Here is a 61,162-nt window from a genome sequence, read left to right as displayed (position 1 = left end):
CGCCCTAACCCACGACCAAGACCAAGACCAAGGCATTACACGAAGGGAAAGTATTTTATTTGCTTTGAACATTTTGAGACCCATGGTGTAGTTCACACATTTGACTGAATACTTTTTTCAAATCATATAAGAGCAAGTAGAAATTATACCTTTTCAGGACGCTTAACATTCTCCAGAAAATCATATATTTGGCAACTTACCCTATTTGATACGGCATTGAATCGCAAGTGACAAGTCCGGCACACAGATTGGAAGAGAGTGGACCAGCGGACGGCAATATTCCTTCAAAGGACTAGCTATTCCACAGATGAGATTATCCATATTTTATGCCCGTTGGTGAATAAAACTAGAAGCAATCTGTAATAGTTCCGACACAATATAGGCACCCATGTCCTCCACGTGGCACGACCGTTTAGACTAGACTTGCCAACACACGTTTGCAGCGTTTGCGGCAACCGCGGGTACTTAATAGGCTGGTAGTTGGTACCTAATAGATAAATAATATGTTGGTAAAAAAAACGTTTGGTAAGGTTCAAAAGATCACATACGCCCAGACACCACGGCACTGGCTGATGACCATACAGTTTATTAGCAGCTTTTTGTACAAGTGCGGCGCTTACAGCCTTAGCATGGTATACATCGAACTCAAAGTACACGCCGCGCCTGTGGGCAGACGCTCGACCTCATTGTTCTTTCCTCCCGGTGACCTACTTCGCGACCAGTCTGGCGGGGACAGCCGGATACATCATACACAGCTGGTTTATTGTCACGAATTCCATGGTAGGCAATTCACCAACCACGCATTCCCTTCGAGATAGCCCAGGCGCCCTGAACACCTTACTTCCATACAAGCGAAAGACCACACACATAGTTCAGCGAACTGACTTGCTTAGCTTCGATTACATTTTCGCACGATTTCATTGGCATGTGTCTCTGCCCACGATCGCGAACCGCTCACCCAAATACGCAACCCCCGGTACGCCAGCGCGGGGTACGTCGAATTCCTTCCGAATGTATGCACCCAAAGAAGCACAACGAAGAAAGTTCATGATACTTTTGCGTGACCATGACACGCACAGTTCAAAAATGCGAGCGACAGCAACAAACAATCCGGTTTGATGAAGAGCCCTCACACAACCACTATGCGCACAATACAATCATCAAAAATAGCTCACGATTACTGATATACAAGGCTCACACTCCACTGGGTTCCTCCGCGCACACACAGCACGACGCAGAGCGGAGGGAGGCCACCGAGCCACCGGGAGCCATCACAACGCCACTAAGCAGGCTGCCGGCCCGACTCGGCATTAGTGTTCGTCTGGGTATCGGGAGCGGCGGAGGCTGGGGCGGGCGCGGGCACGGGGGCGGCGTCCGCGGGAATCGCGGGGCTCGTGGCCGCGGCAGCGGCGGCCGGCGCCGGGGAGCCGCGGAAGAAGCCCTCGGCGGTTGGACACTCGCGGATGGTGACCGTGCCGGAGTCGACGGTGACATCCGTGATGACGATGTGGTCCATGAGCGGGTTGACGCGCCGCCAGAACTCGGACGGCGGCAGCACCAGCTGGTCGTCGGCCGGCTCGGCGCGCCGCCGGCTCCGCTCGGCCGGCTCCGGCGGACGCGGCGGGATGATCTTGATCTTGGGCGACTTGGGCGGCGCGTCGCCCGCCTCGGTGGAGGCCCGGCGCGGCGACAGCTTGGCCAGCTTGGCCGGCGGCGAGCGCGCACCGGTGGTCGAGATGGTGACGCCGATTTTGCCAGCATCGTTGAGCAGCTCGGCGCGTCGTTTACCGGGCCGCTCGGGCTCCGGCTTCTCCTCGGGCTCGTCCTCCGGCTCCGGCTCGGCCGGCTCCTCGGCGTCGGCGCGCTCCGAAGCCGAGGCGCGGTCCTCGGAGTCGCGCAGCCGGCGCGGCCGCGGTCCCCGCCGGCTCGGCGTGGCGCCGTCGCGCTCCTTCTCCTTGCTCTGAAAGGCGTCGATCAGCCGCTTGTCGAGGATGTTCTCCTCCGGCTCCCAGGTGTTGTACTTGGGACTCCAGCCCCTCCACTTTACCAGGAACTCCACACGGCCCTTGCGGTAGCGGCGCTTCTGGATGCCCTCGGCAGCGTAAACGCCGCTCGGCAGACCTCCCATTTTGTCAGACATGATCTGGTTATTGTTATGGGTTACTCGCAGCTGTAACAAACAGCAGAGAAAAGGTTACAATTAGTGACCAACCATAGACCTTCTCTGCAGTGCTTTCCGCGATAACTAATTTTCGGAACTGCGATAAGCGATATCGATAAACGATAAAAAAAAAAATTAACAGCGATAGCGATAAAACGATAACGATAATTGTTTTTAACTGCGATAACGAGACGATAAACGATAAAACAATACCGATAATTGTTTTTTAACAGCGATAACGAAACGAGTAACGATAAAATGATAACGATAATTGTTTTTTAACAGCGATAACAAAAGCGATAAGAAATACAGCTAAAATAAGTGTACTTAAAGTTTATTTGCAGTATATACTCAATACTGGATCATACAAGTAAAGAAAAAGGACAAAAACACATTTTAGTCAATCTCAGCATCTGTCTCATGCTCTGTGTCAGTTTTGGCCTCCTTCTCCTCCCTCTTCAAGATAGCCTCCAGGAGGGCCATGTTGCCCTTGGTGAAGACCAAGAGCAGTAATTTGTTTAATGTAGTTTGAAATCTCCATAATTTAAATATTTTATGATAATTAGATCAGTGACGCAACGAGCATGTTCTTATTTCGAAAGTAGCCAAAGACGGAAACCTGAGCCAAGTTGGCGTAGTTTTTTATGCTGAGTTTGACTTTCTGGAGCAAGTTCATTTATATACTTGTTCACTCCCCCAGATATGCGGGAGTGGACCCCGCTGTGACTGACCTCTGCCCGGTCCGCCGCGCAAATTTATAACACCCGTCGACCGTCTGACAGATCTGTAGGTACTTGACAGATGGCAACAGGTTGCACACACATACTGTCGCGCAGCATACACTGTCGATCGTCTTCCATTTTCCATCATCCCGTTTTACATTTTATCGTTTATCGTTCATAATTTTTGTAACTTGCGATAAGTGGATGAGCGATAATTTTGAAAATTTAGCGATAAACGATAACGATAACCGATTTACTTAACAGCGATAATTATCGTTTATCGTTTATCGCTCATCCTATCGCATGCGGAAACCACTGCTTCTCTGCACACCTTGCGTACATACAGGCATGCCTAATGCCTATGGACCAATAAATAGTTGCAGGCCTAAATGGTCCGGCCGGATTTAAGAATAATCTGAGATACCTAGACATTGTCATGGAATTGCAATTTGCAGTCAGTGTGTACACTGTACATTGACCGTCGTACGTAGTGTGTGTGTGTGTGGGGGGGGGGGGGTTCGAACGGACCCCCTCTTCCCGGTTTTCGTGAATAACTCGCGCAAAAAGCGGCATATCGCCGCGAAATCTTCAGTACCTTCTAGTTCATCAATGTTATGAAATTTACGCCTACTCTGTAAATTTTATTACCCTGTCCTATATAACCTTTGACCTGTGACCTGTTCCTCGAGACCATGTCATGCGTGGTCCTCCGGTTCGAATTTAAGACCGAAAAAGGCTGAGAAGCCAGATTGCAAAGGATGGTAATCATGACAAGATCTCATTGGCATCGCGGGCACTCTGCCGGTACGCGGTCCAATGCGGATTTACCATGGTGAGGAATTCGCATGGTGCCAACTGCCATGCTGGCCCTTGTGGTAAGTAGTATCGTGCTGAACCGCTGTACTGGCGTATTATTGAAGTGACTGAAGAAAATGATGCACGGGAGATACAGGTCCGTCTATGCAGGTCCTGCCCTGCTCAGCTGATGCTAACAGTCAATGAATGGAGATCATGATCGAGATTCGAGAGCAACCAGCCTGTTGACGTCATATACCTAAACGGCTAAACGTGGTCAAGGCGTTCAACACGGTCCGTCCCACCCACCTAGACGGCTACTGAGAAAAGTAGAGGCTTACAACATCAGAGGCAAAATCTTCAGATAGATCGGTGCATACCTACTACCTAGAAGGGCGGAAGCAGCGAGTTACTGATGGAAGTAGGAAGTCAGGCTGGGTTTCTGTACTAAGCAGTGTTCCCCAGGGTTCAGTCCTTGCTCCATTAGGTCCACCACACCGTATGTGAATTACTCGCTGGGGCCACTGGTTACATGTGGGATAAAGATATTTGTAGATGACGGCAAACTCTACTGACCTATATGTTCATTGTTCTGTCTGACTCGGCAGTCGGCACCTCTACAGAAGGACCATAACATGACACTTCACGAGTTGACAAACAGGTTGCAGGTTGTTAACTCTTGGAAGGAGCAAGGTGCTCCACATCAGCCAGACTGGAAAACATCCGTACACTATGCCAGACGCCCGTGAGACCCTCATGCGCTGAAATTCGGCGCAAGCGACTCTGCGCTAATATTTCTGCATGATTTGCGCCGGAAGCTGGGTGACTATTTGCGCCAAAATTAACACTTATATAAAGCACTTGCGCACATATACCGACATTACCGACCGAGGCTATATCAACCAGACAGAGCGTTCCGGGGCCTTGGACGCTGTCCCATGTTTGAGCGTCCGAAATAGTTGATCTAATACCACAATACGCGTAGCGCACTGTATTGTTGTGCTGAGAAACAATGCGCGGGCTGAAAGTTCCGGAGCCACAAAAATCGGCGGAGCGGTGGGTTCGAGGCTGGCGAGCGGCAGCGAAGGCCGGGCAGCGGAACAGCACGTGCTCCAGGATATCAGCCTCTTCTCAGCACACGGCGCAGAGCGCCGCGGGGCACCGTTTGTCCGGGCACCGCTGGCACGCCGCGGAGGGAAGACGGCCGATTCAGTGCACGTACTGAAGCGAGCGGCCCCAGTCGCCAGCCCTCATCTGGTGCACCGAAACGACGGCCTCCCGGTCCTCTCCGGGGATGGGGAGCGGCAGCGTGCTCCCAAAGAGTGGCTTGAATAGTGACTCGGGCCAGTTGTCGCGCTATTGACGCGAGGCCGCACATTGAACCGCTCGGGTCAGCGAGCGGGCGTCCAAGGGCAGGGCGGCCGCTTATTTCGCCAGGTCGTCCGCGCGCTCATTCCCCTCGATCCCGCGGTGGGCAGGAACCCACTGCAGGATTAGGTACTGCACGACGCTTGGTGATATTCAACAAGGTCTTCCATACCTTTCTTCGCACTGAGGCTGGAGGCCTCACCTGGGCGGCCGCTCCTCCGCTGAGTAGACTCAGGGCGGCTCGCGAGTCGGAGCACGCGACGACCGCGGCGGGGCCGTCTCATCCGGAACCGTCTCCAGAGCGAGCGAATCTGCTGCTCAATTGACCAGCGTGCCGCAAAAAAAAAATGACCGCCATTCGCCGAAAAATTCAGCGGCCGCCATGCGCTGAATTCGGCGCATAGGTACAAAGTTACGCTGGACGTGCACTGAAATTTTTGGCACAATTTGGCCACTACGCCAGACATATTTGACATAGCATGTATTCTCCAGTCTGGCACATCAGCAGGGGCAACCAGCACCACATATAGCGGATGGCTGATACAACTGTCACAGAGTCAGAAGTTGAAAGAGACCTTGGCGCCCCCACAGACGTTCAGATCAACTGGCTGAAGCGGGCTGCTTTGGCTATAAGGAAGGGATCTTATGTGATGGTAGTGATGTGTCGGTCCTTCCACTTGCTTGACAGATCAGCTCTAAATTTGCTCAAGGCCCAGCTGGTCCAACCTAAGTTTGAGATCAGGAACATAGTCTAGGGTCCCTTCAACAGGGTGGAACTGGACTAGCAACTGGTTGATTGGGTGCGGAGCCATGCAACCAAGCTGGTTATGGATCTGTGCCACGTCCAGTACTGAGAATTTAACCCGCGAACCGACGGGGGGGGGACATCCGCCCCCCCCCCCTGAGGTTTTTCGAGATAGCGGGAAAACCGCGGAGCGTAGCGCCGTACGGCGTACGCACCGCGAAATTTGTTACGACTATTCTCTCATCAATTTTACACATGGCGTGCAAGTTCGAACCTCCTAACTTTTAAGGTCAGGTACCAGGTCACTTTGAATGACCCAACCTCAAATCACTTTTTTGCAACTTTGTCACCGTGCCAGAGCTACAGTAGATGTCGGAGGCCTTTGAAAGTCGCAGGACGTTATAAAGGTCATTAGTAGCTACAATTTGTATAGCTCGCAATTTTGATATCGATGACCTAAGGTCAGGTCAATTTCTCGACCTCCCATTAGGTATAAGTCAATGGAGGAAAATCAACTCCTTGTTTTTACCACTAAAACGGGTCGGAATGGCCCCATAAACCATACATGACTTCATATACGATCAACCTTCACTGCCTTGAGGTCTGTTTTGCTGTTGGGCAGCTGTAAGGTCATGTGACGTCATCAAAGGTCACCAAAGGTTTTTTGCCAATAACTCCGTACAGGAACAAGATACAGTCGCGCGGATGGTCTCATTGTGTTCAGCTCGTCAAGGCGCATCGAATGATATACATGATGACCTCGGCCCGTTTCATCGGTGATAGCAGCACGCTATCACACGTGTCAAATTGGGTTTCCATGGAAACATCTACAAACCATGGCGTCGTCAAACTGTGTGATGTCATCAAATATTGCTGCTAACATCTTCACGGCCGTGCGAATGTATCAAACGCATTCAACGAGACGGCAACTCTGTTCCAAACGTAGCTATGAAAAAGCTCACGAATTACACGAAACATCATGAGTGTGAGGTCATCACATTACGTCAGCTCGCGCAATTTGATAGTAGCGTGCTGCTATCACCGGTGAAACAGGGCCCTGGAGTTCATGTGACCTGAGGTCAACATTTGACCTTGACCTTTTGAGGTCAACATATATATCATTCAATGCGGATTGACGAGAGGATCACGATGATGCCCTTTGTTTTTTCCTTAGCTGCTCAGTAGAGGTCAGGTACTCCATCATCTGGTCACGGATCAATGATTCAAGAACTTTGCAAGGAACAGCAGTCAGTGTTACGGGTCTGTAGTTGGCCGGGTAGTGATTAGGACCCTTCTTCAAGATGGGGACTATGTCGTCCTTGCACCAGTCGGTGGATAGGGTGGCACTGGCCAGGGAGTGGCGGAAGAGCTGTGCCCAGTGTTCAGCCATAATGGTCGCCGTCTCACTCAGTATCCTTGGGTGCAATCCATCCGGTCCTGGAGAGCTGTCAGATTTAAGCTTCAGCAGCTTGTCTCTGACCACCCTTGGGCTAACGTCTATGGTGTCTAGCAAGGGACCCGTGAAGGCAGAAGGTGGTGTTGGCAGGGCCGGGTCTTCGGATGTGAAGATGCTGTGGAAATAGTGGTTCAGTAGGTTGGCCTTGTCATGACTCTCGCGATCCATGGATCCATCCTCTGCTTGCAGGTCCTCCACTCGCATTTTTTTAAAAGAAATTTTGACTGAATGGATGAATGGGTGTGCTATGGGCCCGGGTGCCTTGCTAAGCAGAGCTTGTTGCGAATGACACTTATCTTCTTACTTATCTTGATTTTGTGTATTCTTTTGTTTCTTAATAAACGTGATGATGATGATGATGATGACACCACAGACCCACCACCCCACCCCGCCTTGCCTGCGCCCGGCGATAATTTGGATCGAAAGTTTAACGTGCCGCGGATAGATGGCGACACGGTCCTCCCGGGTCTAGTGTGGCCCTGTCTCACCAGGACACCAGTTGCCAGCTGGCTTAATATAGGAACGCGGTTCAAACGGCGTGGAGCTTCTCGGCCGCGAACTCACTGCCGAGTTAGGAGACGGACGCCTTATCCACTGGGCCACGGGGAGGAGTGTGAAGTCGAGATCCCGTGTAGCGCCAGAAGCCCTTCACGTTTGTCCTCATGTCTGCCACCACGCCTCTCAAAGGTCGCCCGTAGGTTCCTGGTTAGACACAATGAAGTTTTACAACAAAAAAGGTAGAAGAATGACGAGTTGCGCAGACAAAAATGTGTCAGGTTAAGGTAGCGAAAATCAGCATTTAATTGATGGGACATTACTGAGAATTAACATGCAAGACACCACAAAGTCTATAGGATGTTGAGGTTACAACAAAAAATAAGCTAAATTTACCTTACCCCGAGTATTCACACAAAATTCCTTTATGTGCATCAATCACTGCACTCTACCACCAAGGCATGCGAGCGCGCGAGTGCACGATCTTTGGCGGCGTTTTACGGTTTAGTTTTGTCGACAATTTTGTAGATTGTAAATCGATCTTCCATATATTATGACGCCATAGAACTCATTAAAAAATGTATGTTCCATGCATTTTTTTGAATTTATGCATTAAAAATATGAAATACATCAAAAACTATGTATGAAGTTTAAACACATTTGAAATGCGGTATATTTCAAAAAGAATTCATCTTGACATTGACATAAAATTGAAAGTATTCTAGCGAGTTTTGGAACTATTCGATTCAAACTTTTGGTTGGTTCCAGGTGGTACGTCATTGGACCGCTGATAAGGCATAAGCGCTGTATGATAAGATAAACTCACTGAACTCTATAATGGATCAACTAAAACTCTTCTCTTTTTTTTAGTGGCGCCTACAACCTACAAACCTACAACCTTACCTAACTAACCTACAAACCTACCAACCTAAAACCTAAAACCTACAAACCTACAACCTACTAACCTAAAACCTAATTTTTTTTTGGGCTCTCTCTATCGTCTGGATAAAAATAGGCCCCGCCCATCACAATCAGCTGCTGCATGACGAGTTGATGACGACAACCACTTACTTACCAGCAACCGATCTAGGGATAGCGTACGTGACAGTAATGGTGCAGCGGTTGCAAAATATTACATTGTTATTCAAACGGGCCTTGTTGTTAAACCCCTGGTTAAACCCAGCTGTGTTTGATTGTATTGAGATGTGATTAGATGAGGGGTGTTGATAAAGGCAGGTATTTTTTTAAATATTTTTTTGACATATTTTTGCCCTTTTTCTACTTAATAGCTGAACCCGGGACCACCTGAAGTCTAAACCTTATTTTAGATAACATGTCAATGCTGGTGCTGTCTTGAAATGTGAAATTTAGACAATGGTAATAGGAATAATGAATAGCAATTTCACAAACAACTTGTTAACTCTAGGAAGCGCAATTAAAATTAAAATCACTGTCTGCCACACTGCTCCGATCCAAGCCATGCAACCAATACCTATTCATGGGTGGTGTTTCACGGCAGAGCACTGCAGTGCGCTGTGTGTGTCGGAGCATTGGGTTTCCATGGCAGTGTCAACAAACTTCACTCTGACGCTAAGCTATGACAGCATCCCAGAACGCTAGCACGCTGTGGCGCCAGCGCCAGCAGCATGCTAGCAGTATTTGAACTCAAACCTCTGTTCTTGGTACTTGGTTTTTCAGGACCTCTCACTCTGTTCCAAACGCGATTCATCATAAACTTAGATATCACATGCAACGTCATTTGAGTGACGCTATGGTATGCCGTAGCTACCAGTGCACACAGTGTCTGGGTGGTGAAACAGGGCCATTATTAATCACATTTGCTTTGCTTTGTTTCAGCGGAAACCTGTCTGCACATGGGAGGAGTGCAACAAAAGCCCATCAAGTTCATGCATGGCAGTGGATCTCAACAGGAGAAAACCAGAAAGAACATAGATGCTTAAAGATTGCAGTTGTACGCTGCTGTTATCACCTGATGTGAGTGGCTGGCATTGCTCCTGGCAAGAACCACCTGCAAGTGATGAGATGGCGCCTCCGTCGTTGAGTGTGCTGCAGTGTGAGAGGCGCCCTGATCTCCACTTTGTGATGGGTTTCCATTGGAGGTTCAACTGAGAAGTGAGAACTGACTGTGACCGACTATCTTGCAAAGGAGGCTGGCATCCTCTCCCATAATGACACACCAATTGGCAATCATCGCTGCGATGATCACGAGGGTGTCCGCTTATCTGCCATGGTGAGGTGGAGAGCCAGCTGGCCTGAGGGATGGTTTTACTTCATCTGAGGCCCCCTTTCCCTGCCTGCCAGGCCCGGTCAAACGACCGCTTCACAGTGAACGACTTGCAGTGGATGCCGTCCCACAGCGCAACGAGCGCGCCGACCAGAGGCGGCGGCCAAGAGGCGGCCGCGCTCCCCCAGTCGACGGTCCCGGTGGACGTCGGCAACGCCTACCGCGCGACCATCAGATCGGCTCGCGACCGCGCCGTCGCCGACTGACCGCATGACTGGTATCTGTTCTTCATGAGGGACCGACTGCCACCGCCGGTCGCGGAAGGGCATCGCTCATCGGCCATTGACGTCCACCAGCTTCGCGTGGGTCACTGTTCGGGCTGCCACCAATGCACCGAATCGGATGGAACCCTGTCGGCGAATGCCAGCGGTGCCCCGACATCGACTGCGCGGCGGCCAGACGCCAGTGCATCGCGTGCCGGGAGGATGCTGGCACCCCCGATCGGTCATCGGTCACAAACCGTGTCCCAGCTCATGACTGCATCCAGCGAAGCTCTTTGAGATGTTCTGCTGCAGTCTGCCGCGTGTGTTGAAAGAAGAATGAACATGAGAAAACCTCAAAACTTTATGCCCTATTAGTATTTGACCAGTATTGGAATAAGTTTGGATTTTGAGAATTTGTGTCCCTGTGCTTGTGCCTGTGTGGAAAGGCATGCTTTACGGTGTACCATCTCAATTTGTGCGGCTGCTGACAAGCCACATGGGTGCCAACGTATGTGCGAATCCGTGAATACGTTGTATTTCGTCAGTCGGTATCGTTCTGAAAATATTGACTGCAATAGGTTATATAGCGTATGACGGTTCAGCCCAGCAGTAATAACTGACCATTGATTGGGCGAATTTTGTGTGGTGGTTCGCATAATACATAACCTGAAGAGTGTTTTGCCGGAATCGTTTAGTAGCAGAACTGACCGGAATATAAGTAGAATGCAACGGTTTGAATCGTGAATTTGTTGAAATGATTGTTCTCTGAGACCACTGTGTAACTTTTGACCTGAGAACCACCAATTATAACGACAATGGTGGAAGCATTAGGCACTATAGGCACTGTAGGCAGCACTACATAGTTGGCACACTTACGCAAGCACACGACTTACGCAGTGGACATCTGGATCATGCATGTTAAGGTTTACTGGGAAGAGTGAGAAATTAGTCAGAATATAACTGACTAAGGAAAATAGGTTATATTTCCAATTGAGCTGGGGTGGGGAGGGGAGGGGACTATGGTCAGCTATGCCAATAATTCATTCTCGTTATGCAGCTGTGTAAAAGGGCGTCCGTTTTTTTTTTTTTTTGGCGAGACATTCGCCATTGGCCATTTCCAAGCTAAATCGTGGTGGAGATTCTGGAGACCTCAGCCTCGCTACCCTGCGCGCTGCGCCACCTTGCGAAACATAAAACAGCAGTCCTGACATCTACAGGGCTTACTTTTCATTAAAGCGTGGATGTGTTCGCGCTTATGCGAAGGAAATTCTTCCGAGTATGGTTGATAATGAGATTAATTGTTGTCATTAATTTGTTAATTCATTGGCAAAAGTACCCTTATAAATCGGTAAAGTAGCTTAAGCTGTATCGTATTTCCTTGGGAAAAAATGACGAACTCATCCTAAGACATCCAGATTATTGGATGCGTTCGTCAGTTGTAAGTAGTTCAAGTTTTTGGAAAAGTTTGCTTGTGGAAAATCATAATATTTCAAAGATATGCCTATTTTCGAATAATTTATGCATTTGTTAGCATTGAAAAATGATTGTAAAGCAAAAGCGCAAAAGATTATTGTCAATTTATTTTCTCAAATCACGATTTACGAACGCACAAAACTCCAGCTTTTAATTTAGTGCGTGTGCGAATTGCGGTCAAGAAAAAAGATTTAAACTGTCTATATTCCTCTTAAAACAATGAAGGATGAATGAAGAAAACGCTGTTTTGAACAATTGTATATTTATTTTTTCTCAATTAAGCAAAAGTACAAAATTTTCAGCTATTATTACATTTGATCTCACAAAACCCATCACTTTTAAGCATGACGTCATATCAGCCAAACTTACTAGCGCCATCTCTGGAGAGCATCTTTCGAAACCTCCAGACGATAGAGAGAGCCTTTTTTTGCTGTTACATATTTGTATCAACAGCGTCACAATTGTCCACTCGGACCTAATATATACTCATACCAAAATTTTTGCCAAGCGGGTTTGATTAGTTTGGTTGCAAAGTACTTTCATTAACCCCGCATTCGATGTCTCTCGGACGGCAAAGATTCTACGCCGTCCCGCCAATCACGTTCCAGAACTGCAGCCGAGCCCCCGCTGACCTTTGACGGGATTGGCCGGACGGCGTAGAATCTTCGTCGTCCGAGAGACATCGAACGCGGGGTAAAATTGACTGTCATGAGCTCCACAGTAGATATGAAAAGTGATTTGAATGTAACTTGGCACAGCCAATTAAACACAGCATTAATTTGCTTTTGTCAGTCAAAATAAAAAAGGCTATTCTTGCTATCCTTAAAAAGCTGCCATCTGGACTCTGTGTGTCGTGTAACTGGTCACAGCTTGAAGCTACCCGACTGGTGGTATCAGTACATCAAAATGTGTAGATCAAGATTATAAGATGAAGAACGGTGAAGATAAAAAACATAATCTAACCTGACCTAACCTACTTATTGACCTACAACATTGAACCTACCAACCTACCAACCTACCAACCAGCAAGGTCTAGAGATAATCCCAAGCTGCTACACTCTTACATTAGACACAAGAAGCAGCTTCGCTCTTCAGTTGGTCCTCTTCGTCTCGACCCTGATACCATATCTGACGACCCCAAGGAGATGGCTGACTGCTTTTTGCATGTGTTTACTGGCATACACGCTACGACGATTCCAGATAAACCAGCTGCTCACCAGCGAAGTGATACTGTCATGGCTGACATTGACATTAGCCTAATTGACGTACATTCTACGCTCAGTAGCCTTGATCCGAACTCAGCAATGGGTCAGGACGGCTTGCACCCAGCCCTGCTTAAGGCATGTGCTGCAACTTTATGCACACCACTTCTCATGATTTACAGGCAGTCTCTTCTGGAGGGAGCGCTGCCCTCGGCGTGGAAATCCTCGCTCGTCGTACCGATACTTAAGAAGGGTTCTCGTAACGACCCAATGAACTACAGACCAGTATCGCTCACGTCTGTATCTTGCAAAAGTCTTGAAAGGATAATTTCCAAAGAGCTCTACGCATTCTTCATTGCAAATCAGATCCTCAGTGACGAACAGTTCGGCTTTCGTCCAGGACGATCCACGGAAGACCAGCTACTCCTGACCTACGATGAGGTAACTGTAGCCTTAGATCTGGGCCATCCCGTTGATCTAGTTCTGTTCGACTTTTCAAAGGCTTTTGATGTGGTGCGCCATACCATTCTTCTAGAAAAACTCAGGTTAGTCGGTGTCCAAGGGCGACTTATCACATGGCTGACAGATTTCTTGGTGGGGCGTACGATGCAGGTTCTTGTTAAGGGCACCACGAGTTCAGCTGCGGAGGTTCGGAGTGGCGTTCCTCAGGGATCGGTTTTAGGACCCATTCTTTTTCTGGTTTACATCAACCACGTTGCGTCCAGTTTGTCGTGCAGTTATAAGATCTTTGCTGACGATCTTAAAGTATTTATCAAACTAGACAACGATAAACACAACACCAGTGAAGAGGCGCTACAAAAGGATATAGACTTGCTCCACTCTACGGCAGAGTCTTGGGGTCTCAGCATGAACCTCAGGAAGTGCGCCGTCATACGATTTAGGCGACGATTCCATGACTTCGAGCCCCGTGCATACACACTGGCTGGTGACACAATTCCCTGCGTTACGTCATGTAGTGACCTGGGTGTTATCATCGACAACGAGATGAAATTCCATGAACACTGTGCCAGCATAGCAGCGAAGGCTGGAGGAGTTGCTCACAATTTCTTGAAATCGACCAGGTGTCGCTCGCCTGACTTTATGACTCATATACTGAAATCTCACATTCGCCCCATTCTCGAGTACGCGTCACCGATCTGGAACAGTGGCTATGTACAGGATCTCAAAAGATTAGAGTCTGTTCAAAGGCTCTGGACTCGCAATGTGATTGGGCTCCGCAATATGGAATATGGTGATCGCCTAAAGGAACTTGACCTATTCTCTGTGAAGGGACGCCTCCTTCGAGCCGATATTATCAAATGCTGGAAGATTTTTCACGGCCACAGTAAGATATCCCCGGAGATCCTCTGGGATCTGGAGGCCGACAACAGAACGCGCGGGCATAGTAGAAAGATAAAAACGTGTCGGAGTCTTATAGATGCAAGGTCACGGTTTTTCACCCACAGAGTCGTGCGCGATTGGAATGCCCTCCCAGATTGGCTGGTGAACGAGGAGTCCCTGGTGCAGTTTAAAAAGGGACTGAAAGCCGCACTGGGCAGTAGATTGTACGAACACACAGGATAAGAGAAGGCAAACGATCCACATCTCATCCTTCATCCCCCCCCCCCCAGGTAAGCGCCCCACCCTTCCCAAGTTGGGGCGGGGTTATACGCGCCTGGGCTACCTATCATATTCCGCCCTTACCCCCTAGGTAGCTGCTGCCCGCCCTTCTCGAGCTGGACCGGGTGGACTAACCTAGGTTACCTATCCTGACCTTTCCTTCCGAGAACGTATCACATTTCGGTACCCTCTTTTCTCATTTACATAATTGATCATCTTGTCTAGGATTCTGGCACTTAAAACACGCACCAGTTTTCTTTTTTCAGTGTTATACCAAATGCAGACGCACCATTCCAATTCCTTGCCTGAGGTCCAGCCATCTGCCCACCCAAGGAATTGGCGCGTCTCTGCACGCAATAGGTTTCCACTCCTTCCTTTACGAGCCAAGGTTGTGGAAACCTAACAGGTGAGTTTAACCTACAACCTACAAACCTACAGCCTACCAATCTAAAACCTACAACCTACAACCTACCAACTTACCAACTGTACTTCATCTACACATATACTGTGGTACCAAGGTATTGGGTTTCTGTGATAACATTAACAAGCTCTGACTCTTTTACATGGGAGAGCATCCGAGTTTGCTGATGTCGATGTGTCCATGGATACCCAATACCACAATATATGTGGTGCCAGGCCAGCAGCCATGTAGCATCAAGGCATGAAACAAGGCCCTGATCCCTTCCATGAAAGAATGACAGCAGAATCTCTGAAATTATAAACTTCTTTTGTATCTTGATCTGTACAGATCAACAATATTTTTTTTTTTTAGTACAACATTGTACTTGTACCAAAGGTACCTAGTTGAAGTTGGGACACAGCAATTCCATGGCTGAACATCTGGAAAATTATCAACCAGTTTTCCCTGCTACTGCACTAGTAAGTGGTAGGTGTAAGAGGTGGTCCCCAGTCCCACAAGCTAAAATGAAGGCATTTGCCATTTTATTTCAGAAGTGCTTAAGTCACTTGGTGTAGGGATTTTATGGCTGATATCACATGTAAACCACACCTTTGAGCTTGTTCACCCTCTTCTAATTGTACCTGCTGAAGAGTCTCCAGACTGTTTCTTGATATCAGTAAGAAGTAGTGGTTGCCCCAGCTCTGACAAGTGACTACAGCAATTGTTTTGGCTATTTTTGCTGTAAGTGACAACTGACAGAAGCTTTGTTCCATGCTGATAGCTGATTGCCAGATCCAGTTAGCAAAAGATCAGTGAATCAGCTGCCCTGCCCCTCTGTCTGATTGGATGAGATCATAGATAGATCTGTTAAGCTTTTACTGCAGCTAGAATCCTGTTATTCCTATTTCTGATAAGAAAATATTAAGGAAGTCTAAGAAATGATGAGAAGAATATTATGAAAAACACTCAATTTTCCAGGGATTATTTTTTATCTGATAGTAGGCTGTCCAGTTGTGTGTGTAACAGCACAGCAACATAGAATAGCTTATTGCATTATAAAATAGTACACACTGTGTGTTATTTTATATAGCTGTAATGTTGGAATCAATGATCTATTGCACCCAGTTGCTTCTTTGCTGCCCTGAATAGCTGCCTAAATTGTGTCATTTTGCTTGACAAAACATTTTGTTTTAGACATAACACTATAAAAATGGAAAGAAACAAACATGGAGGAGGTCCACCCAAAAGGGGTGGAAAAGTGAAATCAATGGCACCTTTGCATGGTGATTTGATTGCTCTGGGTGCCAAAGGCAGTTCAAGAATGGATATGGATTCAAAGCACCAGCCACCAGCCCAGATGAAGCCAACCACCATGCTGCTGTGTAAGTCGTATTTCCTATTTAAGCTTGTTCCTATCATACAATTTTCATTATCAACCAATCAGTTTCAAGTGCAAAATGTTAATAGTGTTGTATTTGCTCATAAAGTAATAGCAGTCACATATTATTTTTTGGAGATGACTAAGTTTTGTACTAAAAACAATTTTCTGTAATTGTTCAACAAGTAAAAAATATTTGTTACCTTTTGTGTATGTCCCTCTGTCTTTGATGTCTGTTTATGAATGAACAGGCTGATATATGCAACCACTCTACAGACATGATGATTTTGCAGCTAAACCGGAGAAGAAGATGGAGGCAGGAGGATCTGGGATGTTGAAAAAGCCAAAGTCTCAGCTGGGCATGCCTTCAAGTGTAAGACCAGTAGACAGACAGGTATGCCTGCAGGTGGTTTTTGAGCTGCATACCATCTCAGTGTTCATGTAAGGCTCTGTCCTTATCTATGCATTTAAAGTCAGCATAGCAAAGAGTTGTTAATGTATGCAAACGTATCTGTCTGTAGGCACCATGTGCAGCCTTTTTACATTGTTCCTGCGATACCTCTGTGTTGCCCTGTGAGAAGTCTGTCACTGCTCTGTCGGTGGTCAGCGAGGTACTCTGTCCTGTCGGCCGTCCGGCGGTCCGCCCGCCGGTCACCCGCCCCCTCTCTCGGCAGGCGTCCCGGCCGGAGACGGAGGCGTGGCTGGCGGCGGCCGTCGAGCTGCCGCCCTCGGCCGACCTGGTGGCCGCCGTGGCCGAGGCCGACTTTCTGCGCGCCGAGGGCCTGCTGTGCGGCGCCGTGCGCCAGCTGCACGCGCAGCGCGCCAAGCCGGACCCGGCGCTGACGCTCAGCCTGCTGCTGGTGGCCAAGACGCAGCCGGCCGCCTTCTGCACGGAGACGGCGCTGGCGGCCGTCTGTTCGCTGCTCCGGCGAGACGCCGCCGCCAGCTTCAAGTCCAAGGGCAACCCGCAGGTGCAGGTGCTGGCCGCCAACCTGCTCTACTGGGTCTTCAGGGACGAGCCGCACTGGAAGGAGATGTTCGTCAGGGTAAGTGCGCCGGGCGCCGGGCGGGGACCGCGCTACAACGGCTCCTGGCTTGCCGTTATTAAATTCGAAGTTAACGCAAAGAGATGGACGGGTTCGGGCTTGATTTTCGTGTTTCCCTTGTTATAAGGGCGTCACCGACGAGATAAGTGTGAACATAATAAGCATACATCCCCGTTTAGTTCTGTCACGACCTGACCGGCTGGCTCGCCGTCTCAGGTTTACCTGGATGATGCGGCCGGCGACCGTCTGTGGGTGGACAGCGAGGAGTGCCGGCCGTTCGTCGAGAACGTGCTGACTGCGTTCGGCACGCGGCTGGCGCCCAAGTCGATGCTGCAGCCGGATGTGACGCTGGCCGGCCGGCCCGACTGCCCGTCACCGCCCGGCGCCGCCTGTGAGTCGCTCGGACCGGTGGAGATGGCGGTCTCACGCTACTGGTGTGTGGACGTGGGGCTGAGGTGGTCTGGCGGTACCGTGTGCAAGCTTACTGGCTTTTTGCATGCTTAGAGTAGGTGTAGTCATAGGAACTGTTGCGCCGGACGGCCGGACGCTGAAGACCCCTAACGGCTGATGGACGCCACAACATATTCATCGTTTGCTAGCAATTCGTCAGTTAATCATTTTGATGTCCACCCCGATCCAGACAAGCGCGGGAAAGCGCAATTTTTAATGCAACTCAGTGTGACGTAAAGTTGAATCGATCCAACAAGCTGAGTTTCACGCTATCTTTTATTGTAGATGCGTAGCAACCAAGTGTTATAGGGTGGCTACCTACCCGTGCAGGTCGAGCCACCACATAACGCATTTTCTTTTTCTCGCAGCTTCCTCCAGTTCGATGCAGGGCAATGACGACGACGACAGTCTGGGGATCAGCATCGTTCTCGACGACAAATCGGGACACACCGTGAAGCCGAGGTGAGTGTCAGGCATGACCTTATGTTAGTTAAGTAGTCTCGTGAGCAGGGAATTTTCATTACTGCTCCTTGTTTACTGATTATCACCAGGATGTTGTTGGTTGAAAGTGCTGAAGACAGGAGTGAATACGAGTGCCTGACGTGACCCAAGTAACTTTGTTCACTTGTGTGTTAAATACGGACCTCGGCCGGGAGCGGGTGCTGACTATGTGTCATTGGTGACATACATGCTGCGTCTCTGCCAGGTACGAGACCCAGGGGGAGCGGGTGCGCGCGCTGGTGCTGGACGCCGTCAAAGAGTACATCGGGCCGCGGAAGCAGCCGATTGAGACTGTGACCAGGAACATCCTGCGGCTGCTGGCCTCCGTCTGCGGCATCCCTGAGGTGGGTGGCCCGGCGCGGCGGCGGCGTTTGTTGGTGTGAGCGCGCTCTGTCTGTGCACGTGGTTGTGACTGTACGTGTGTCCCATGTGGTGGGCCGGTGCGGCAGACAGGGCGTCTCGGCTGGAGGTGTGGCCATGAGCGTCTGTGTATGGCTGTTTGTTCTGGCCCTCAGGTGCGGCAGCGGGTGGTCTCCCGTCTCGATGTGTGGCTGTTTGTGTGTGGTTTTTACGTGTTTGTTCTCACCTTCAGGTGCGGCAGCGGGTGGTCTCCCGACTCGAGGTGTGGCTGCAGAACCCCAAGTGGTCGCGGCCCGCCCAGGAGCTGCTCGTCTCGCTCTGCTCCAACCTGACGGCACACACCCAGTTCGATGTGGACGTCATCTCGCAGCTGGTCAAGTTCCGCATCAAGGCCAAGCCCATCGTCAACCTCTACCTCAGCTGCATGAGGTGGGTGAATAAGGTGGGAGCTGCTGTCACCGGTGCACTATTGGTGACCTAGTGTGGCGGGCTGTGTAGAAGAAAAAGACGATCTCGGTCGTGAAGCAGCTATGCTCTGCCTATGCTCATCAATATTGTTGCCCAGATTACGACTGTGTGGTGGCAGTCGGCTGTGACCATACGGGCGACCGACTGATAGTGATGACCATCCGGCGATCGTGCGGATTCTGTCGGGGTTGGCAGTGTGGTAACTGTTCACTGGCGTTGAGGTGACTCATGGTGGGTGTCTGCTGCAGTGTGCAGACTGACTGTCCGCTGGCAGTACGGTGACTGTCCAGTAACCGCCCGATGACCTATTTCTGTCGCAGGGAGCTGCTGGCCGCTCACCCGGACAACATGGCCACGCTGCTGAAGCACACCATCTACAACGAGCTGTCGCAGACGCGGAACCCGCACAACATGGCCGTGCTGTCGGCCGTGTTCCAGCACTCGGGCCACCAGGCGGCTGGCGTGCTCGCAGACGTGTTCCTGGTGAGTGGACAGGGCCGCGGCGCGTACCCGGTGTCGGTCGGCGGCTTGGGAAGCGGCCGCAGTCACCCGTGCCCCGCCAGCGTGCTAAGTGTGGGTCTTTAGAGAGTGGTCACACCAGTCTCCCGTACCTGCCTCGGGCGAATGCTAGGACGGGGTGGGGAAGACTGACAGTCCAAAGTCATTTTAAGGCATGGGCCATAAAAGCACACAAGCTGGTGGACGGTGATGCAGTCAAATGTTGGTTCGCTGGCAGGGCTGTTTTAACCAGTGATTGGGGCAGGATGCTCCTGACTGCCCTGGCAATTGCGCCGTTTTGATGGATGTATTAGCTGTATTTGCTGGTTGCAGTGGAAATGTGACCAATTCGGGTGTTTCGATTGCAGGAGCTGCTGATGAACAAGGAGGATTACTATCTGCGCGTGCTGCGGCCGCTGTGGCGCGAGATTTGCCGCTCGCTCCGATACGAGGTCGACTTCCTCAAGTTCTGCTCGGGACTCTTCCAGGAGAGAAAGGTAGACTTATCGATGCGTATGACGGATGTTCATGTGGAAGAGCTACTTGACTTTGGAAGCTTGTTAACCTGAGGCTCTTATTGGTCAGTAATTAAGCTAATTTTACTTCTTATAGACAATCCCCAACAAAATCAGTTCTGTTAGGCAGTCCCTTCGGGAACTTTATTTATTGTATAGCAAACTCACCCAGGACCGAGATGCATGATTTAGAACGGACGTAGGCTCATACCAATGTGCTCTGCGGTTAAACCGTCAGTGTATTTATCTACGCGTGATCATCAGCTTACAGCTCGTGTTAAGCAGCTGACGTGGTTCGTCCCTCCGGCAGGACGCGGCGTTCCGCGAGTTCGAGTTCCGTGAGCGGTACGTGAACTCTGTGTGCGACCTCGTCTCGCTGAGTATCCTGCTGGCCATCACCGGTCCGGTGAAGGAGGCGGCCACCACCCGGCCGGGCGAGAGCCGCAACACGGCGCCGCTCACGGTACGGTACTGGCGCCGCTCACGGTACGGTACTGACGCCGCTCACGGTACGGTACTGACGCCGCTCACGGTACGGTGCTGACGCCGCTCACGGTACGGTACTGGCGCCGGTCACGGGTGCGGAACTGGCGCGTATCATCTGCTGCTGACGGGTCTCTAACCGAGACTGACTCTGTTTACGATTCGTGCGTGACATTCTCGTGCATATGGAGCGAAATGTTCTTGGTTCTCCTGTTAAATCTAAAAGATGGCCTATGTAAACTGTCTAGCATTGTGTGAAGAGACTGTTACAGTGGCGTAGCCAGGGGGCACAGGGGGCACGTCCCCCCCCCCATCGGGTCCCGAGGGGCCCCGCGGCGCCTCTGAGGGACCCTTGGCGGCTTCTGAGGGCCCTTACCGGCCTATGAGGACCCCTTACCGGCCTGAGGGCCCCTTGCTGGCCTCTGGGAGTCCTTACTGTTAGATCAGATTATCAGTTACAACTGTCGTCCGCGGTTTACAAGTATATACTATTATTCCAATTAATGTACAACTCACCGCTGGGTTATGCAGTCTGTAATAGAGTGAGACGCTGTTACTGCAGCGGTGTGCTGTAATGTTTCTTTGCTCGGCTCGACAGGCGTACCAGAAGATGGTGTCCCTGATCCAGCGGGAGGCGGCGCAGTGGCTGCACACGGCTGTGCCCGACATGGTCGTCAAAAACTGGCCCGAGTTTCCACACTGCGTGTACAAGGTAACGGCGATGATTGAGTCGACAAAAGAGGGGGGGGGGCAGCTGTGGGCACAGACGAGAGCAGGAAGAGGAGGGATCATGAGCGGGCTATTGCTTATGCTGATGTTATAATGTTATCGCTGGTGCTTGCGTTACTGTTGTTTTTAGTTCCTGTAACTGTGAGTGTTTGCGAGTGCGACTGACTGGCCGTTTACGTATGGCCCGATATTCGGCGGTAACGGCTGTTTAGTGACAATAACGCTGACATTAGAACGATAAGTTGTAATTATGACGGATTGTGACAGTGAGTAGTGACTGTGACTGACTGTTGATGTGTGCCCCGCCGACTGCGTCAGGTGCTGTTCATGGAGCCGGCAGAGGCCTACCACAAACACGACAACTGGCCGCCAGAGGTGGAACGCGCGCTCATGATACGCATCGCCTCCGAGGTGCCCGTGCTGCAGGACACGCTGCTGCGCGTGCTGCTCATCGGCCTCTCCAAGGTGGGCCACCGGCCGACTCGGCATGATACTCTCGTGTGGATGTAGCTCAACTCTCCGGCTAATGTCGTGAAAGAAGGCAGAGGATGGTATAAATGTCTTATAAGGAACGTTTATTTTATTTTTGTTAGCTGCTAGAAACGACTATTTTGCCACATAATTCCCGGTCATAACGTATTACATCATATCCGGCAGCTGCGCCTTTCCGTTTTATGGCGACTTTCGCTGTTAAAATACGCCAAATGCATGTTTCTTGATCTCCCCTCGGATCTCTGTGTCCGCTCACCGGTACGCCGCTCCATTGCTGAGTCTGACCTTCCGCCCCGTCCCCTGGCAGACGCACCCGATGCCGGCGGTGAGCTGCTCTAACAGAGTCTGACCTTCCGCCCTGTCCCCTGGCAGACGCACCCGATGCCGGCGGTGAGCTGCTCTAACAGAGTCTGACCTTCCGCCCTGTCCCCTGGCAGACGCACCCGATGCCGGCGGTGAGCTGCTCTAACAGAGTCTGACCTTCCGCCCTGTCCCCTGGCAGACGCACCCGATGCCGGCGGTGAGCTGCTCTAACAGAGTCTGACTGTCCGCCCTGTCCCCTGGCAGACGCACCCGATGCCGGCGGTGAGCTGCTCTAACAGAGTCTGACCTTCCGCCCTGTCCCCTGGCAGACGCACCCGATGCCGGCGGCCAACGCGCTTGAGGTGGCCGAGAACCTGGTGAAGCGCTCTGCGCTGTGTCACCTGCACACGGAGAGCGGCACCACCACCGGCGGCCTGCAGCTGGACAAGCTGGAGATGGTCGACCTGCTGTTCAACCTGACCGTCTACCACCAGCCGGAGCACATGGCGCTGCCCGAGGGATACATGCCGCCGCAGCTGGCCATTCAGGAGCGCTACTGGCGGGTCTGGACCATCCTGCTGGTCGTCAGCGCGCACAACCCCACCAACTTTGGCAAGGTGGCCTGGGAGCACTACCCCACGCTCAAGATGCTGATGGAGATGTGCATCACTAAGTGAGTGTCGCCCGCAGTGCCGCGCGAGGAGCGACGGTCGGTGTCCGTAGTCAGCCGCTGCAGCTGATGGACCCCACTGATACCAGTACTGTTGATTATGACAGTATTAAGTGTTAAGCTGCCTAGCCCGGCTCCTTTAAACTCCCTGTTACCGCTGAACTTAAACCGTTGGTCATTCGCGCCTTTTTCAATCGATGTATCTCCGAAGTCCGAGATCTCTTTTCTGAATTATTTATACTGCTATTTCGTGTTCGTCATCCTAATGAGATTTCCCTAAACACAGATAACAGTAGTACTACTGTTATCTGTGCCTCTAATGATTTGATAGTTGCCCAATGACATACTGGCTTTATGCTGGCACTGTCGAGCAATTACCAGCTCAAATCTCTATGTGTGTTTGCCTCCAGCTCGTTCCGTTTTCCGCCGCCGACGATGGTATCCCCGGATCGGGCCGACGACCCGCTGGCCAGCGAGCTCCAGCTAGCCGCCATGGAGGGACGACAGATCCTCGAGTATGAGTCGCACCTCGCAGCCGCCTCCACGGGCCAGACCATTACAGAGTCCAACAGCCTGCTGCTGACTCAGGTTAGAGGATGCAGACCATCACAGGGGCCAATAGCCTGCTGCTGACACAGGTTAGAGGACAGATCAGCACTGACTGTGCCCTGGATTTTACCGTCTGACTGGTCTTCATCTTACCGTTCACCGTGACTCTGACTGCAGGTTGTGTATCTGACTGTTCACCGCCTGACTGCTGTGGTCGGATCTGGCCGTTACCGGCTCCGTTGTTATCGTGACCGTTCTGTGTCTCCTCCGGCAGCTCATCACCCTGGACCCCACTGGGCCGTGCCGCCGGCCGCCGGCCGCCGTGCTCGAGCAGCTGTCCCAGCTGAACGCCCAGCTGCGGCTCGGACAGCTGCTCTGCACCTCCCGGGAGCCCGAGTTTCTGCTGGACATTCTGCAGCGCCAGGGACCCAACCAGAGCATGCCCTGGCTCTCCGACCTGGTGGAGAACAACGAGGGAGCCTTCAGGTGCGTCCAGACGCGGGGAGGGAGGTGGGACTTCACTCAGCCTCAGTGGCGTTGGTTATTACGGATGTTTAAATGTCAACGCTGCATCGTTCACGATAAAATGTTCGACCGGTTAGTACTGAGAAGTTCGTCCGGAGAGTTTTATCGAATAAATTGTAGACTTTTCAAGATTATTGCACCATTTGGTGTTGTTTTGATTTTTATCAGCCTCTTCCCCGAGTAAAACTGCAAACCCGTATTCACCTACGCTTATGTTCCTGCTCATTTAATGTTGTGGTTGCATTCCTTTTTGGTCTGTGTTACAGTGTCCTCCCGGCGCAGTGTCTATGTGAGTTCCTGCTCACTCAGTGTTCCCTGCAGTGTTACAGTGTCTTCCCGGTGCAGTGCCTGAACTCCCTGCTCGCTCATTGTATGTACTGCTATATTTTCTGTGTTTCAGTGTCCTCCCGGTCCAGTGTCCTCTGCGAGTTCCCGCTCACTCATTGTGCTGCTGTGTTTCAGTGTTCTGCCGGTGCAGTGCCTCTGCGAGTTCCTGCTCACTCAGACAGTGGGCGCCGTGGACGATCTGGGTGTGGGCCGGCCGCCGGCGCCGGCGCGCCACCATCAGCTTCTGTCGCACCTTCAGCGGCTGGTGCGGCACCCCGGCCACGACCAGCGCGCCAACTTTGAGCTGGTCGAGTACTTCCTGCGCCGGCTGAGCTCGCAGCAGCGACAGGCGCGCCTGCAGGCCGCCAAGGTGGGTCGGTCGGTCGGACGCCCGCCGCTCGGACCGTGGTCCTCGGATGGAGGCGGTCCGGTCACTGGTCTGAGCGGAAGTCTGTTTGGTACCTGCGTCTTCTGAGGCGAGGCTAGCATGACGTGTGCAGATGGTTTGTGACTGTCATTTTCGTGACCGTCCTCTGAAGTATTTTGTTGAACTATGTGACGTTTGGTGACCTGCAGCCGGTTATTGACTTGCTGACATTAGTGACCTCTGTTGACCTGTGCAGGGGTTCGAGCTGGTGCTGCAGCCGCCGGACGCGCCGCCGGCCGACCCCCGCGAGCCCTACAGCTGGTTACTGCGCCACCTGCCTGCGGTGCCCAACTTCCCGCACCTGCGCCAGGGCGCCATACAGGGACTGCGCATCGCCTGCCACGTGAGTGTGCGGCAGACTGCGGCTGACCACGGGGCCCTGTGCTCGTCCAGTGGTCAGTTGCGGCGGCTCGCGGATGTCATTAAAAGTCGCGACTTAATTCTCCAGCATCTGCTGCGGCAGAACTGAACAGCGATGTGGTCAGATTATACACACACTCCGTGAAACTTATAAGAAGTTTTAAATGGTCATTGTGATTGTTGTGCATTACGAATCGGTCTCTTGATTGCGAAACGGAAAAGTTTTATGTCTGATCTACAAGTAAAATGTTCGTTGTGTTGTGAGCTATCCACATGAATGATCATCAGGATGCGATCGTCATTAAATATTATTATGCTTGTAGCTTGACTGACTGAGTACCGGGTCTCTGTTGTTTGTCTGTCTCCTGCCGTGTCTGACGGCCGCCCGTCTGTGTGTTTGCGCCCCAGTACGAGACGGAGCCCGGCCTGGTGGGCGCCTACATCCAGTTTCTGGCGGCGCACGGCTCTGGTGACCCGCTGCCCGAGCTGGCCGAGACGGTGGTGGACCTGGCGCAGCTGCTGGTGGAGCGCAGCACCATCGTGACGGCGCTGCTGCCGGCCGAGCCGGGCCGGCCGGACGCCGACTACGTCACACTGCGCGCCCTGCTGCACATCTTCAACACCTACATGCAGCTGGTCAGTGGTGTGAGACGGGGCGGCGGCCGACCGACAGTCGGCCACAGCTGCGTCTGTCGGCGCCCGGATCAATTGAAATCAAACCTGATTGTGATTAGAACGCTATCGGAGCTATCGGATATCGGTCATTTAGAATGGTCACATTTCTGGATAATTTTCATTGCAATTTCTTTGCTTAACCCGCGCCCGGCTGGGGGTCCTGGATTTCCACGCCCTGCTGGGGGGGGGGGTGTTTGAACACCCCCCCCCCCTTCTAACTCGGCTCCTGGGCCACGTAGCGATACGCGGAAGGCGGCGTTCGAAAGAGCGTCAAAAATAATGAGGAAATCACTTCGGTCAATTTTTTGGTCAGGTCAAAGGTCAGGTCACCAGAGGTCATTGAAGGCAAAATTTCGCCGATTTCCAGGTCGAATGTCGACAATTTCCAAGAAGCCAACGCATAACTCGGGAACCAATAGAGCTACAGCGCCGCGGAAAAGCGCATTCGATAGCCCTATTCACGCCCTTTCTGAGTAATTTTCTCAGATTTGACCTAACGTCAACGGTTTTGCCTGCAGGGGGCAAAAACTGCAAAAATAGCCAATTTTTTCGGAAACAGTTTTTCTGCAATAACTTTTGACCCAAGCCTTGTACGAGCTTACTTTTACCGGCATCGTGTTCCTCTCGTCAAGACGCATCGAATGAACTATAACTTGACCTTGAAAGGTCAACTTGAAAATTTGACCTCAGGTCAAGGTCATGACCTGACCGGAAAGGGTCATGTTGCATATCAGTCGATCCGTATCGTCGAGCTGAACACATCTAAGGCATTTTCATCGCTCTAGCATGCCTCTATCAAAAGTTATTTGCGAAAAACTGTTAGATACCATTCGTGACCTAAGATGACCTCAGGGCATAAACAGGGGTCACGGACACCATTTTCATGTTCAGTGTGTCTAAACCACTTGTAATTCAGTGTTTGGGAGTGTTTATAATGTCTTTCGTCCAAAGCAGGCGCATTTCAATTTTCTCCCATTGACTTATAATGGGGAGGTCGCAAAATTGACCTGACCTTAGGTCATCGATATCAAAATTCTGAGATATACATTTTGTACATGCTATTGCTCTTAGTAATCGCTGAAAGTTTCAAAGCGATCGGTCACTTGGTGTAGCTATGACAGACATTGAAACTTTTTATGAGGTGAGGTCACTTCAAGTGACCTGGTGACCTGACCTTGAACGACCTTGGTCTGAAATTTTCACAACATGTGTAGAATTGATGTATGATAAGGTGTACCAAAAACGGCGGCGCTCCGCGCCGCCGTTTTTGAGATATTCGCGAAAAACCACAAGGGGGGTGTTCAAACACCCCCCCCCCCCCAGCAGGGCGCGGGTTAAACTATAAATAGTGAACAAATATGAATTTTGAATTTTTGCTATCAGTCAGATATGCAATGTTTTTTATCTGAAATATGTATGCCAATCTTAATTCGTGGTATATGGTTCAGCAATAACAGATCGCCTGACCAGCCGCCCCTCTCCGCTGTGGCTCAGGTGACGGGTCCGTCGGCCGGCGCCGGCTACGACCGCTCCGAGGCCGGTGACGTGGTGGTGGTGTGCTGGCCGTCCGGACGTAAGGCGACCATCAACACACTGGTGGTGCAGGCCACCGTCATCCTGCTCACCCACCATCCGGGCGCAGGTAAGCAGGTCGGGTCATCTGACACTGGTGTCATTCTGCTGACCGGTCAGCCGGGCGCAGGTAAGCGAGTCGGGCCATCCTGCTGACCCACCATCCGGGCGCAGGTAAGAGGACCGGGTCAATTACTGACACTGAAGTGATTCTGATAATTTTGATGAACTCTTGTATTGAGTTTGCATTGTCTGTTTAGAAAAGTGATGTGAGCTGATTCAGCAGCTCAGCTAAATTAGACGAGTTAGGTAAATAATATGGCCTACCACAGAGCCTAAATTTGCTTTATTTCACTTTCCGCCTCACTCTCTGAATTGGCTGTGTTTTTTTCAGTTTTTTTTTTATAACAAAGATTGCCAACAACAGTATGCAGTGGACCTGCCTGAGCTTCCACCCCGCGTCTCCGTACAGAGCGGCACCTGTTTGACCAGCTGCTGGAGCTGTGGTTCCCGGCGGCTGGCCCGGCGCCGCGCGCCCTCGACTCGGAGGCGGCGCTCTTCCAGGACTGGCTGAAGCTGCGTATGATCCGCAGTAGCACGGCCCGACTGGTGGACGCCGCTCTGGCCGGCCTCGAGCCGGCCCAGCTGCTGCTCTTCATACAGAGCTTCGGCGTGCCCGTGGCCAGTATGACGTGAGTCCGGTCCCGCGTATGGGGAGGGGATGATGTGGGTGTGCTGATTCGGGTAAATGCGGACGTGGACGGACGTAACGTATCACCTGACGGCCATGTGAGCGTGCGTAGTTGTGAACATGGCTGGACGTGATAAGGATTGGCGCTGGCTGCTGAACGTTAGTCACTCCTACCACCCGTTCTCCCGTTCTGGGTTGTGTAACTGACGGTCCGCTGTACCGTGGCCCGTCTCCCCAGTAAACTGCTGCTGGCGCTAGACGCGGCCGTGGTGGCGCCCTTTCTCTGCTGTGTGCTAACGTTCCGCTGTACCGCCCGTCTCCCCAGTAAACTGCTGCTGCCGCTGGACGCGGCCGTGGTGGCGCCTTGTGTCTCTGCTGTGTGCTAACGGTCCGCTGTACCGCCCGTCTCCCCAGTAAACTGCTGCTGGCGCTGGACGCGGCCGTGGCGGCCGACCCTGCGGCCGTGACCGGCGCCGTGCTGAACCGCGAGTTCATGGCGCAGCTGGTGGAGGTGCAGCACCAGCGCGGAGCGCGCGGCGGCCACCAGTTCGCCGCCATCCTCGGCACGGACGCCGAGAAAAAGTCACCCGAGCGTGAGTAGATGGTGGCGGACGGGACTTCTGTAGTCACAGCCGCGAATCGCGCCACTGGATACTATCCACTATCCAGTCTTGTTTTAGATCTGGTAGACAACAGAAGTTCTTGGATAATCCCTGATTTGTCTCCAGCTTGCGACCCATTAGCTGCTCCACCATTTCGAACCGTACATCAATTCATTTGCCTTACTTTATTAAGCTCACCGCTCTTACTTATGACGTGCCCTACCAGTCATTAATGTGCTTTGTGCTGACTGTGGCACTCATGTGCGCAACCAGTCCGTGTGTTGACCGTCCCACCTGTGTACCCCGCCAGTTCGTGTGCGGACCGTCCCTCCGTGTACCCTAAGAGCCCCGTGTGCTGACCCTCCCACCCGTGTACCCTAAGAGCCCCGTGTGCTGACCCTCCCACCCGTGTACCCTAAGAGCCCCGTGTGCTGACCGTCCTGCCCGTGTACCCTAAGAGCCCCGTGTGCTGACCGTCCTGCCCGTGTACCCTAAGAGCCCCGTGTGCTGACCCTCCCACCCGTGTACCCTAAGAGCCCCGTGTGCTGACCGTCCTGCCCGTGTACACTAAGAGCCCCTTGTGCTGACCGTCCTGCCCGTGTACCCTAAGAGCCCCGTGTGCTGACCCTCCCACCCGTGTACCCTAAGAGCCCCGTGTGCTGACCGTCCTGCCCGTGTACACTAAGAGCCCCGTGTGCTGACCCTCCCACCCGTGTACCCTAAGAGCCCCGTGTGCTGACCCTCCCACCCGTGTACCTTAAGAGCCCCGTGTGCTGACCGTCCTGCCCGTGTACCCTAAGAGCCATGTGCTGACCGCCCCGCCCGCGCGTTCCGCAGCGGTGCTGGAGCCGCCGTCGCCGACCCGGCCGCCGCCGGTGGCCGTTAGCCGGCCGCTGACGGCTCTGGCGCCGTCTCAGGTGCTCTGGTTCGTACGCGAGCTGTTCTCGGACCAGCCGGAGGCTACGCATCAGCACCAGCTGCGCAGCCTGCAGAGGGTGAGCTCCGCGCCGCGCGGCGCTCCCTGGGACGATGGGAGGGTTGGTGGGTGATAGCGTTGGGCGGGAGCGGTGGGTGATGATTGCGGACGCAGTATGAGAATGAACGGATCCATTAGGCTAGTTTAGTTATCATCGCGTCAATGGTGTTTGTAGTGTTAGCGCAACAGCTACCAGACCTGTCACGTCGTTGCCTGTTCCCTGTATATTCTGCTCAGGCTGCTATGTGACCTGCTGTATATGCTGCTATGTGACCACAATGGATGTCATCCCCACCGAACACTGCGTCTGCATTTGTCTCCATCCCTGCGGCGTATTTGTCATGACCGCGTAGCGACTCTGTGCCGCCAGTGTATCTCGATGGAGGCTCGCGAGGTGGGCCGTCTGGTGACAAAGGCCACCATCAGCGCGCTGCTGCAGCTGCTGCGGGAGGGCGGCGGTGCCGCGTTCCTCAGCCAGCTGCACCGGCGGCCCACGGTGGCCTGCTGCCTGCTGCGGCTGCTCACCGCCGTGGTGAGGATCTGCTAGTGTACCTGCCACTGTGTCCTGGGCCCCGCCCTGTCACCAGTGCTGGCGAGGGACCTGCTGTATCCGCCACTGTGTCCTGGGTCCCGCCCTGTCACCAGTGCTGGCGAGGGACCTGCAGCTGTATCCCTGTTGTGTCCTGGTACCCGCCCTGTCACCAGTGCTGGCGGCTTAACGAGGGGCCCGCGGCTGTAGCCGCCACTATTTGCTGGTACCCGCCCTGCCACCAGTGCCTCTGTCTAACGCCCACATTGAGTGGGCGTTAGGAGTAGAAAGGGCTACAATCGAACTCGATGCCATGATCTGGGAGCTTGGAATTGGAGTGCTAATGATAGGGAATCTAGCGGTGATCGAATGCGACACACCGCCGTTCAGTGCGGCGTCCCGTTGCAGCAGTACTGTGTCGCGCCCCTCTGCCCCTGACTGAGGTCTCTCTGCCGTCTCAGGTGCGACCCGACTCGTCGCTGAGCGCCGACCTGACGGCCGTGTGTGAGGCCATCGGCTCGGGCTCGCCGCCGCCGCCGCCCGGCCCCCTGGCGTCCATCTGCGAGGCGTACCTGCGCCGGCAGCGGCGGACGACGGCGTCCGAGCTGGCGCCGCCGCCCGGCCAGCTGACCAGGCACCAGCTGACGCAGCGTGAGTCAGAGCGACACCAGCACGGCACAGTGCGAGCCGGGCAGGATAACGCAGAATGTTTGTGCTTTTATTCAGCGCTCACGAAATCTTCACCTAATCGTTCGCCGTTTTGGAAGCATGCGACGTCAGCTCTGTCTGACGTTCCATGTTGTTTGGTCAGCCTATTTTCCACCACCCCATCACCAATGACGTGTTTGACTTCTGACTCGGGCCGCCGGTTACAGTACTGAGCGGCACGGCGCCGTCGCGCGCCGAGTCGACCGTGCGCCGTCTGGTGGACCGGTGTCTGGCCGCCGACCGGACCCCGCACCTGGTGGCCGCCATCTCACACTGTCTGCTGCAGCACAACGCGGCCGGCGGCCGGGCGGGACTGAAACGGACCCACGATCAGGTCAGCGCACGCGGTCGTGGAGGGAGGATGGGGGTACTCTGTCAGCTCTACTGAGGGCATTTAGCAGTGTCTCTCTGTGGTTCGCTGTGTACAGTAGCCATGTCTCTGTGGTTCGCTGTGTCTCTGTAATTCGTTGTTTATCTGCGGTCCCCGGCTAGTGTATCTGACGTCTCTCCGCGCCCCGACCCAGGCGGACCGGTCGCCCGGTGACGCCGCCGGGGACGGTGCGCCGGCCGGCCTCAGTCCCGGCCAGGTGGGCCTGCTGGTCGACTGGCTCGAGCTGCTCGAGCCAGAGGTCATCTCGTCGTGCCCGGACACTCAGCTGCAGGTCAGAGGTCCGCTGGGCGCGGCTGTCGGAGGGAGTCTGCTGAGTCACCGCTGCTCGCACAGCCATAGCTACGGCGATGACCAATGGCAGTGACAAACTGCCGGGCGTCATTGAAGCGATTGCTTGGGTCCTATCTGTAATATCGCTGTATGGCGCCCTCTGCCTCATGAAAACAGTCTCTAACGGCTGCCTTATTCAGGATCTTTGGCGATTCGGTCCTCACTCCTCGCCCAAATAATTCAGACAAACCAATTCTGTTTTCGTTTTGGCTTCATTTCCACCGCAACAGCTGTTATGAAACATGTAGATGATGTGCATTCTCCCCACCTGTAGTCTATTTGATCTTGCCATTGATCTCGTACTCGTACCGGCGCTGTGTACAGATGCTGTTCTCGTCGAGCGGCGGCGGCGGCGGTGGCGGCCAGCCCGGTAACCGGGCCTATCTGCTGGCGCTGCTCACTCACCACGCCAGCTGGGCCACGCTGCACACCACCATCGACGTCCTGCTCGGAACTGACTGCGACAAGTGAGGACCAGCTGTAGCCTCGTCCGGTTGTAGCTCTAGCAGTTGTCTCCATAGCTTGCTTGCTTGGAGGCAAGAATGGAAATGGTCCGGCGGCACGTGCTGCTTTGTTATTTGATCGACTTTTTAGAAGCTCTACGCCTGTGGCTCGTTGGTCTAGGGGTATGATTCTCGCTTAGGGTGCGAGAGGTCCCGGGTTCAAATCCCGGACGAGCCCTGCGTTTTGCTTTGCTTGCGACTGTTTTACCTCCACGCATTTGTCGTGGTTTTAGGATCTCTAGTCTATGGCCTCATTACGATGCAAAGTTTTGCGATATGTATTTGCTTTATGTGAGTAATCGTTGACTTAATATTATTTCCGGGATTTTTTTTTGTCGCATTCATTGGTCATATTCAAATCAAACTCTCATGTCATGTCCCATTTTCTTTATTGTTTTGTGCGATTCAGCGTTTGTGGTGTGCTTTGTCATAATCTTACGGGAATTGTATTTCTCATAGCTACTTATGCATTTCAAAATAATGCTTTTTTTGCCAAGATCGAGACGTGTTTAGGCTACTGTGCGACTGGCGCGCCGACGTTTGCGTCGCTTTCCGCCAGGTACGACCCGACGGTGGTGTTGGACTTCCTCTGGGCGTGTCTGTTCGTGCCGCGCCTGTGGCAGGGCCAGGACAAGTCGGTGTCGCCGCGTCAGGAGAGCGCCGACATGCTGCGGCTCTCTGCCGACCAGGTGGGCCGATTGGGAATGTTTCCTCCGGCAGCGGGATCTCCAACCTAACGCGGGCGCTGGAGGGCTCTGCCGGCGGCCATTGGGTACAAATTAGCTGGACGTGCCAGCGGAGAGCGAGGCGGGCTCAGCTTCGGACGAACAGAACCTGGGGAAATGTTATGCCCCAATTACATAATTAGGCATATGCCTTGCTTTTTGTTAATTGGGTAATAACCACTCGGCTGAAAAGCTGGATGTACAAATGTTTCCCATGGTGCCCGTTTCTACGCTCGCGATTACTGTATTCGCTCCTAACCAGTCCCCTCGACAGATGATGGTGAGTCTGCCTATGTGCCGTGTCTGTATCTACTGATGACCCGCCGTCCCTCCCCGGCAGATGGTGAGCCTGGTGCGGCACGTGGTGCGCGAGCAGGCCGGTGCCGCGGCGCCGGTGGACGTGTCGGCCCGGCTGCCGCTGCTGCTGCGCTGCTGCCGGCGCCGGCCGCCGCTGGTCGCCGCCGCCGTCTCGCACCTGGAGCAGACGCGCGCCGGCGGTGGGCCGCGCGCCGCCGCCGCCGGCCGCCTGCTGCTGGAGCTCTACCTGCAGCTGCCGCACGTGATCGCGCTGCTGGACGGCGGCGGCGAGCTGCTGGAGTCGGCGCCGCTCGGTCAGTGCCGCCTGAGTGATCCGCCCCCGCCCCCGGCCCGGCCCCTGACCCCTGATCTCTGACCCTGACGGTTATCAGCTGCGTTTGGTGGTGTACGCTGCCTGTGTGACTTAGTCGAATCGCCGCAGTGACTGGGCCGCACTTCCATACTGTTGCACATGTTCCGACTCCAGAGACAGTGCGACATGCGCGGTTTTCACCTGAGCTGACTCGACTTGACACCGAGCTGAGTAGACACACCTCGAGCTAACCAGACCAGCCATGCTAAGACTTGCACCCCTGAGCTGATCTGGCATACCCTGAGCTGACCTGGCATACCCTGAGCTGACCTGGCATACCCTGAGCTGACCTATCTGTAAGAATCTTGGAGCTGACCTGCCCTACCCTTCCCCGGCAGACGGCGGTGTCAGCGTACTGGACGCCCTCTCCCACACGCTGCTCACGTCTATCGGGGCCACCCGGCCCGGCAAGGAGTGGATCACTCAGATGCGCGACTTCGAGATCTCACTGCGAAAGATGGCCGCCACCCACCCGATGCTGCTGCTCAGGTGTGTATGTGTGTCTGTATGTACATACGTCCGCCGCTGTGTCGTGTGTTGGAGGCTGTTCTCTCTGCCTGCTGCCCAGCAGCTGTGTGTGTGTGTGTGTGCCCGCCCTGACGGCCGGTCCTGTGGTCCTCAGGCAGCTGCCGATGGTGGCCTCGCTGCTGCGCGGCCGCACCCACCTGGATGGGCCCGTGTTCCGGCAGCGCAACCACGCCGTGCTGTTCGCCAAGCTGCTCGGGGTGCTGGAGCTGCTGCAGCCGCAGGTGTACCTGTCGCACCACCGCGCCGCCCTGCTCGACATCCTCGACTCCTACTGCCATATGCTGCAGGTGAGGCCGGCCGCCGCACAGACAGGTGGACTGGTGATAGGGGCGTTTACCGCATGTGTACAGAGTCCGTGAGTGATGATATTCTCATACTCTTCACCGGGAAGAAATGGTGATTGGACTCTGCACAAACTCAGTAAGATTGAAACGTCTTCACTGAAAAGAATACGCCAGCTGGATCGTGGACGGCTATAACTGAACATCATTTGACTACAAAGTTATCTTTGACGTGCTACTACGTTTCACCACTAATGGGCCGCGCTCGCGAACATTGTCCCAGCCCTATCAGCCGTTTGTAGACTAGCCACGGCGGCGAGGCGCTGACGGGTCGCGCTCGATATCTGTTCTCAGAGACAAAACCTGAAGGAGGTAACGGCCATGGTGCCGCGGATAGCGGTCATACTCAACAACTTCCTGTCGAGGGCACCGGCAGAGGCCTCGCAGTTCCTGCACAAGTACTCGGAGCTCATCATGTGAGTCACGCGCGGGTCCGGGCGGCCCGTGCGGCCGCAGAGGAACACTGCTGGAAAACAGCAGAGGAGCACTTGCTGCTGCAGGGTGGTGTCTCAAATGGTCAGAAGGAGGTTGTATGTCGACGTCTCCTCTCACCATTTGTATCAATTTCTTCTTGGGGATGTGGGTTGCATCTGAGTCTTTAATTAGCTTAGGGCGAAAAAAATGGCAATTTGTGAAGCAGAATTCTCATTTCGATGCGGCTTGTCGACAGTGATTTCGGCTGTGGCCAGTCACGGGGAATCACAGTCCGTATAAAATTGTGCAAACACCACCTCCGCCGTGACCCCGGCCATGTCCCTCGTGACCCCCGTGTGTGCCGGACGTGCCGTCAGGTCGCTGGCGTCCCGGTTCCCCGACCAGCCGCTGCTGCGCACGCTGGCCTCGTACGTGACGTCGGCGGGCGGCGGCGGCGGGCCGCCCCCGCTCTCGACGGGCGCCGACGCGGCGCCGTCTCCCGCCCAGCTGGCCGGCCTGATGATGAAACTGAACAGCGCGGAGAGCTCTGACGAGCTGGCGGCCGTGCTGCAGGACCTGGACACGCTGGCCGCCCGGCGCGTCGGGGTGCTGGATAAGTTCGTGGTGAGTGGCCGCAGGGGGAGGAGATTGGGCGCGAGGGCGGGAAGAACAGGTCGTTACACGGGGCCGGCTCCGTCACACTGGTGTGGCGGTTAGTCCCGCTAGTCTCGCGGGCTAAGCCAGTGAGCAAGAAGTGAAGGCAAACCGTCTAGCGGAGTTGGAATAATACCGAGTCACCGGGTCTGTGATAGATCCTGTGTTGAGATGTGTGACGACGACGTACTGACGCACCGTCTCTGGCTGTCCGCCAGGACAACCTGTGCGACCTGCTGTCGAGCTGCGGCGCGCCGGTGCGCGAGCTGGCCCACTCGCTGCTGCTGCGCTACCTGCAGCAGACGCCGGCCGCCGCCGACCGCTGCGTCTCGGCCTACTTCGAGTGCCTGGACAGCGGCGACGAGTGCGTGCGCGCCATGGTGCTGGACCGGCTGCCCGAGATCGTGGTGCTGGCGCAGGGTGAGTCGGCCGGACGCCCGACCGCGGCGCCGCGAGGACTCGGCATGGCTGGGACCTGGAGACTTGTGTTGCGTCTGATAACGTGCCCCGCTGTCCCACACAGCACGCTAGTAGAGCGTCTTACACTTGCTTCCGCTGTCCCATAGCACGCCAGCACGGATTATTACACCTTGTTCCTCTGTCCCACAGAGCACGCCAGCCAGCTGATGCAGAAGGCGTTCGACGTGGCGATCGCCACCAACATCGGCACGGCGTCCTATATCAGCGACGCTATGGCGCTCCTGAACGTACAGACCGGGGCGTGAGCGGCCGACTGCGCCCCTTCCCTACCCCTCCCTTACCGCGCGCTGTGTTCGGGCCCGTGCGACTTGTATCAGAAATACACATGTAAAAAAGATCTGTATCGCTGAGTAATGTCGGCTCAGGCCCCGACGGCGTGTCCAGTCGATAACCTCATCGCCTTCGCAGTTACTATGCCATGTGGTGGTACTTATGAGGTAGGATGGCTTATTTGGAAGGGTTTTCGCAATCAGCATGCGCTGTTCGGAGCAGCGGGAAAAAATGCATGCCTATGTCATTGAAGCTGTTCCCAGGCTTTTGACATTATCTAGCCAGGTCGGAAACAAGTTTGGGTTATACACAATTGTGATTATTCATTTCACTCGGCTAGCAATCGAAGGAAAAGATACTCAACAACAGAAAAATAACAGCCATTGGAATTCGGATCGCCATCCAAGCGATTCCGTTCAGGCACTTTTGAATCACAAGCGATCACAAATATGCGGACTAGCAAAGAAAGCAACGACAACACACCTTTGTGGCGCCGATTGGGTAGCAGCTATCACAGCGAAAACCACTGTCAAAACGTCAACATCTTGAACTGTGCTCACCATCGGCAGGATGGCGCTCGACGACCTCAGCTGGGAGAGGACCCTGATCGGTGGGGCGCCGCGCTGAGACAGGCCCGCTGAGCGGTGTCTGGCAGTGACAGCGGTCAGCCGGCGCCGAACAGAGTCGGCTGGTGACGGCCCGGCCGGCCGGCTCGTCTATACGTGCGCCGCCCAGCCGCTGTAGGCCAGTCCGAGCACGTACCGGTCGGTGGCCAGCTCCAGCAGACAGTCCACCTGCTGCTCGGCCGTCAGGCCCGCGTCGGCCAGCTCGGCGCGCGGCTCGTGGCCTCGCCGACCGCGCGCCGCCGCCGACCACGCCTCCACCTCCTGCGCCGAGAGGCGGCCGGCGCCCGCCAGCAGCTGGCAAACGTCGGCGGCCGGGTGCGAGCCGCACAGCCGGCCGCGCGTCTGGCGCACGCAGCGGCGCGCGTGCTCAGCCGGCTGCTGTTGGTGCTCGGTCCACTGGGCGGCCGGCTCGCGCACGAAGCCCTGCAGCGCGGCGGCCAGCAGGTGGCGCGAGGAGCGCAGCGCGCGCACCGCCCGCAGCAGGGTGTGCCGGGTGAGGCCGGCCGGGCCGAGCGGCGCCGTCAGGCCGGCCAGCTGCGCCGTCAGGCGGAACGGCACCAGCTCCGGCACGGGCAGCAGGCTGGTGGCCGAGCCGAACACGTGGCCAAAGTCGATGCCGATCATTGCGCCGTCCTCCAGTGAGACGAGGAAGTTGCCCAGGTGGCGGTCGCCGACGCCGAGCAGCCAGCCGGCGGCACAGAGCAGCGCGTGTGACTCGGCCATCCGGGTGCGCAGCCGCAGCAGCGCCTCGGGGCCCGAGCTGAGGCGGAACACCGCCTGCTGCAGCAGCGTGCTGCACGCGCGGCCCCGCTCGTCGCGCATCAGTGCCTCGCGCGCGGCCAGGTCGGCCACCACGACGTCCCGCGGCGCGCGGCGCGCGTACTCGCTCTGCAGCTGCACGTCATTGGCGCCGCTCTGGGTCGCGTGCCGCCTCATCTGCTTCCTGAACAGCTCGCGCGCCTCAGCGCACTGCTGTTCGAGGTCGGGGCACGCCGAGCCGATGAACTGGTGGAGCGTGCTGGTGTGATCGAGCCACTGAATGATACCCAGCGTCGGGTGGACGGGCAGCACGGTGTAGGTGGTGAGCGCCAGCCGGCGGTCGGCGGCCGCCGGCTCCGCGGCCAGCGCGCCGTTCAGCAGTCGGAACAGCTGCTGCACGCGCTGGTCGGTGCGCAGGTCGTCACCGGCCTTGATCAGGTAGCGGTACTCGCGGGCGTCGTCGCCGCGCACTGTGATGCGCACCGGGCGCTCGATGGAGTTCAGCACGAGAGCCTCGTCGGACAGATTGGCCACGCGCACATGGTAGTCGGGCTGCGGTCGGCGGCGGCCCGTGTACTGGCCGGGCAGCTCCAGCCGCTCCTGGCTGTTAACGTCCTGGAACGAGGCCAGCCAGCCGCTGAACTCGCCCAGTCGGCGTGAGGCGGGCCGCTCGGCCAGTCGTTTCTTGATAAGATCCACGGCCTTGGGCGCCGACCTGGTCGTGATGCGCTCTCCGTTGTCGCCGCACAGTCGCAGCAGCTGGCGGTCGGCCTCGGAGGGCGGGTCCGACAGCACGGCCGCCAGTCCGCCCCAGTCTGCCAGCGCGCCGGCTGCCTTCTCCAGCTGACCGGCCTGCAGGTGACGGTACAAACTCCTGAGCCGCGAGTAGACGCCCAGCCGGCCGAGCTCAGCCACCAGTCGCTCCGGCAGCCGGCAGTTGGCCATCAGCTGGTGGGCCTGCTCCAGACAGGCGCTCATCTCGGCGGGCCGCACGGCGCCCGTGTCGGCCCGACTGGCGGCCAGCGGGTAGGCCAGCGCCTGCGGGTACTGTTCGGCCAGCCGCAGCAGCAGCCGGCGCACCGTGCCGCCGCAGCCGGCCGAAGCGCCATATGAGAACAGCTGAGGCAGCCAGGCCAGGAAGCGCCACTCGGGCACGGCCTCCCAGCCGTCCGCCAGCGCGGCCGCCGCCGGCGGGTGCTCGTCGGCCAGCTGCAGCAGGCGCGGCAGCCAGTCGCACGCCTCGGTCGAGCCGGCCGCCAGCGCCCACAGCGTGCAGCGCACGAAGGGCCCGCGCAGCTCGGCGCCCGGGCCGCCAGCCTCCGCCTCCTCCAGCGCCTCCAGCTGGCGGCCACAGAACCTGGCCGCCTCCAGACAGGCGTCAGCGGCCTCCGGCGAGCCGCGCGCCGCCTCCACGGCTGCCGAGAGCCGGCCGAACGCCAGCTGCACCAGGTCGGCCCGCGCGCCGTCGCCCGTCCAGTGGCCGCTCTCCTCCAGCAGCTGGCTGACGAACGGGTCGGCGACGGCGGCCGGCTCCAGGAGACACCGCTCGGCCAGTTCCGCCTCCAGACGGGCGCGCCGCAGCAGCAGGCCGACCGGCAGCGGCGGCGCCGAGTCGCGCCAGCGCACCTGGTCGTCCAGCACGCGCCACGTGCGCACCGGGTCCCGGCCGAGCAGCACGGCCGTCTGACAGCGCAGCAGCTGGTACTCGGCGGCCAGGCTGGCGTCGTCTGCGTCCCACTGTTGGGAGCGCAGGTGCCCCAGCTGCCGGCCGGCCGCCGTGGCGTTGCGCTGTGCGAGGGCGGCCTCGACCAGCCGGAGCCGCGAGCGGCGCAGGTAGCGCTGCTGGCGCGTCCCAGGCGGCAGCTGGTCGACGTACAGGTGGCGGCGGCCCACCAGCCGCTCCCAGAAGGCGAGGCTCTCCTGTGCCGCCGGGTAGTTGCGCTCCCAGTGATCCAGCAGGCTGGACGCGGCCGCCGTCGGGTCCGGCGCCGTCACCGCGTCCAGGAACTGTTGCAGTTCGGTGATTGTGCGCAGCCGCTGCAGTAGCAGCGTCCGCGACTGGCCGCCGGCTGCCTCGGCCGCGCTCCAGTCGCGCACAAACGATTCCTGAGCCATGTGGCAGTAATGGCGCGCGCGAGTCAGCTGCCCGCAAGCCACGTGGCGCAGCGCCAGCTCCTCGGGGAAGCGACTCTCGAGCAGGTGGCGACTGGCCTCCTCGGCCAGGCCGGCGTCCAGGAACTGGTGTAGCTGTTGTGTCGTTGTCCCGTCCCGCTCTATGGCCAGCTGCGTTTTGCTGACGACCAGCCAGGGGAGCAGGTGGTCGCGCTGCTCGTCGTTCCCGGCCAGCCAGACGCTGTCCAGCCGCGGCTGCTGGTCGTGGTCCGCAGTCAGCCGCTGGTCGACAGCCCGGCTCAGCCGGCCCCACTCGGACAGCTCCGACAGACACTGGAAGTAGGCCTGATCGCTCAGGTGGTCCTCGCCGCGCCGGATCGTCTGCTCGTAGTGACGCGCGGCCTCCAGAAAGTCTCCGCGAGCCTCCGCCTCCAATGCGGCGGACCAGTCGGCGGCCAGGTCGGCGCGCCGGCCGAGCGCGGCGCGCGCCGAGTCCCTGTCGCCGTACTGGACGTACAGCTCGGCGAGCACGCTCCAGAGCCGGTCCCGGTCTCGGGCCGGCTCGGCGGCCGGTGGCGGCAGACCGAGACGCGGCCGTTTCCTATCGGTGGCCGCCTCGACGGCCGCCGGCTGGCGCAAGGTGCGTTCCAGCAGCATAATGCCGGCCGGCAGCTGGCCGCTGAGGCGGCACACGGAGGCGAGCAGCGCCGGCGGCAGCGCCAGCTCGGCGTCCAGCGACGTCTGCAGCGCGGCGCTCACCAGGCTCGGCTCGGCCGTGCGCAGCCGGCGCAGCACAGACTCCAGCCCGGATGACACGGCGTCTCTCAGTTGGTCAGCGCCGACGCCGGCCGCCGGCCGCTTCCTCGACTGTGTCGGCGAGGGCGGCCGCTGCTCGGCGGCGTCGAGCTCGTGCAGCGTGCCGACCAGCAGGCCGGCCAGCAGACGGGCTGCCGTCGGCGGGTCGTGCATGGCCAGCGCCTGCAGCGGCCGCAGCAGGTCAGAGTACGGGATCTCGGTGTCGGGCAGCTCGCCGCGCCGGTACCGCCGGAACAGCTCCACCTGGGCGTCCTGGCGGCGCGGCTCGTCGCGCTGGCGGTCCTCGCGCAGTGCGCGCTGGTCGGCGTGTCGCCGCGCCATGCGGGCAGACACCTGGCGAGCGTCCGTCTCGACACGGCGGCGTAGCATGCGCGACAGCGCGTCGGCACCGGCGTCCCCGTCGCCGCCGTCGCGGCCGCCGTCCACGTCGTCTGTGTATCGGAGCCGGGCGCCGCTCGGGGCCCCGGTGCCGGCCGGCGCTGCCGCCGTCTGGGTCAGCCAGTCGAACGTCGGCTGGCTGGCGGCGCTCCGCTGTGTGGGCGTGAACGCCAGGCTGCGCTGTGTGGCGCGCAGCAGCGCCGGCAGCGGTCCGCCGCCGGCCGCCGGCTGCGAGAACAGCGGCACTGCGGCGGCGCTCTGCACCCGCCAGTCGGACACGATGGCCACCTCCTCGAACTCACTCTCGGGCAGCGCTCGGTCGAACATCTTGCGGTCGAAGTCGGGCGATTGCGCCGTCAATCCCAGCACCAAGTAGGTGGCGTAGCTGAGATAGGCCGCCTCCAGGCCGGGCCGAAACATGTCCGTCAGCACGCGGGAGAGCCGGCCGGGCGTGGTGTCGGCGCCCGCGTCTGCCCAGTAGTTGGCCGCCGTCTGGCGCACCGTCAGGTCGGTGTCGGTGAGCAGCACCAGCAGGGCGTCCGTGGCGCGGGCGCGCACACCGGCGCCCTCCTCCGAGTCGTCCCGGTCGAAGCGGCGGCGCAGCTCGATGCACAGCTCGGCGGCCAGCCGGCGGCCGGGCGCACCGCCGTGGTTCACCACGAAGTCGATGGCCGGCAGGAAGCGCGGCCACTGCCCGGCCGAGAGTTGATCCCTCTCGGCGGCGGCCAGCAGCAGTTGGAGCGCCGCCCGGCGCAGCTGCGGGTCGCGCGCCTCGGTCAGCCGGTCCAGCCGCAGCGCCGCCAGCTCGCTGCTCAGCTGCGGCACGTCGCCGATAATGTCGTGCAGTACCTGGAGACCGAGCGCCTTCTGCTCGCCGTGCAGGGACGGCAGTTGGAACAGCAGTCGGACGCGCTGGCTGGCAGCCAACGGTCGGCAATGGGCCGACAGACGCGCCAGGCACGTCACCCAACGCACTCGGTCGTCTTTCTCCACGGCGGCCAGTTTAGCGGCCACGACCGGCGTCACAGCTTCGATGTCAGTGCGGCCGGCACACAGCAGCGCTACGACGGTGCTGGCCGGTCGGTACAGCTCGGCGGTGCTGCTCCGATCGACCATCAGCGTCAGCAATCTGTCGAGCAGCTGCTGCATCTCGTCCCCGTCCAGACCGAGCGGACGGTCCGCCAGCAGCGCGGCCCGCAGCGCGCAGACGCCGGCGCGCGGCGCGTGCAGCTGCCGGTCACCGGTCAGCAGCTGGACGGCCGGCCGGCCGGGGAAGGCGGCCCGGTCGCCCCAGCCGCTCACCAGTTTCTCCAGCACGTCCAGCATGATGCGAACCACGCCGCGGTGCGCACTCGGCGTCAGTCGCAGCACCACCTCCAGCAGACGGCCAGCGTCGGCGCGTGCGCTCTCCTCCGGCGTGACGTCCTGCTGCGCCCAGCCGGCCAGCATGTCCAGCACATCCAGGAGCAGCGCATTCAGCTCGGGGCCGAGCCGCTCGGCAGCCAGCAGTCGCAGCAGCGGCGGCAGCAGCCAGCGGCCGTAGGGCCGGCACGCCGAGTCACAGTTGGTCAGCAGTCGGCACAGGAAGAGTAGCACGTTGTCCGGCGTGTTATCCGATTGCAGACGGGCGCAGAGGGCCGTCACCCAGGGAGCCGGCTGCGCGGGCGGTCCCACCTCCGGCAGCGGCCACACTCGCTCGGCCAGGTGGCCCACCAGCGCCGTCGCGCACGCCATACACTCGTGCTCGTTCAGATCGTCGGCTGGCAGCTGGAGGGAGGCCGGCGCTGATCGCTCGCGGCCGCCGGCCTCCGCCTGCTGCTGCAGCTCCTGGGTGCTCAGATCCACGCTGGCCGTGAAGTCGTAGTCGGTGACCTGGCTGCCGAGGCTGCTGTCGGCCAAGAGTCGGCTGACGGAGCCGGTCCGGCGCGGCGCCGACTGCCCGCCGCCGGCGCCGGCCGGGCGCGGGATGGAGACGTGCCAGCGGCGCAGCTCGGAGCCGCCCTCCACCGGCAGGTGATAGCGCCGCTCGGCGTCCACCAGCCGCTCCCAGATCAGCTGGTTGCGCTCGGGCGCCTCGGCCAGCAGGAACGTCTGGTAGAAGCGCGCCTCCGTCTGTGTGGCCGACACGGCGGCGGCCAGCGCGCAGTAGGCGGCGCACATGCAGCGGCGCCGCGCCTCCGACAGAGACGCCGGCTCCATACAGCGCAGTGGCGGCGCCTTGAACGCCGCCGCGCCCGAGCCCAGCAGTGCCTTGGTTAGCTCGTTGCCGCGCGCCGTGGCACCGGCGAAAGCCGTCACCAGTGGCGACGTGGCTGCGTGCGTCTGATCTTTGGGCAAGGACGCGTAGAGCACCTCCAGTAGCGAGAAGCCACCCATGCGGCTCACCCACTGGTGTTCGGTGGGTTCCGAGTCGGCCGGCACGGCGGGCGGCTCGGGGTCCTGGACGGGACGCGCGATGGCGACCACATGGCTCGTGTAGAACTGCAGCAGCACCGGCCGGTCGGCGGCCCGCAGCAGAGGACACAGGAATGATACCAGCAGCGTGCGCCGACCGGCAGCCGGCAGCCCGCCCGCCGGCCAGAACAGAGCCAGCAGCTCTTCGGCCAGCGCCAGCTGCTGGGCGGTGCCGTGTCGCCCAGCGGCGGCTGTCAGCGCGGCGCGCAGCAGACCACTGCACGGATGGCGCGCCTCGCGGCACATGAGCACGCACATGTAGCGCGCCAGCGCAGGGTGAGCCGTCATCTCCAGCGCCTCACACAGGGAGGCCAGTACGGCGCGGTAGGTGGCCAGCGCCGGCGAGCCGGCCGCCAGTTCCGACGACTCCAGTGGAAAGTGGCGCGACTCGAGCCTCTCCAGGAGCGAACAGATGTTGGCTGACAGCGTGGCAGAGCGCAGCATGGCCGTCAGCAGGCGCAGCGCCGGTCGTTTCTGTTCCAGCGTTAGGCGGTCGCCGTCCAGCAGCCTCGTGTACCAGGCTACCGGGGACGCCGCCTGATCCTCGCCGGCCAGCGGCAGGTGCACCAGCAGCAGCAGGCCCAGCAGCTGCACCAGCGCCGACTCGCTGGCCGACTCGAGCTGCTGCCAGCCCTCGGCCAGGAGGCGGGCCAGCGGGGCGCCGTGCTGGCGTCTCAGTTGTCGGTCGGCGGCCGTGGCGCGCACCACAGCCGTCAGCAGCTGCACGCCGCGCGGGTGGGCGGCCGCCCGCGACACCAGCGGACTGAGCACAGCCTCGCGCGCCGCCGGCTGCAGCAGGTGCGGCACCAGCACGGCCGAGAACCGGCTGAAGAAGAGCCAGCCGCGCTCGGCCGAGCCGGTGCCGGCGCGGACCTGCTCCTCGGAGAGCAGCGCAGAGAGCAGCCTGCGCGCCGGGACGCCGAGCGCCAGCGCCGTCTCCAGCGCCGTGTCGGCCAGCCGGACCGTCATCGGGTCGGTCGGCGGCTGGCGCCCGCAGCTCTCCCAGACGACCGCGAACAGTTCCTCCCCGGAGACTTGCAACTCGGCCGGCGCCGCGCTGCTCAGTAGGCGACTCGACTGCAGGGTGCGCAGTCCGCGCAGCTGCTGCGCCACATGCTGGTCGTGCTGGCTGCTCAGCGCCTCGCCGAGCGCCTGGCAGACAGAGCGACCGGCCGCGCGGCGCGCCAGACTGTCAGTCAGCAGGCGGCGTGTCTCAGCGTCGGCGTATCGCGCCACCGAGCGCAGCAGTCTGTCCAGGGCGGCCGGCAGTTCGCGCACCACCTCCGCCTCGCTGACGTCAAAGCCCAGCTCGGCCGGCGCCAGGACGGCGGCGGCCACCGTGTCGCACACGGGCAGAGACCAGATGTCGGTGACAGCGCGAGGAGCCGCCCGCAGCAGTGCCTCGATCACGGCCAGCGCGCGCACCAGCGCCGTGCAGCGCAGCCGGCGCACGGGCGCCCACCGACCTGCCTCGGCCGAGTCTTCGAAAGACGGTTTAAACGCCTCGGCCATCAGAAAACGGATGTTGTCCAATAGGTACGAGTCGCTACTTATCGGCCTGTCGGCGGGCAGCGCGCCGACCTGCAGCGCCCAGCTGTAGCCGTCCAACGCGGCCAGCAGGGCGTCCAGCCAGGCGGACCAAGACACCGGTCCGCGCAGATCACGGTACACACCGGTGAGGGCGTGTTCCAGCAGCCGGACGGCACCACCGCCGGCCGCCACCAGGCCGCGCAGGCCGCGGGCGGCCGGGGCTAGCGGTGTCAGGGCCTCCAGCAGCCGGTAGCAGGCGTGACGACACTCGGTCTGCGGTGCGCCGCACTGACCGACCAGCCAGCTCAGCAGGTCCGGCAGCGTGGCGCCCTGCCAGCCGGCCGGCACACGGCGCTGCTCGCTCTTTTCCAGCAGGCGACTGGCGCGCGCCGCCAAGATGCGCTGGCAGTGACCGAGCGCATCGGCGGCGGCCGTGTCGGTGCCGAGCGCGCTGGGGTCGGCGTGAGCGCGAGCCAGGGCCGCCAGCAGCGCGGCCGTCACCTCCAGCAGAAACACGTCCAGCAGTCGGTCGCTCTCCCGGAACACGCGGTACAGGTTGTTGAAGGCGAGTGTGGCGCCGAGCCGGCGGTACGGGTCCGGGTGCCGCAGGTGGCCGTAGAGTGCCTCCAGCAGCGGCGCCACCTTCTGCACCGGGTCGGCGCGCCGCTGTTTGAGCGACCACTGAAGGTACTCGCGCAGAGCGTCGGCGCTGACGTCCCTCCGCGCCGGGTCGCCGGCGTCCACCAGACCCTCCAGCAGGACGTCCAGCAGCAGCGCCGACTCGGGCCGCCCGCTCATGGCGTCCGTGGTAAACCAGTGCGTGATCTGCGTGAGCAGCGGCGCGAACAGCTGGCGCGCCACCAGACTGGGACTGGCGGCCAGCCGCAGCAGCGCTGGCAGCAGGCGCCGGTACACGGCCGACAGAGAGCCGGCGCCGTCCATGCCCAGCTGGGCGCCGCGCCCCAGCGTGAACACGGTGACGGCGTGCAGCAGCTCACAGGCCGACGTCCGCGCCTGCGCGTCGCCAGAGCCCAGCGCCAACTGCACGGTGCGCGGTAGAAACGTCTCCAGCCACAGCTTGGGCTTCACGTCCGAGAAGGGCACGTCTAGGCCGAGCACAGGCCGCCGACTCCAGGCGACCAGCTCGGCTTCGGAGCTGTCGGCCACCAGACCGGCGGCGGCCAACAAGCCGAGCAGCTGCAGCGCGCGGCGGCGCAACGGCGTTAGCTCAGATGGCCGGCGCGACGAAGGGGCGCGATCGCCGCCGGCCGCCACCGTGGCTTCCGGTGCCAAGTACTGGCTCAGGGCCGGCGCCATCGCCCGCAGCGGCTCCACACAGTCGCCCCACCGTTCGCTACACCCAGACAGCGCCGGCAGCCACCACTCGAGAGCGTCCAGCGCGCGCGCGGCCAGCGGCAGGTGACTGCGGCCCAGGCGGAGCGCCAGCCGCGCCACGGCCAGCAGGGGCGACGCGCAGTCCGCTGCCAGCGCCGCCGGCGCCGCTAGCACCATAGAGACGCAGGCCTCCTGCAGCTCGTCGCGGTACTGGCTACAGCGGGGCGCCGTCTCCGACACGTGCGCCGCCCACAGCCGGCGCAGGCCCGCCTCCGCACTGTCGCTGTTCTCCTGGACGGCCTGCCAGCAGCCGAGCCGGCCGGCGGTGAGTAGGTAGATCCGCGCCAGCCGGTACAGGCCGCTGACGAGGGGTCGCTGCACAGAGGTGGCCACTACCTGCCCGCTGAGCAGCGGCAGCCACGGACGCAGCCGCAGCTCGGCGCCGTCCGACAGCAGCGCGTGCTCCAGCACCGACACCAGGTTGATGAACACCTGAAAGTCTTTGGGCACTCGGGCCTGAAGGCTGACGGCCGGGTCGCCGGAGGCCGGCGGCGCGTCTCCGTCCAGAGGCTGAGTGCTCAGGTCCAGCTCGGAGATTATCTTCTGGCTGGCGTCCACCAGTGCGGCGAATACCTCATTGGAGAGGGCCTGCAGGGCCACCACGCTGACGCCCTTCCTGGTGAGCTGGCGCAGCCCGTGCGCCGCCAGCAGCGCGTCCCACAGCGGCAGGTAGTCCTTGTAGCTGAGCGGTCGGTCCGCGTACGAGACAGCCGAGTCCTTCTGCAGCTCCGTCTCCACGGCCAGCGCGTGTGAGCAGCAGCGCAGCAGCATCTGGTAGACGAGCCGGCGCAGGCAGGGCGCCGCCAGCTCGGGCCGGCCCAGCAGCGCCAGCAGGCAGCGCGCCACGCCGCCGTCGGCCAGGAACCGGTGCGTGGGCGGCACACGCGGGTAGTGCTCGACCAACAGCAGCAGCAGCCGCTCGCCAGTGACCAGCTGGGCGGCCGGCAGCGTCGGCAGCGCCGCCAGGCAGCAGCCCAGTGACGACACGTGGCCGGGCAGCTGGAGCAGCAGCTCGGCCGCCGGCGGCGCCGACTCGCCGGCCAGGTACAGCCTCTCGGCGCGGTCTGCCAGCCAGGTGACCAGCAGTGCCAGCTCCTGCGGCGGGTGGAGCCGGCCGCACGGCGCCGCCAGCGCGCCGTACCCGTGCACGGCCACAGAGAGCACGGCCGGCGGTGCGGCGCGGTCGTCCAGCAGCTCTCGAAGCCGCGCCAGCAGGAAGGCGAACACCTTGGCCGGCCGGCCGTCATCGGTGGGCGCTGTCGTCAGCCACTCACACACCTGGTTAATGAACGCGTCCAGCGCGCCGACGCCGGCTCGCGCGTCGTCCCGGTTGTTGGAGAGGGCCCAGCGCACCAGGTGTGAGTAGAGCGTCACATAGCGATCGTACATGTGCTTAGAGAACTGGGCGGCGTGCGTGGCCAGCAGCGCCAGAGCGGCGCGCGGCGCCTCGCGACGCGACAGCTCCGCCGTCGGGTTGATGACACGCGCCACGTAGTCGAAGATGCGGCCGCAGACGACCGGGTTGTCATCGGCCGACTGGGAGAAACTGTGCAGCAGACACGTCAGGCCCTGGATGGCGCCAGACACGATGGTCATCTCCAGCTTGGCCGAGCGGGAGTCAAGCTGGCGCTTCAGCTCGTCCAGCAGCGCAGTACACGCGCGCTCGGCCAGCTCGGCCGTCTGCTGGGGGCAGTGCTGGCAGAGGGCGCCCAGCAGGTGGAGCTGCTGGCGGCGCACGGTCGGCGGCGCGGCGCGCGTCAGGTCCTTGCTCAGCAGGTCGGCCGCCATCTGGTGGGCGGGCGTCGACCGGCCGCCGCCGGCCGCCAGCACCGTTATCAGCAGCTGGAGCGCCTCGGCGCGCACCGCGCTCGTCTCCTGCGGCCGGCCCGACAGCAGGCAGGCCGTGCTGCGGATACCGGCCGCCTCGCAGTCGAGCGACGCAGCGCCGGCCCTGGACACCAGGTCAGCAGTCACGCGGCAGCCCTCCACCTTAAATGATCCAAACTCCTTGATCTCACGAACATCTTGGAGGAGACCCATCAGGCCATGTGCAATGTCATTTGGTGGGAACAGCACTGATAGAATGAACTGAAAATCAGTGTCAGTGAACTGCTCTTCCAGATATCTTTTGATATTCAGGATGAGTCCTATGGCCCTCTCTGGATCACCCTGAAGCTCTTCTCTGCAGACCACTGACTGCAGCTCTCTGAACAATTGTTGTATTTCTTGGGCAGCCATTTTAGCAAACTGCAGTTCTTCAAATGTTACTTTCTTTCAGTTGAAGTAAAATTCTATTTTGCCATTCACTGATAACATATAAGCAACAATCAGGCTTGGTGAAGGTTGTACTGATGCCATAATGCATCACATATTTGTTGCACCTCTTGCATATTCCTGAAAATAAAATAGGTATTGAGATACATATAATATATTCCTTTGATTGAAAACTGACATAATGTTTTGGCTACCATAGCTATTGATATCTAAGCAACAATAATTCAGATAGCCAAGATATTATTACAATGAAATTCTTGAGGATATAACCCTCAAGTGAAAAGTAATTTTAAATGTTGGATATTGATATTTTCTCATCTGATGGCACAAAGGATCAAGGGAACTGAAATAATGGTAATGAGAAATGCTTCCAAAGGATCAAAAACATTCAAAAACAGGTACCTAGCATTGATGGACACCCCTTCCATGCATCCTTATTTAATAGAAATTGATCAGAGGTGCAATTGTATTGTTCATCAGATTACATCTTTATCATTGCCATTATTGGATCAAGAGCTCAGAAGGGTAGTAGCTAGAATTGCACAAAAAGGGGCATAGGTATTAGGTAATCCCTGAATTATCATTTTCTAAACATCACAATTCATTTTTTATAAGATAAGACAACAAGATAAGATAAGATAAGATAAGATGCACAAGATAAGACAACAAGCTGATAATTATGGTTTAACTTTGAATTAACTAAGCATGAAGTTGTATTTAGAATAATTAAAAATATCTAAAGAGGAAAATTTAACATGTCCATGTCTAAATCAAAATATTCCAAACAACTCAAAGCACAAAAAGGCTCTACCGTGCTGACTCCTTAGGATGGAAAAGAGGGAACAGTCGCACTGAATCTGTGCCAACTTCCGTTACATCGTACAATGGCACAGAATCAAGATGTCGAATCAAGACCTCTGACCATATATTTGAAATGAACATGTTTACTATTCCGGGATGGGATGATCCCATGACCTGTAATCTGTATTGATCCAACTAAATGCTCACGAGGTTCAGCGGTTGCACGATCAAGATGCCCCTGTGACAACTTAGCAGATTCGGTATATTGTATGCAAGGTTATATAAAATTGTATGGATCCACGACGAGATCGCTAAGATCATGGATGAAGTATTCCTAATACCTAATCTACCTAATCCATGCTAAGATCTTGGCTAAGATCTTGGCTAAGATTACGTAAATATTTCATGTCGTTACATGTTCGAGCTTCGATTTTGCTGCCTCCCACGAGCCTCTCACGAGTATGTGTAGATTTACTCCAATCAAAACTAGTTATGGCGAAACGGTTGACGTTGATTGGTCTAAATTCTTTATTGTATCAAAATAAAACACAATAAGAAACTTACAAACATGCCGCAACTGCTACGATCATAGGTATTCACTACTTTGCGACTGCAGCAGATAACGAAAAGAGAGGCTGTGCTCAATATACGTTTTGATTGACACCTCTTCCGTCAACTTACACTAACGGAGTGTATTGAACATAATTATTATTTAGGATCATGGATCCGGCCAAAAAAAAAAGATCCGATTTCAATGAAGAGATCATACGCTCACGCTCGACTAGCCAGACAGAACGTTCGCAGTTACGGGAGAGGAAGGACGTGTTATCGCAAAGCTCTTGATTGTGATCGGGGAGGCCGGGAAGAAGGAAGAGGACTATTTAAGTCCAATTTGTTTTTGTTTATTCAATTCTTTTGGAGAAGCATCCATTTTTCTTTTTCTCCCATTTCGGTTTGATTAATTGTCGGGTGGAAGCTCGGCCACGTGGTGAGTCACAATCGCCTCAATGAGTGATTGGGATCCATTGCGGAAGTGTAGGCCGGTGTGTAAATGATGGGGACACCCAGAGCTACAAAGAGGTCTAGAGTAGATAACATGAGAGAGACCTTTTGGGGTGATGAGGACTCGGGATTATACCTGAGTGTCACCCTGAAGTCAGGGAGTCCGATCAAAGGCAAAGGCTGGCCTTGGGTTCAGACTTGCATTAGGGGCATCTTAGGAGGACAAGATCGAGTATCAAAGGCGACATTTCAGAATGATGGGAGTCTGTTGCTGAAAACAAAAAATGAAAGGCAATCTGACAGACTGCTGAAAGCGACAATGTTCGGAAGTGAGGAGTGCAGTGTTCAGAAAGCAGAGAAACTTAACACGAGCAAAGGCACTATCTATGCCTTTGACCTGACAGAACTTACCGAACAGGAGGTAGTGGGATGGCTCCAGGAGTTTGGAGTGGTTGGAGCGAAACGGGTGACAAGGAGGGTGGGAACCCACAGGGAAAACACCCCTCTGCTCATCCTGACATTTGACAAGCCAACGTGCCCAACACAACTACATTTTGATTATGTGTCCTATGAGGTGCGAAGGTACATTCCTAACCCTCTGCTCTGCAATCAGTGTGGCAAATATGGTCATGTTCAGGCCAAGTGCAAAAGTGTTGCGTTGTGTCTGAAGTGTGGGGGTGAGAAACATGAAGGGGACTGCTCCCCCAAATGCATTAACTGTACTTCTGATGACAGACATCCTTGTTTCTCCCACGACTGCCCAGTCTGGAGAAAGGAAAAGGAGGTGTGTGAAATCAAAGTGACACAGGATATTTCATACGCTCATGCTCGGAGGGAGTATGAGAAAAGGCACCAAAGACCCACGACACCGGCATATTCCGCTATACTTCAGACATCACCGACCACACAGCAACAGAACCACCTGGATACTTCTCTGAGGGAGCGGGTTGATGTACTGGAAACAAAGGTGGATAAGATGCTGTCCCTTCTCAACAAACTGGCGAGTCAGGCAGGGGTTAACACCTCTGATGAGACACTCCAGACCCCAAACCGAGAACCTGAACTGAGAGACTGTGTCCCAACCCCTGCACAACCACCACGTGAGGTGGGAGATAGCATGGCTGAGGACAATCCCATTCCAGGTAGTGGGAATGGGAGTTGCCAAAAGGCCCAGGTCGTCGAAGAGACTGACACCTCTGATGACATGGACGATGGGGAAAGCCAAGAGATTGGTAGGAAGGGAGTAGAGTGGACCAAAGTGGACCGTTGTGGTAGACAACGTATGAGTAGAGGTGGAGGAAAAGGCAAACATCCAACTTCCCAAATGCATCCCTCCTCTCATGAGGACACAAGAGGTAAACAGGAACCTCCGACAGGACAGGGTACAGAGAAACGAATGCCTAGTCTCACTAGGATGGTTCTCAAACCCACTTAGTAGAAGGTCAGGCAGTAGAAAGACCAAACATAGTGCAGAGTATCTATATGTTTTTAGTGCTGTATTGCGCCATGTTTGATGGCGCATATGGCACTGAGTGCTACATACAGCACACTGATGGTGTACACAATCCATTTTTGCTCACATTATTGAAGTTTTGGTTTGAAGTGGTATCTATTTATTTTATGATCAGTTACACCTTCAGTTTTTCTCATGGGTCTTAGCTTCCTACAATGGAATGCACGAGGGCTCATTGGCAAATGGGCCGAGGCAAAACCCATGTTCATGCATGGTAACTTCAGCCTCATATGTATTCAAGAGACTCATTTCATCATGAATGACAGGTATACTTTTCGACTACCTGGTTTTTCTGCATATCATGGATACTCACGTCAGGGAGGACGAGGTGGAGGAGTGTCGATTTATGTGTCAAACAGGTTATCACATTTTCAGGTAGACGTGCACACCACATTACAGGCAGTGGTATGCTCAATACGGGTCCAAAACCGTCGAATTGCTGTGTGTTCGTTGTACTTACCACCAAATGAGACTTTCTCTTTTACTGAGCTGGATCAGCTGATCAAAGAGCTTCCTAAGCCCTTTGTCATCTGCACGGATGCTAATAGCAAACATATGATGTGGGGTAGCCAAATAAATGATGCTCGAGGAAATATCTGGATGGATGTGATCAACCTGAATATGCTGTGTGTGTTGAACGATGGGCAGCCCACTAGAATAGACGACTTTACAGGCAACGAGTCGTTTATTGACTTAACTGTTACAACAAGCGATATTGCACCCATGATGGAATGGAATACTGACAAGGACCTCCATTCAAGTGACCATTTCCCCATACACATTAGAATGGGTTCTGATACAGGAACACCACCTCCAAATGTTCCACCTTTATTTTCAGGTTGGAATATTAAGCGAGCAGATTGGACTGAGTTTCAGAGGCACTTTTCTTTTAAGTTTGATAGCAGAAATGGTGTTGAGAATTGTGACAACATGGTGGCAGCGATGCTGGAAACGGCCACCCAATTTATTCCCACCCGAAACTGTAACACTAGATACAAATGTCCATGGTGGAATGACCAATGCCGAAATGCCATTAGGGAGAGAAGGCGTGCTCAGAATCGAATGAGGAGAGACCCACACTCTGAGTTTCTGCGAATTGAATATCGTCGAGCCAAAGCCAAGGCTCATCGCACAATCCGTGAGGCAAAGGTTACTTCATGGAGGGAGCTCATATCGATGTTTAATCACCGAACACCAATGAATAAGCTATGGGAGACGCTTCGGAAATTTAACTACAAAGGTCGCATATCCCGACAATACCCGGTACTGTTTGAAAATGATGCAACGATCGATGATCCTCTTGAGGTGGCTAACACGTTTGGACGTTTCTTTGCTGGTCTGAGTGGACGTTCTATGTACTCTGATGTATTTTTACAACGAGAACGGACACTTGTTGATTCCATGCCGGACTTTGGGAGTGAGAACACCGAAGACTATAATAAAGAGTTTTCGTTCCGTGAACTGACTAATGCAATATCTAGATCAGGTTCTACTTCAGTTGGGCCGGATAAAGTGCACTATGAATTTTTCAAGCACATGGATGAAGGGCAATTGCGAGAACTGTTGGCACTTTTCAACTTTTTGTGGCTAAATAATGTTTTCCCACAAACATGGAAACATTCGTATGTTGTTCCTATATTGAAGCCGGGCAAGGACTGTAACAAAGTCAAATCATATCGACCTATTCAGTTAACTTCTGTTTTGTGCAAACTGATGGAAAGAATGATCGGGAAGAGACTGAGCTGGTATCTAGAGAGGTTTTGCCTGCTATCTAGGTTCCAGTGTGCCTTTCGGGAGAACAGGAGCACAATGGACCACTTGCTACGACTGGAGTCCCAGATTCGAGATGGATTCCTCCATCATTGCACTACAATTGGAATTTTTCTCGATTTAAAATCGGCATACAACATGGTGTCTCCTACTATGCTCATGCATCGTCTTTTTGATATGGGTTTTCGAGGACACTTGATGTACTTTGTCCAATCGTACCTAAGTCGACGAACGTTTCAGGTTCGATGTGGTGTGTTATCGGACACATTCTCTCAAGAATACGGACTTGTGCAGGGTGGGGTGTTATCGCCAATGCTTTTTAACATTGCTATTAACTCGATGTTTAATGATATCCCTCGCGGTGTCTCCTATGCCATCTATGCTGATGATTGCACGATTTGGACGCAGGGTAGACGCCTACCTGAACTGTTTCACACATGTCAACAGGCTCTGCACAAAGTTGGTGAATGGGCGCTTAACAATGGATTTTCATTCTCAGCAGAAAAATCCACAGCGGTCATGTTCAGACGTGGATTAAGACATGTTGACCTGGGGTCTTACCCCACCCTTGTGATCAACAATGCAACCATTCCTTTTGCTGAACAGGTTAGATACCTGGGAGTTTTGCTAGACAGCAAACTAAACCTTAGAGCGCATGTAGAGTATACGAAAGCGAGGGCACAGAAACGAATCGCTCTTCTCAAATGTGTATCAGGCAAATCCTTTGGCGCTGATCGAGTGATTCTCCTTCGAATGTATAAAGCTCTAATTCGTCCTATTCTCGATTATGCTGCAGTGCTACTTGATGGGCCGGGAAGTCGCATTATTGATTCACTTGAGTGCGTACAGAACACAGCACTACGTATTGCGACTGGAGCACTGCGAACCAGCCCTGTACGATCATTGCAGGTTGAAACCAACGTGGTTCCTCTTAGCCTCAGGAGGCAAGACCTATCCCTAAGATATTATCTCAAGGTACAGGGAGACATTCGACATCCATGTCGCAAAGTGGTTGATATGGAGAGCAACCAACACGTGTATGAAGGATTATCGGAACATTATATGAGAAGGATCTCTGGATTTCCTGTTTCACATAGGTTGTCCACCATGTGCAGGGAACTTGGTCTCCGATTACCACGAAACACGGTGAACCCACGTGGACTAATACCCCCCTGGCTCTTACCTGACGTTACCACGATGATGTTACTCAATGGCACGAGACACATGACAGAAACGGACATACATTTAGCGTTCCAAGATGTGCTTGCACAATATCCTGGGTTCCGGAGATTCTACACTGACGGTTCTAAGATTGATGGATCGACTGGTTGCGCTTTTACAGTGAATAATGCTTTCTTTTCCCACAAACTGGAGCCATGGATGTCTGTGTTTACTGCGGAGTTGGTGGCCATACGCGAAGCGCTTCGATTCATTTCGGATCATCGGGTTGACAAAGCAATGATCTGCTCGGACTCGCAATCCGCGATACGTGCTATAGCGTCTCACAATCGAGAACATTGCATTGTCATAGAGATTTCTGAGATTCTCTACCAGCTCTCACGTGATCGACGCCAATGTATCTTTCTGTGGATACCAGGACACAGTGGTGTAGCAGGCAATGTAAGAGCCGATCATTGGGCCAGAATGTCTCACCAGAAACCGAATGTCACACATGTTAATGCAGGGTACAGAGAGTTGCTGCCCATGGTACGCAAGAGTACCAAAGATAAGTTCGCTGAGATATGGCACGATTACCGCCCGACGCTCCTTAAAGAGGTTAAGCCAAATGTCGGCCAATGGATGTCGAGTTCTCGCAGTAATCGTAGAGAAGAAATCATACTGACGAGGATGCGATTAGGCCACACTCTTCTTACTCACAGACACATTCTTGATCGCGAACCTCCACCGATATGTGACCGTTGCCGATGTGCACTTGACGTTCCGCACATCTTGCTGCATTGTCGGAAATTCTGTGCCGAAAGACGGAACCTGGAAATAGAATGTCTCATATCCAATGTCCAGATGAATGTAGGATCTCTACTGGGAAATGAATTTCCCTTGATCACTGATGCTGTGTTTGCATATCTTACTGAATGCGGTGTTGCTCAGAGATTGTGAGACGATGTGATAAGCACTGTGATTTTGTGATGTCCAACACTGCTGTGACTTATTGGTGAACTAATTAGAGTGCGTGTTATCGATGCTCTGTTGATTGTGTCTGTAGTTTAGTTAGACAATAGTCAGTTTTCACTCCCAAGTAGTTGTTCTAGAATCTACCGTATCCAGACCATCTCTTTGGTCTATGTAGCCTAGCTGAATCCCCAGTAGTGTAACCAGGATGCCACAACTACGGCCGAAAACTAACCGTTTCTGCCTCCGGCAGAGACCTTCATGTCTACATCCTCCCAAAGCAAGTCCACACCACGGCTATACCTATCCTAAATCCGTAACCCTGCTTAGTCACCCTGCTTAGTTCCCGTTACCCATTAAGAAGAAAAGAAGAAGAAAGACTGCCATCAAAAGAAGTTGGACGCAAGAGCCAAGCTGCTACGCGCCCTAACCCAGAACAACAACAACAACATCGACTAGCCAGAGGCCTTGAGCCAGAGTATAAGGTATAGATCGACTAGCGACTAGCAAGGAGTGAGGGGTTGTGCTGGTCTGTATTGTCTTTATAGTATACCGATATAATTCCTCTTTACTTGAATATTTACTGTAAGTTTGTACGGTAGTCATTCCATCTGCATCAAAAGTTTTGTGTGGGCAGGGTGAGTTATCATTGACCAGTGGTTTCCGCATGCGATAGGATGAGCGATAAACGATAAACGATAATGATCGCTGTTAAGTAAATCGGTTATCGTTATCGTTTATCGCTAAATTTTCAAAATTATCGCTCATCCACTTATCGCAAGTTACAAAAATAATGAACGATAAACGATAAAATGTAAAACGGGATGATGGAAAAATGGAAGACGATCGACAGTGTATGCCGCGCGACAGTATGTGTGCGCAACCTGTTGCCATGCTAAGTGTATAGATCTGCAAATAAACTTAAAGTACACTTTTTAAGCTGTATTTCTTATCGCTTTTGTTATTGCTGTTAAAAAAACAATTATTGTTATTGTTATATCGTTAATCGTTTCGTTATCGCTGTTAAAAAAATAATCACCGTTATCGTTTTATCATTTTATCGTTATCGTAGGTCCGAAAATTAATTATCGAGGAAAGCACTGTCATTGACTGGGTATACCTGGGCCCTGTTTCACCGGTGGTAGCAGCACGCTGCTATTACACGTGTCAAATTGGGTTTCCATGGAGACATCCATGGAGCCTATTCCATGGAGCCTATTCCTCCAACACTACCAGAAGTGTGATGTCAGCTCGTGAAATGGAAAAGCAGCATGCTGCTATCACTGGTGAAACAGGGCCCTGGTCAGCACCCTGGGGATCAGCAGGCACTACCCTAAAGTGTAAATTGGCAGCACTAAGTGTCAGAAATTAGGTAACTCACAAAATGATGCTAAAACTTACAAATTAAGTAGCTCCCTCCTCCTGAGCCCTCACATTTTCTCTATCTTATACTTTTACCCTGCTACCTCAGGTCAGATGATCAGGTCAGTTATGTGATAGGTATCCCCTCTTTTGTTTATTGGCAGCTTACATCTGAAACTGCCTGTTACATAAGACATGGTGCAGTTACAGGACTGAAAGTCCATTGGATGTAGGGTAGCACTACCAGGACTCCCAGGAGTCCTAAGGGTTAAGTTTTGACCTCTGAACCCATGAGTCCTCTGAAAGCCAAAACATCCTGGACCCTCTAAAATCAGTGTACTGTGTGAGGCCCTTTCAGCCTAGCCTGAACCTTCATCAGACTGTTATTGTGTTACCTTTGAGACTGCAGTGGATGAAGTTCACACAAGTGGAGGATTCTCCTAAAATCATTTTGATGCCATTTCAGAGTCTATGGGTCCCAGGAAATGTAAGCTGGACCATCATGGACTGAGATGAAGTAGACCTCAGTCCTTGCTGGCATGACCTAATGACTAACACACAAAGTTTTATTATGGGAGGGGATGTGTAGCAGATTGTTTTCAAAATATCTGTAAGTTGTATTTTGGTTGAAATTTTGTAATGCAAATGACTATTTAGGCTTAGCTGTTGTCCGTCTTCAGAATCAAGTTTTTTATGCTCACTTTCTATGATCATACCGATTATTTTTCGGTGGTGGGAAAATATTTGTTTTACCCATACAGATAAAGCTGAAACAGACTCTTCTGGCAATAAGCATTCAAGATAGGTATTGCATGTCAGAGCCTTTTCAATTTTAGGCTAGGTACACAAGCTCTCTTTCGATTTACTTTCACGCACGGTGGAGTTTTGATTGGTGCTAACGAATTCTATATAGTACCTATATTTGAAAAGGCTCGCATGATATTTCCTGACCGTCGAAAGTGTCTGTTTCAGCCATCAGGAAGTCTGGAGAAAACTTGTGTCGGGCAGCAAAACACCCCAGCAGTGTATCGTAAAAACAGTGGTGAATCTGCCATTGAACAATGCTACCGTGCATTAGCACTGAGCCATTGTGTTGTTTGTCGAACACCGGGCGCGCGCTGTACATAGCTGTTTTCTGCGAATGGCCCGTTTTCCTCCGGCCGATGTTTCGTTGCAGAGGGCGCGATGTCAGACGAGGAGGATTTTGTTCCGGACCTGGTACCGGCCCAGTACGCGCCCATTCCAGTTCTGATCATCACCGGCTGCCTAGGCGCCGGAAAAACCACGCTGCTCAATTACATACTCACGGAGCAGCACCACAAGAGGATAGCCGTTATCCTCAATGAATTCGGCGAAGGTAGGTAGCAAGTTGAACGTCGATGTGTCATGTGCTGTTTCATGTAGTACAACGTTGATTCATTGATGTCCCTTGGTAATGCTTTAAGTAAACATGCATTGCATACTTTTTACACCAACACTAGTTTCCCTTCAAAGTGTAGTGGGTAGCTGTTTAAATCAGGGCTGCGGAGTCGATGGATTTTAGGGTGACTCCGACTCCGACTCCGGCTTTAAAAATCGACTCCGACTCCGACTCCAGCTCCGACTCCGACTCCGGACGGTTCTATTGAAAGCCATATCGTGATACTGAAGCTCATAATAGATATGTTTTATCTTGCCTGAAACGATCCTTTGTGCGTTCCAGGGCTTTGCATTGCAAATATGCATAAAAACAATATTCAGAATTAACAAGCAGGTTCTGGGGAATTCACGGTCTTCTGCTTCTTTCACTGAAAACGTTCGTCCAAAACAGCGAAGTGGTCATTTTTCGACAAAATCTAATTTCGAGAGCTGTATATCGTCAATTCAACAGGTTGGGCGTTCCACGACAAATCGACAAGTGCCCTGCACCCTCATATTTTATTTTTTGCTTAAAATTGGCCTAATGGGTTGTGGTAGGCGGGGAAGCCAGCTGTGGCAAGGATTTTTTTCTTCGAACAGCGGTTTCCGAGATATAGCCTCGGGCAATTCCTGGAGGTCGCGCTGCAGCCCTATGTTTGGCGGCCTATAACTCAGAAACTATTGGTTTTCTACGATAAAAACTTTATATGGTTCAACTCACAATCAACCAACAAACATTTTGGCTATCTCGGATTTTCAATTTTTTGAAAATTTTGATCACGTGACCCTTTTACCTATTTTTTCGAAAAGTGACCTTGATATTTTCCCCACTGAAAGTTGCAAATTTGTCTGATGACGATTAAAGCCTTATCAATTGTCATTCATATGCGATAATAAAAAAGTGCCTATCGCACTGCGTTGACCCAGTGTCCCAAAATATTTTGATTTGGGTGGGAAACGACATCCAAATAAAAATCATTTTGCACTCTCATCTCTAATATCAAAGAGCAATTTTCCACTCCCAGCCTTACTGAGAATAAGCATTGGCATTTGGTCATTTTACACATTACATTTTTGATTTCACCTTATTATATAGAAATGTATACCATTGATCTCTTTTCCACTGTTTTTTGGGCCTTGTCTGACTGGGAATTTTTCACTCTTATCCCCCTTTTTCGAGAGGAATTTTCCCTTTGACACCCAAGCCAAAACACAATTTTGGGACACTGCGTTGACCTCAGGTCAGGTCATTTTTATGACCTGTCCATTATTACGAGCGGGAGCGACAGCGAGATCTCGAGAATAAAGCAAGATAGCGACAAGCGGTAAACGGTACAGGATTCACACGGATAAGGTCTACAATTTTTACTGAGGTCATTTTCAGGTCAGGTCAAAGATGACGTCACAGGGGTAAAAAGGAAGTCAAAATAGTTTTGGCTGAACCTTTTGATCTAATAAAGAAAGAGACGTGGAACAGACACCATTGTGTTTGCATTGGCCTAGCGCCAGTTCGCTTTGAATTTCGATATCGATGACCTAAGGTCAGGTCAATTTCTTGACCATCCCATTAAAAGTAAATTGGGGATAAATCGGCTCGCTTACTTTTAAACTAAAACACGTCGGAATCGCCTAATTTACCATGAGTGACTTCATATAGGATCAATTTTGCCTACCTTGAGACCTTTTTTTGCTCTTGGGCAACTGTAAGAAGGTCATGTGACATCATTAAAGGTCACCAAAGGTTTTTTTGCTAATAACTCCTTACAGGTTTGAGATACAGATGCGCGGATGGATTCATTGTGCTCAGCTCGTCAAGGCGCATCGAATGATATGCATATATGATGACCTTAGGTCACGTGACCTAAGGTCAGTTTTTGACCTTGACCTTTCGAGGTCAACATACATATGCCTTCGATGCGGATCGACGAGAGGATCACGATGGTGCTATTAGTTTGCTCCCAGCTGGGATACCTTGAAAGTTATTCGAGAAAAACTTCATATATATGTAGTGCCGCTATTTTGACTTCCTTTGTGCCCCTGTGACGTCATCTTTGACCTGACCTGAAAATGACCTCATTAAAAATTGTAGACCTTATCCGTGTGTACCCTTTATCGTTTACTGCTTGTCGCTATCTTGCTTTGTTCTCGAGATCTCGCTGTCGCTCCCGCTCGTAATAATGGACAGTTCATAAAAATGACCTGACCTGAGGTCAACGCAGGGCGATAGCTACTTTTTTATTATCGCATATGAATGACAATTGATAAGGCTTTAATCGTCATCAGACAAAATTGCAACTTTCAGTGGGGAAAATATCAAGGTCACTCTTTGAAAAATAGGTCAAAAGGTCACGTGATCAAAATTTTCAAAAATTGAAAATCCGAGATAGCCAAAATGTTTGTTGGTTGATTGTGAGTTGAATCATATAAAGTTTTTATCATAGAAAACTAATAGTTTCTGAGTTATAAGCCGTCAAACATAAGGTTGCAGCGTGACCTCCAGGAATTGCCCGAGGCTATATCTCAGAAACCGTTGTTCGAAGAAAAAAATCCTTGCCACAGCTGGCTTCCCCGCCCATCACAACCCCTTACACCAGTTTTCAATGAAGAATAAAATATGTGGGTGCAAATTTAATTTTTTATTTGTCGAATTGTCGTGGAACGCCCCAGGTGCAGTGCGTGACGTGGAGCCATGCAGCGTTAACTCCGACTTCGGAGTCGGAGTCGGTAAGATTTTGGCGACTCCGACTCCGACTCCGG

General features: G+C 54.9%; 3 protein-coding genes and 1 non-coding gene across 8 annotated transcripts; 2 read left to right on the top strand and 2 right to left on the bottom strand.

The window, feature by feature from the left end:
• Nucleotides 1–565: 565 nt before the first annotated feature.
• On the bottom strand, nucleotides 566–8,250 carry LOC122393966 (chromobox protein homolog 7-like). Of its 4 annotated transcripts, none has more exons than XM_043390475.1 (2): nucleotides 8,144–8,250; nucleotides 566–2,170 (listed from the first exon to the last, which is right to left on the bottom strand). In XM_043390475.1, exon 2 carries the CDS (start codon nucleotides 2,138–2,140, stop codon nucleotides 1,283–1,285), a length of 858 nt encoding a protein of 285 aa, XP_043246410.1. In that variant the 5' UTR covers nucleotides 2,141–2,170; nucleotides 8,144–8,250; the 3' UTR covers nucleotides 566–1,282. The 4 variants fall into 4 exon arrangements, with proteins under 4 accessions (XP_043246410.1, XP_043246409.1, XP_043246412.1 ...); XM_043390474.1 differs by having other exon boundaries at nucleotides 8,139–8,234; XM_043390477.1 differs by lacking the exon at nucleotides 8,144–8,250 and adding an exon at nucleotides 8,066–8,083.
• Nucleotides 8,251–15,937: 7,687 nt separating this feature from the next.
• On the top strand, nucleotides 15,938–36,300 carry LOC122393964 (integrator complex subunit 1-like). Of its 2 annotated transcripts, none has more exons than XM_043390471.1 (35): nucleotides 15,938–16,327; nucleotides 16,617–16,696; nucleotides 16,998–17,369; nucleotides 17,586–17,760; nucleotides 18,188–18,281; nucleotides 18,526–18,664; nucleotides 18,913–19,109; nucleotides 19,469–19,631; nucleotides 20,015–20,143; nucleotides 20,472–20,624; nucleotides 21,243–21,356; nucleotides 21,692–21,838; nucleotides 22,498–22,841; nucleotides 23,249–23,426; nucleotides 23,662–23,873; nucleotides 24,375–24,609; nucleotides 24,863–25,009; nucleotides 25,435–25,662; nucleotides 27,196–27,343; nucleotides 27,746–27,965; nucleotides 28,379–28,557; nucleotides 29,404–29,561; nucleotides 29,913–30,074; nucleotides 30,533–30,722; nucleotides 30,947–31,113; nucleotides 31,304–31,441; nucleotides 31,825–31,967; nucleotides 32,563–32,692; nucleotides 33,069–33,339; nucleotides 33,737–33,887; nucleotides 34,021–34,213; nucleotides 34,562–34,683; nucleotides 35,059–35,305; nucleotides 35,554–35,755; nucleotides 35,945–36,300. In XM_043390471.1, the coding sequence occupies exons 1-35, from the start codon at nucleotides 16,156–16,158 to the stop codon at nucleotides 36,058–36,060; spliced, it is 6,216 nt and encodes a 2,071-aa protein (XP_043246406.1). In that variant the 5' UTR covers nucleotides 15,938–16,155; the 3' UTR covers nucleotides 36,061–36,300. The 2 variants fall into 2 exon arrangements, with proteins under 2 accessions (XP_043246406.1, XP_043246405.1); XM_043390470.1 differs by having other exon boundaries at nucleotides 16,617–16,717.
• On the top strand, nucleotides 32,110–32,181 carry Trnap-agg. Its single transcript has one exon. It is a non-coding gene; the product is annotated as a tRNA-Pro (tRNA).
• Nucleotides 36,301–36,388: 88 nt separating the features above from the next.
• Nucleotides 36,389–48,550, bottom strand: LOC122393963 (DNA-dependent protein kinase catalytic subunit-like). Its single transcript, XM_043390469.1, has one exon. It carries the CDS (start codon nucleotides 48,391–48,393, stop codon nucleotides 36,802–36,804), a length of 11,592 nt encoding a protein of 3,863 aa, XP_043246404.1. The 5' UTR covers nucleotides 48,394–48,550; the 3' UTR covers nucleotides 36,389–36,801.
• Between the last annotated feature and the right edge of the window lie 12,612 nt (nucleotides 48,551–61,162).

The sequence above is a fragment of the Amphibalanus amphitrite genome, unplaced genomic scaffold, assembly GCF_019059575.1.
Source record: "Amphibalanus amphitrite isolate SeventyFive unplaced genomic scaffold, NRLGWU_Aamphi_draft 000566F_arrow, whole genome shotgun sequence".
Taxonomy (NCBI): domain Eukaryota; kingdom Metazoa; phylum Arthropoda; class Thecostraca; order Balanomorpha; family Balanidae; genus Amphibalanus; species Amphibalanus amphitrite.
The sequence above is the reverse complement of the archived record's forward strand: the minus strand, read 5'-3'. Positions and strand labels throughout refer to the sequence as shown.

Bases quoted from the DNA above. Each gene is read 5' to 3' on its own strand.
- LOC122393966 (XM_043390474.1), bottom strand. From the start codon at position 8,177: ATGCACATAAAGGAATTTTGTGTGAATACTCGGGGTAAG. The intron at 2,171-8,138 runs GTAAATTTAGCT...TGTTTGTTACAG, and splicing joins GTGTGAATACTCGGGGTAAG to CTGCGAGTAACCCATAACAA.
- LOC122393964 (XM_043390470.1), top strand. From the start codon at position 16,156: ATGGAAAGAAACAAACATGGAGGAGGTCCACCCAAAAGGGGTGGAAAA. The intron at 19,110-19,468 runs GTGGGTGAATAA...TTTCTGTCGCAG, and splicing joins CTCTACCTCAGCTGCATGAG to GGAGCTGCTGGCCGCTCACC. The intron at 23,427-23,661 runs GTTAGAGGATGC...CTCCTCCGGCAG, and splicing joins ACAGCCTGCTGCTGACTCAG to CTCATCACCCTGGACCCCAC.
- LOC122393963 (XM_043390469.1), bottom strand. From the start codon at position 48,393: ATGGCTGCCCAAGAAATACAACAATTGTTCAGAGAGCTGCAGTCAGTG.